Genomic DNA, 72,089 nt, shown 5'->3' with positions numbered 1-72,089 from the left:
ACAGGAGGGGACTGAGCACGCACCCCTGAGGGGCCCCCGTGTTGAGGATCAGTGTGGAAGATGTGTTGTTACCTACCCTTACCACTTGGGGGTGGCCTGTCAGGAAGTCCAGGATCCAGTTGCAGAGGGAGGTGTTTAGTCCCAGGATCCTTAGCTTAGTGATGAGCTTTGAGGGCACTATGGTGTTGAATGCTGAGCTGTAGTCAATGAATAACATTATCACGTAGGTGTTCCTCTTGTCCAGGTGGGAAAGGGCAGTGTGGTGTGCAATAGAGATTGCATCATCTGTGGATCTGTTGGGGCGGTATGCAAATTGGAGTGGGTCTAGGGTTTCTGGGATAATGCTGTTGATGTGAGCCATGACCAGCCTTTCAAAGCCCTTCATGGCTACAGACGTCAGTGCTACAGGGCGGTAGTCATTTAGGCAGGTTATCTTAGAGTCTTTGGGCACGGGGACTATGGTGGTCTGCTTGAAACATGTTGGTATTACAGACTCAGTCAGGGACATGTTGAAAATGTCATTGACGACACTTGCCAGTTGGTCACCACATGCTCGGAGTACACGTCCAGGTAATCCGTCTGGCCCTGCGGCCTTGTGAATGTTGACCTGCTTAAAAATCTTACTCACATCGGCTACGGAGAGCGTGATCACATAGTCATCCGGAACAGCTGGTGCTCTCATGCATGCTTCAGTGTTGCTTGCCTCGAAGCGAGCATAGAAGTGGTTTAGCTCGTCTGGAAGTCTTGTGTCACTGGGCAGCTCGCGGCTGTGCTTCCCTTTGTAGTCTGTAATAGTTTTCAAGCCCTGCCACATCCGACGAGCGTCAGAGCCAGTGTAGTACGATTCAATCTTAGTCCTGTATTGACTCTTTACCTGTTTGATGGTTCGTCGGAGGGCATAGCGGGATTTCTTATAAGCGTCCGGGTTAGAGTCCCGCTCCTTGAAAGCGGCAGCTCTACCCTTTAGCTCAGTGCGGATGTTTCCTGTAATCCATGGCTTCTGGTTGGGGTATGTACGTACGGTCACTGTGGGGACGACATCATCGATGCACTTATTGATGAAGCCAGTGACTGATGTGGTGTACTCCTCAATGCTATCTGAAGAATCCCGGAACATGTTCCAGTCTGTGCTAGCAAAACAGTCCTGTAGCTTAGCATCCGTGTCATCTGACCACTTTTCTATTAACCGAGTCACTGGTGCTTCCTGCTTTAGTTTTTGCTTATAAGCAGGAATCAGGAGGATAGAGTTATGGTCCGATTTGCCAAATGGAGGGCGAGGGAGAGCTTTGTATGCGTCTCTGTGTGTGGAGTAAAGGTGGTCTAGAGTTTTTTTTCCTCTGGTTGCACATTTAACATGCTGGTAGAAATGAGGTAGAACGGATTTAAGTTTCCCTGCATTAAAGTCCCCGGCCACTAGGAGCGCTTCATCTGGATGAGCGTTTTCCTGTTGATTTATGGCCTTATACAGCTCATTCAGTGCAATCTTAATGCCAGCATTGGTTTGTGGTGGTAAATAGATAGCTATGAAAAATATAGATGAAAACTCTCTTGGTAAAGTTGTGCACCAGGGCCTCCCACTCCTCTTTCTATTCTGGTTAGAGACAGTTAGCGCTGTTATGTGAAGGGAGTAGTACACAGCGTTGTACGAGATCTTCAGTTTCTTGGCAACTTCTCGCATGGAATAGCCTTCATTTCTCAGAACAAGAATAGACTGAAGAGTTTCAGAAGAAAGTTATTTGTTTCTGGCCATTTTGAGCCTGTAATATATATATACACACACACTACTGTTCAAAAGTTTGGGGTCACTTAGAAATGTCCTTGTTTTCGAAAGAAAAGCAATTTTTTTGTCCATTAAAATAACATCAAATTGATCAGAAATACAGTGCCTTGCAAAAGTATTCATCCCCCTTGGCGTTTTTCCAATTTTGTTGCATTACATCCTGTAATTTAAATGGATGTTTATTTGGATTTCATGTAATGGACATACACAAAATAGTCCAAATTGGTGAAAAAAAAGAACTAGTAAAAAAGAAATCTACAAAAGAAAAGTTAATATGTATTCACCCCCTTTGCTATGAAGCCCCTAAATAACATCTGGTGCAACCAATTACCTTCAGAAGTCACATAATTAGTTAAATAACGTCCACGTGTGCAATCTAAGTGTCACATGATCTCAGTATATATACACACACCTGTTCTGAGAGGCCCCAGAGTCTGCAACACAACTGAGCAAGGGGCACCACCAAGCAAGCGGCACCATGAAGACCAAGGAGCTCTCCAAACAGGTCAGGGACAAAGTTGTGGAGAAGTACAGATCAGGGTTTAAAAAAAAGATCAGAAACTTTGAACATTCCACGGAGCACCATTAAATCCATTACTAAATATGGCACCACAACAAACCTGCCAAGACAGGGCAGCCACCAAAACCCACGGACCAGGCAACGAGGGCATTAAAGGGAGAGGCAACAAAGAGGCCAAAGATAACCCTGAAAGAGCTGCAAAGCTCAACAGCGGAGATTGGAGTATCTGTCCATAGGACCACTTTAAGCCATACACTCCACAGAGCTGGGATTTACGGAAGAGTGGCCAGAAAAAAGCCATTGCTTAAAGAAAAAAAAAAGAACACATTTGGTGTTCGCCAAAAGGCATGTGGGAGACTCCCCAAACATATGGAAGAAGGTACTCTGGTCAGATGAGACTAAAATTGAGCTTTTTGGCCATCGAGGAAAACACTATGTCTAGCGCAAACCCAACACCTCTCATCACCCCTATAACACCATCCCCACAGTGAAGCATGGTGGTGGCAGCATCATGCTGTGGGGATGTTTTTCATCGGCAGGGACTGGGAAACTGGTCAGAATTGAAGGAATCATGGATGGCGCTAAATACAGGGAAATCCTTGAGGGAAACCCGTTTCCGTCTTCCAGAGATTTGAGACTGGGACGGAGGTTCACCTTCCAGCAGGACAATGACCCTAAGCATACTGCTAAAGCAACACTCGAGTGGTTTAAGGGGAAACATTTAAATGTCTTGGAATGGCCTAGTCAAAGCCCAGACCTCAATCCAATTGAGAATCTGTGGTATGACTTAAAGATAGCTGTACACCAGCGGAACCCATCCAACTTGAAGGAGCTGGAGCAGTTTTGCCTTGAAGAATGGGCTAAAGTCCCAGTGTCTAGATGTGCCAAGCTTATGGAGACATACCCCAAGAGACTTGCAGCTGTAATTGCTGCAAAAGGTGGCTCTACAAAGCATTGACTTTGGGGGGGGTTGAATAGTTATGCACGCTCAAGTTCTGTTTTTTTGTGTTATTTCTTGTTTGTTTCACAAAAAAAAAATATTTTGCAACTTCAAAGTGGTAGGCATGTTGTGTAAATCAAATGATACAAACCCCCCCAAAAAATCAATTTTAATTCCAGGTTGTAAGGCAACAAAATAGGAAAAATGCCAAAGGGGGTGAATACTTTCGCAAGCCACTGTAAGTGTGCAAAGACTCAACCATAAGTAGAACACCACTGCATATCTCAGTCAGAAAACACACACTGCATTTAATCATTGTTACGAACCCCGTGGCTTTAAAAGTCTAGGGTGGATGTAAAAGAGGCCCGTAACATAACTCTAAGCTAATTAGAATATAGCCTACGAACAGTGAGAACAAAAATACGCCGACAACCAAAAAGCTACCGTCAAACACAATTTTTGTTATTATAAACACACGTTAAAGGTTTGGGGAAAAGGGGCTGAGCCGGACCCAAGGAATGAAACAATAATGTCAAAAAACCCTAAACTGATCTTGCCTGCCTCAAGAACCGCTAAGCTTACTACTAACTACACAAAAATACAGTGGGTGGTCCGCTCAGGTCTAACTAGTGTTTTTAGACAAAGTTTTCCTACTGGTAGTGTATGCCCAAGGGCGACTTGCTAAAAAAATCCCCTTTTCTCAGGAACAAATAATAATATGCCATTTAGCAGACGCTTTTATCCAAAGCGACTTACAGTCATGCGTGCATACATTTTTGTGTATGGGTGGTCCCGGGGATCGAACCCACTACCTTGGCGTTACAAGCGCCGTGCTCTACCAGCTGAGCTACAGAGGACCACGAACAACATAGTTACCATATGGCGTAAACAGCAAATTAGTGAGTACACAAAAAACCAAGACACCACAGTATCCATACTCACAAACAAAAAGAGTCTCTGTCAGAAAACACAACTGACTGGCTTTTAAAACAAGGGGATATGTGATGTGATTGGGTAATGAAAACCAGAAACAGGTGGTGCAATCAGGAGAAGTGGCCACTGATTGGTCCACCTCAGCAATCAGCAGATGAACTGATGACTGACAGGTGGGACACACCAACGACCTCCAATCAGGAACACAAAAGACACCTGTGATTAGGGCAGAAGGAGAGGAAAAACTGTAAAACACAAACAGGATACCTGTAACCGTAACACATTCACACCTTCCAATTAGTAGGTATTTTATATAATTTATGTAATATGTATATCTCATATACTGAGCATTTTCTATCAATGTCCAACAGCATTACGTAAGTCCATGCAAGGTTAACCACCACTGATAAAACAAAAAGACTGCAGGCAAAACAAATAAGTCTGAGAGCCTGGGTTTTTATTCACCTGGAGATTGTTACAGACAGACGCTGCATCACACAGACGCTAGTCACTGAACCTAACCCGTCTGGCCCTGTACTGTGGCTGGCTGGTGGCGCTTCAATAATGAGCACTCACATAAGCAGACCACTCCTTAACGTTACCCTAACGTTGTCACAATCCTACAGTAACGTTGTCACAGATAAGCATAACCCTGGCTGAATGCTATGCTAACTTACACAGCAAGTTACATGCAGTGCTGTTCTAGACTATGCATCTACATTACTGCAGCCAGTTCGATGCAACTGGTGTCCTGAATGTTATTCTAACGTTAATATTGCAGCCAGGGCTAAGCAGTGGAGAGGAGCAGATAATAATAATTACCATTTTTGACCATCTCTCTCTCAAATGAGCAGAAAGATATTTCAACAGAATAAATAAGATTAGGAATCTCCAGGTCAACCATAGTCCATTTCCCCATTGAATAGAGACCCCAGAGAAAGAGATGTGCAGCTGCTTTCCAAAGTAAATAATAATATGTCACTGGAATACACACATCATTATCATCTTGAGACAATGTACTGTACATCCTTCAATGAAAACAGTACAACTATATTGAGGGGACGAAGCTGTTAGCTGCTTATTTTTATGAGCTCTCACTACTACAGTAGATGCAGGATATACACTGCTCAAAAAAATAAAGGGAACACTTAAACAACACAATGTAACTCCAAGTCAATCACACTTCTGTGAAATCAAACTGTCCACTTAGGAAGCAACACTGATTGACAAAACATTTCACATGCTGTTGTGCAAATGGAATAGACAACAGGTGGAAATTATAGGCAATTAGCAAGACACCCCCAATAAAGGAGTGGTTCTGCAGGTGGTGACCACAGACCACTTCTCAGTTCCTATGCTTCCTGGCTGATGTTTTGGTCACTTTTGAATGCTGGCGGTGCTTTCACTCTAGTGGTAGCATGAGACGGAGTCTACAACCCACACAAGTGGCTCAGGTAGTGCAGCTCATCCAGGATGGCACATCAATGCGAGCTGTGGCAAGAAGGTTTGCTGTGTCTGTCAGCGTAGTGTCCAGAGCATGGAGGCGCTACCAGGAGACAGGCCAGTACATCAGGAGACGTGTAGGAGGCCATAGGAGGGCAACAACCTAGCGGCAGGACCGCTACCTCCGCCTTTGTGCAAGGAGGAGCAGGAGGAGCACTGCCAGAGCCCTGCAAAATGACCTCCAGCAGGCCACAAATGTGCATGTGTCTGCTCAAATGGTCAGAAACAGACTCCATGAGGGTGGTATGAGGGCCCGACGTCCACAGGTGGGGGTTGTGCTTACAGCCCAACACCGTACAGGACGTTTGGCATTTGCCAGAGAACACCAAGATTGGCAAATTTGCCACTGGCGCCCTGTGCTCTTCACAGATGAAAGCAGGTTCACACTGAACACATGTGACGCCGTGGAGAACGTTCTGCTGCCTGCAACATCCTCCAGCATGACCGGTTTGGCGGTGGGTCAGTCATGGTGTGGGGTGGCATTTCTTTGGGGGGGCCGCAAAGCCCTCCATGTGCTCGCCAGAGGTAGCCTGACTGCCATTAGGTACCGAGATGAGATCCTCAGACCCCTTGTAAGACCATATGCTGGTGTGTTTGGCCCTGGGTTCCTCCTAATGTAAGACAATGCTAGACCTCATGTGGCTGGAGTGTGTCAGCAGTTCCTGCAAGAGGAAGGCATTGATGCTATGGACTGGCCCGCCCGTTCCCCAGACCTGAATCCAATTGAGCACATCTGGGACATCATGTCTCGCTCCATCCACCAACACCACATTGCACCACAGACTGTCCAGGAGTTGGCGGATGCTTTAGTCCAGGTCTGGGAGGAGATCCCTCAGGAGACCATCCGCCACCTCATCAGGAGCATGCCCAGGCGTTGTAGGGAGGTCATACAGGCACGTGGAGGCCACACACACTACTGAGCCTCATTTTAACTTGTTTTAAGGACATTACATCAAAGTTGGATCAGCCTGTAGTGTGGTTTTCCAATTTAATTTTGAGTGTGACTCCAAATCCAGACTTCCATGGGTTGATAAATTTGATTTCCATTGATATTTTTTTGCTGTTGTGATTTTGTTGTCAGCACATTCAACTATGTAAAGAAAAAAGTTTTTTATAAGATTATTTCATTCATTCAGATCTAGGATGTGTTATTTTAGTGTTCCCTTTATTTTTTTGAGCAGTGTATTTCCATCCAAGCTGTGACCATGATAATTATACTGTAGGTGACAGTATTGTGCTTCTTGAGTGCCTGGGTTGCCGTCAATAATGGCTGATCCCATGCCGTGACTCAACTCTCCCAGGGTGTCTCAGGGGGAGTGGGATATGCAAAAAACACATTTCCATTTCACCACACAATGAATAGGTTACACACTTGTACATGTGTGAAACAGGACAAATATAAGCACCTCTATTTGACCTTTGAACAGTTATAATTACATAGCCCGTATGAGGGTTATTACTTACCATAAGTACAACATTGTAGCACCCTCTAGAATAACTATTTCTGTAATTTGTATTTGATGAATGTGTTCTACTGTGGATTAACTAATAAAGGGGGCAAAGACAAATGGTGGCATGTCTTGTGAAATCAATGTGTTGATGATTAAGGAGTGGCTAACAGGAGACAGTCAATCAATCAATTTCTCTCTGAAATATCACGCTTAAACATTGTGTCTCAATAAACACTGAAGTGTTATCCAAGTGTTAAAAAAAACCTTGGGTCTTGTGAGAACGTTTCTGGAAAAGAGGTGTCACCACACCGGTGTCTTTCCCCTTCAACAATAAATGTTTATATTGCACTTCAGATAAATATCAGCTGTGACATATTTGTGTGACTGTCTGTCACTTTTAGTTGGAGGCAAGTGAGTCAGCCAGCATAGCTGTCTGTCAGAGAGAGTTAGCTGGAATGGGAGGGGCAGGGTTATGCAGAAATTAAAGGACATTAGGAGGAAGCAACAGGTGTGTTTTGCTGAAGATGTCACTGTGTCAGTCTGCTAGAGGAGCTTACAGAGAGAGAGAGACAGACAGAGACAGATAGACAGCGAGAGGAAGGGAGAGAGCAACAGAGAGGGAATTAGAGACAGACAGACAGACACAGTCAGGGAAGGAGAGAAGGAGTGTTAAAGAAACTGCAAAGGAGAGACACCGAAATTGAGAATTGGACATTACCTCCAGAGAGAAATGATGGAACCCATGGGTGATGTTCTCCATTTGTTAGTCATCCTATCCTTGTTGGAGACAGGCAATGCCAAAGTTTGAGTTTTCAAAGCAGGAGCTACAGCAACAGGAGATATGATCATTGGAGGGGTGTTTCCCATCCATGAGGCAGTAGAGGAATCCCACAACCTCTCAGCACCCTATGAATCACAGTGTGACTCAGACTCTCACAGACTCTCTCTCTCTCTCTCTCTCTCTCTCTCTCTCTCTCTCTCTCTCTCTCTCTCGACTTATTTACATTTCACAAACACACAGGTTCCACACGAACGGGTTCACCCAGGCATTGGCTATGATCCACGCTGTAGAGTCGGCCAACAGATCCTCTGTCTTAACTACACTAGGGATCACTCTGGGGTACCATATCCACGACTCCTGCTCTGATGTCACCACCGCTCTGAGGGCCTCAGCTGACTTCATACAGGTGTTACGTTAATTATTTAACAAACTATTTCAGTGTCTCTGTGCGTCTCCCAAAAGGTTGTAAGTCTTTTGGGATTTAAATAACAGACAGAGTCCCGATCTGCATAGTCAGAGATCTTTATTCATTGAGAATTCTAAAACAAAATGGTGGTACAATCCTTTTATACACATAAGTCATACGAAAAATCCTGCCCCCCCCCCCCCCCTTAGGCGGCCTGTATTTTTCCACTATACACATCTTGTAAGCACACACACACCTCGGCTCAGCTCATGTTTTCCTCTGCTCTCCTGACCATCACTGTTCTTATCTTTTCCCACTCCTTGCTCGGCCAGGTGCAGATATCGCATCCTCCTTAAATTGGGAGGCACCTTTATCTTGGTTTAGACAGTTCTCCATTGTTGTCTGGTCTAACTCTTACTCACATTGCTAAATAGTAGCTCAATGGAAGCTTACTGGTCCTACACTCACACATTTCTAACACATTATACACAGTTTCAGGGTGTAATAATTAGTCATTAATAATGAATCTATCAATCCACCCTTTGACTAAATATTACGCACATACAAAATATATGTTGTTATAGAAATGAATCACACTCATTGAAGTATATAAGTTGGTTTGCATATAAAAACATTAAAAAGTGTCTCATTCAATACAGGTTCATCAGGGTTACCCCATGATTAAAAGTGTAATGTTACTCTTTAGCAATGGTACCTAACCTGTTTACCCACTATCTGGAAACAACAGTCTAAGCCTATAGTGAAGAACATTTGCTTCATCACATCCTGCAATATTGATTAATTAGTACATCATACTTAAAACAAGACATTAATACACAAAAGTCATTACAATAACATTTAAACTAGAGATTTGTAGTTCTAGGTTAACATCCAATCACAGCTCTTCGTTAGATTTTCACTGCAATCTTCACACATTAGAACTAAGAAAAGTTTCATCCAGTCTCAAACTATCTGAATCGTCGTCATCCTCCACCAAGCCTGGTAGGTCATATCCTTCATTCCTTAGGTCGGAGTCCGGGATTGGGCCGTATCTCACCATCTGTTGGGAAACCGCCCTCTCCATTGCCTTGCTCACCAACCCTCGGACACAGGGAATAAGACAACATCCACAAAGAACAAGTATACCCATAGAAGCTATAACTTCACCCAGAATAGTTACAACAATAGTTTTCCATTTACCAAATATGTTATCAAACCAACCGTTTAGTGAGCTATCAATACCAGAGTTCTCAGCCAGTTTGTTCGCCAGCGTGGTGAGGCCCTGAAGCGCTTTGGTCACGGACCTGTCCGGTGCTGTATTGTTGGGGATGAAAGTACAGCACATAGATCCAAACAGAACACAAACTCCGCCCCGCTCAGCCAAAAGCATATCTAAAGCTATTCTATTCTGCCATGCCATTAAGCTAGTTGCCGCAGTCTGCTCAGCCAATCCCTTTATTGCATCACGAGGGTGGTTTATAAATCTTTGATGGTTATAGTAAATATAATTTATCCAATCTACATTTTTATTAATTGTTGACCACCAGAAAAGACTTGATTCAAACCCAGCTGCAATCTGATTCCTAGCTTTGAATTCTTCTGGAACCCCTTGAGGTACTCCTATCCCATCAATATATATCCTTTCATCAAAGGATCGCGGGAGGAGGTCCCACTTTCTACGTGACAACTCACCAGTCTCTGACACGTTTGATTGTTTGCGTATGTAGGTGAGTTCACAATCTGTTATCACCACACAACCATCAGATGTCAGCACGGGCCTGGTTTTGGATCCTAAAATCCTCTGGCTGCAACAAAGAGGAGAGATTAGTCATAGTCTCTTTAGTTGTGACATTCTCTGTGTGGGAGCAGGAGCTAAGATGCCCTACCCTGTATCCTATCTTATTAGTCCTAGAAAAACAATAATAAGAATCCCCTGAGACTTCAAACGGAGGCAACCTAGGTCGGGGTGACTTTGTTATCGGGGAATACAGATAGTGCAAGTTACTACAAGACTCCTTCACCACATTCCCAGGTGGCTTGAACAATTTAATCATGGAGGATAAACCTGACGGAGAGTTAAAGCCTGTCGAGGGGAACGGAGTAGTTGTTAACCTTGGTTTGGCTGTCCCACAGGCATAACAGTCCTCTTTAGACATAGTTCTTGCCGTATACTGAATCCATTCCAACCACAGGTTAGGATCTCTATACCCCGTCTCCACCTGTACTACTTCCTTCAGGTCTATAGTTTGCACTGTCTCACTACCTCCCTCAGAGAGGTTTACTCTATAGGGTGCCCCAGTTGAAGAGGATATCTCACTTGTCAGGTCTGTAACCTGTTTTAGCGTAATTCAGACTTTCAGACAGTACCTACCCTTATATGGGTCGCACTGCCATTTCTGGTAATTCCCTACTTTCACAATACTACACCTGTCCTTAAACTGTGTATGGAGATTGACATATCCCCCCCCCCCCCCCCCCCCACTCAGTATGAGCAACTACATAGTCCCAGGATGTACATGGTGACATACATATATATTTCCCATCCTTTACGATACTACCAGCCAGTAGTCCCCAACTGGTCCACAAAGACCTCAAAAGGTGATGTCCTTCCCTAAAGTCCCTAGTACTTCCCCTTTCCCTACGTCTAGCTGTCTCCTATGCCTTCGTAGACTGTGCTCAGGTATTATTTTATCAACTTGTGTTAGGTTAACTACTACTTCTGGCGGATCAGGAGGGTTTGAGTGTGTTAGGAATATGGCCCCCACAATCAGACAGCTACCTACCGTCAGGAGACCTGTGAATCCCCACCCTCGCCCTGAGAACATGTCAGACGCTGGAGGCCAACCCATTGCTTTACCTTCTATCGAACTCACACAGGGATGATCAGACAGGGTAAGGGAATCTTCGTTAAGGAGCCAACCCCCGAGCCCTAGTGGTGATCGGTTCTTTCTCCTAACTCTGTGTTTGTTCGTCAGGTGTAGCTGGGTTTACCTTTTTACAGTGTGTGACATGCACCCAGGTGGATCTTTCCGCAATTCTTACAGCGAAGGCTGTCACCAACAGGACCTGATATGGACCTTCCCAACGGGGCTGCTTCCAGTCTTTCTTCTTCAAGGATTGGATCCACACCCAGTCACCTGGTTGGATGGAGTGGGTTACCTTCTCCTTTAGTTCTCCTGTGGGGCACAAAATCTTTGACATACGTGTTTGGTTAATGAACAGTCTTCTCATGTGTTGTGCCAACGTGTCTTCTACTTCTACAGTGAGGGAAAAAAGTATTTGATCCCCTGCTGATTTTGTACGTTTGCCCACTGACAAAGAAATGATCAGTCTATAATTTTAATGGTAGGTTTATTTGAACAGTGTGAGACAGAATAACAACAAAAAAATCCAGAAAAACGCATGTCAAAAATGTTATAAATTGATTTGCATTTTAATGAGGGAAATAAGTATTTGACCCCCTCTCAATCAGAAAGATTTCTGGCTCCCAGGTGTCTTTTATACAGGTAACGAGCTGAGATTAGGAACACACTCTTAAAGGGAGTGCTCCTAATCTCAGTTTGTTACCTGTATAAAAGACACCTGTCCACAGAAGCAATCAATCAACCAGATTCCAAACTCTCCACCATAGCCAAGACCAAAGAGCTCTCCAAGGATGTCAGGGACAAGATTGTAGACCTACACAAGGCTGGAATGGGCTACAAGACCATCGCCAAGCAGCTTGGTGAGAAGGTGACAACAGTTGGTGCGATTATTCGCAAATGGAAGAAACACAAAAGAACTGTCAATCTCCCTCGGCCTGGGGCTCCATGCAAGATCTCACCTCGTGGAGTTGCAATGATCATGAGAACGGTGAGGAATCAGCCCAGAACTACATGGGAGGATCTTGTCAATGATCTCAAGGCAACTGGGACCATAGTCACCAAGAAAACAATTGGTAACACACTACGCCGTGAAGGACTGAAATCCTGCAGCGCCCGCAAGTCCCCCTGCTCAAGAAAGCACATATACAGGCCCATCTGAAGTTTGCTAATGAACATCTGAATGATTCAGAGGAGAATTGGGTGAAAGTGTTGTGGTCAGATGAGACCAAAATCGAGCTCTTTGGCATCAACTCAACTCGCCGTGTTTGGAGGAGGAGGAATGCTGTCTATGACCCCAAGAACACCATTCCCACAGTCAAACATGGAGGTGGAAACATTATGCTTTGGGGGTGTTTTTCTGCTAAGGGGACAGGACAACTTCACTGCATCAAAGGGACGATGGACGGGGCCATGTACCGTCAAATCTTGGATGAGAACCAAGAAAAATGGGTTGTGGATGGGTATTCCATCATGACAATGACCCAAAACACACGGCCAAGGCAACAAAGGAGTGGCTCAAGAAGAAGCACATTAAGGTCCTGGAGTGGCCTAGCCAGTCTCCAGACCTTAATCCCATAGAAAATCTGTGGAGGGAGCTGAAGGTTCGAGTTGCCAAACGTCAGGCTCGAAACCTTAATGACTTGGAGAAGATCTGCAAAGAGGAGTGGGACAAAATCCCTCCTGAGATGTGTGCAAACCTGGTGGCCAACTACAAGAAACGTCTGACCTCTGTGATTGCCAACATGGGTTTTGCCACCAAGTACTAAGTCATGTTTTGCAGAGGGGTCAAATACTTATTTCCCTCATTAAAATGCAAATCAATTTATAACATTTTTGACATGCGTTTTTCTGGATTTTGTTGTTGTTATTCTGTCTCTCACTGTTCAAATAAACCTATCATTAAAATTATAGACTGATCATGTCTTTGTCAGTGGGCAAACTTACAAAATCAGCAGGGGATCAAATACTTTTTTCCCTCACTGTACTTGGTCTTTTACCAAATAGGGCTATCTTCTGTATACCACCCCAACCTTGTCACAACACAACTGATTGGCTCAAATGCATTAAGAAGGAAATAAATTCCACAAATTAACTTTTAACAAGGCACACCTGTTAATTGAAATGCATTCCAGGTAACTACCTCATGAAGCTGGTTGAGGTGACCAAGAACCCGATGGTCACTCTGACAGAGCTCCAGAGTTCCTCTGTGGAGATGGGAGAACCTTCCAGAAGGACAACCATCTCTGCAGCACTCCACCAATCAGGCCTTTATTGGAGAGTGGCCAGACGGAAGCCACTCCTCAGTAAAAGGCACGACAGCCCGTTTGGAGTTTGCCAAAAGGCACCTAAAAGACTCTCAGACCATAAGAAACAAGATTCTCTGGTCTGATGAAACCAAGATTGAACTCTTTGGCCTGAATGCCAAGCTTCATGTCTGGAGGAAACCTAGCACCTCCCTACGGTGAAGCATGGTGGTGGTTGCATCATGCTGTGGCGATATTCTTTGGCGGCAAGGACTGGGAGACTAGTCAGGATCGAGGGAAAGATGAACTGATCAAAGTACAGAGAAATCCTTGATGAAAACCTGCTCCAGAGCACTCAGGACCTCAGACTGGGGCGAAGATTCATCTTCCAACAGGACAACGTCCCTATGTACACAACCAAGAAAACGCACGAGTGGCTTCGGGACAAGTCTCTGAATGTTCTTCAGTGGCCCAGCCAGAGCCCGGATTTGAACCCGATCGAACATCTCTGGAGAGACCTGAAAATAGCTGTGCAGCAACGCTCCCCATCCAACTTGACAGAGCTTGAGAGGATCTGCAGAGATTCAATGGGAGAAACTCCCCAAATAGAGATGTGCCAAGCTTGTAGCATCATACCCAAGAAGACTCGAGGCCGAAATAACTGCCAAAGGTGCTTTAACAAAGTACTGACTAAAGGGTCTGAATACTTATGTAAATGTGATATATACGGGGGGCGGGGTTATTTTATACATTTGCAAAAATACCTAAAAACCTGTTTTTGCTTTGTCATTATGGGGTATTGTGCGTAGATTGATGAGGTGGAAAAAACAATTTAATAAAGTTTAGCATAAGGCTGTAACCTATCAAAATGTGGAAAAAGTCAAGGGGTCTGAATACTTTCCGAATGCACTGTATATCACTATGTCTTTGTAGTGAAGAAGCGGTTTGTAGACCGGTGAGTACATTTCTGTGCAAACGGATAGGCCTAAATCGTAACTTGAGATCCATGCTTGTAACTCAAGAATTCACTATAATCTTCCATTCACATCAATGCATTATTAACAAGAAAGTTTGATTTAAGTGCACACATCTGAAGTTAAAAGTTTTATCTCATCTCTGTTGTCTCCTCCTCATCAGTAACTCTAGTAAACTTCCACTCCTGTCCCTGCCATTGTCACCAGACTTATCAATCATTTCAGGTTGATGTTGACTTTGGCCATGTTCAAGAGCATCAACACCGTGTATCATGGGTAAATTGTGACTGACTGACTGATATACTAATAATAATAATGAGTAGTTATTTATGATGCAACGTGATTTGTAGATCAGTCAGTCTCGACTCGCTTCAAAGTTGGCTGCAATGTCAAACGCCCGCATTGACTTGAACAAGTTTTTGAGGTGTGAGTCATTGAGGAGATGTTGAAACTTCAGTCTGTCCTAAATTCAACCAAACAACAGGTGATGATGAAGACTGCACAATCATTGGAATGAGGAAAAAAACTATTCACAATCTCTGGAAAATACTTTCAGAGACCCATACAGACATGCATGCAAAACGACAGACATTCAAAGAGTCACACGGATACATCAAATCAAATCAAATCAAATTTTATTGGCCACATGCGCCGAATACAACAGGTGCAGACATTACAGTGAAATGCTTACTTACAGCCCTTAACCAACAGTGCATTTATTTTTAATAAAAAAGTAGAATAAAACAACAGAAAAGTGTTGAGAAAAAAAGAGCAGAAGTAAAATAAAATAACAGTAGGGAGGCTATATATACAGGGGGGTACCGGTGCAGAGTTAATGTGTGGGGGCACCGGCTAGTTGAGGTAGTTGAAGTAATATGTACATGTGGGCAGAGTTAAAGTGACTATGCATAAATAATTAACAGAGTAGCAGCAGCGTAAAAAGATGGGGTGGGGGGGGCAGTGCAAATAGTCCGGGTAGCCATGATTAGCTGTTCAGGAGTCTTATGGCTTGGGGGTAGAAGCTGTTGACAAGTCTTTTGGACCTAGACTTGGCACTCCGGTACCGCTTGCCGTGCGGTAGCAGAGAGAACAGTCTATGACTAGGGTGGCTGGAGTCTTTGACAATTTTGAGGGTTTTCCTCTGACACCGCCTGGTATAGAGGTCCTGGATGGCAGGAATCTTGGCCCCAGTGATGTACTGGGCCGTACGCACTACCCTCTGTAGTGCCTTGCGGTCGGAGGCCAAGCAGTTGCCATACCAGGCGGTGAATCAACCAGTCAGGATGCTCTCGATGGTGCAGCTGTAGAATTTTTTGAGGATCTGAGGACCCATGCCAAATCTTTTCAGTCTCCTGAGGGGGAATAGGCTTTGTCGTGCCCTCTTCACGACTGTCTTGGTGTGTTTGGACAATAATAGTTCGTTGGTGATGTGGACACAAAGGAACTTGAAGCTCTCAACCTGTTCCACTACAGCCCCGTCGATGAGAATGGGGGCGTGCTCAGTCCTCTTTTTTTTCCTGTAGTCCACAATCATCTCCTTTGTCTTGGTCACGTTGAGGGAGAGGTTGTTGTCCTGGCACCACACGGCCAGGTCTCTGACCTCCTCCCTATAGGCTGTCTCATCGTTGTCGGTGATCAGGCCTACCACTGTTGTGTCGTCGGCAAACTTAATGATGGTGTTGGAGTCTTGCCTGGCCATGCAGTCATGGATGAACAGGGAGTACAGGAGGGGACTGAGCACGCACCCCTGAGGGGCCCCCGTGTTGAGGATCAGTGTGGAAGATGTGTTGTTACCTACCCTTACCACTTGGGGGCGGCCTGTCAGGAAGTCCAGGATCCAGTTGCAGAGGGAGGTGTTTAGTCCCAGGATCCTTAGCTTAGTGATGAGCTTTGAGGGCACTATGGTGTTGAATGCTGAGCTGTAGTCAATGAATAACATTTTCACGTAGGTGTTCCTCTTGTCCAGGTGGGAAAGGGCAGTGTGGTGTGCAATAGAGATTGCATCATCTGTGGATCTGTTGGGGCGGTATGCAAATTGGAGTGGGTCTAGGGTTTCTGGGATAATGCTGTTGATGTGAGCCATGACCAGCCTTTCAAAGCCCTTCATGGCTACAGACGTCAGTGCTACATGGCGGTAGTCATTTAGGCAGGTTATCTTAGAGTCTTTGGGCACGGGGACTATGGTGGTCTGCTTGAAACATGTTGGTATTACAGACTCAGTCAGGGACATGTTGAAAATGTCATTGAAGACACTTGCCAGTTGGTCAGCACATGCTCGGAGTACACGTCCAGGTAATCCGTCTGGCCCTGCGGCCTTGTGAATGTTGACCTGCTTAAAAATCTTACTCACATCGGCTACGGAGAGCGTGATCACATAGTCATCCGGAACAGCTGGTGCTCTCATGCATGCTTCAGTGTTGCTTGCCTCGAAGCGAGCATAGAAGTGGTTTAGCTCGTCTGGAAGTCTTGTGTCACTGGGCAGCTCGCGGCTGTGCTTCCCTTTGTAGTCTGTAATAGTTTTCAAGCCCTGCCACATCCGACGAGCGTCAGAGCCAGTGTAGTACGATTCAATCTTAGTCCTGTATTGACTCTTTACCTGTTTGATGGTTCGTCGGAGGGCATAGCGGGATTTCTTATAAGCGTCCGGGTTAGAGTCCCGCTCCTTGAAAGCGGCAGCTCTACCCTTTAGCTCAGTGCGGATGTTTCCTGTAATCCATGGCTTCTGGTTGGGGTATGTACGTACGGTCACTGTGGGGACGACATCATCGATGCACTTATTGATGAAGCCAGTGACTGATGTGGTGTACTCCTCAATGCTATCTGAAGAATCCCGGAACATGTTCCAGTCTGTGCTAGCAAAACAGTCCTGTAGCTTAGCATCCGTGTCATCTGACCACTTTTCTATTAACCGAGTCACTGGTGCTTCCTGCTTTAGTTTTTGCTTATAAGCAGGAATCAGGAGGATATAGTTATGGTCCGATTTGCCAAATGGAGGGCGAGGGAGAGCTTTGTATGCGTCTCTGTGTGTGGAGTAAAGGTGGTCTAGAGTTTTTTTTCCTCTGGTTGCACATTTAACATGCTGGTAGAAATGAGGTAGAACGGATTTAAGTTTCCCTGCATTAAAGTCCCCGGCCACTAGGAGCGCTTCATCTGGATGAGCATTTTCCTGTTGATTTATGGCCTTATACAGCTCATTCAGTGCAATCTTAATGCCAGCATTGGTTTGTGGTGGTAAATAGATAGCTATGAAAAATATAGATGAAAACTCTCTTGGTAAAGTTGTGCACCAGGGCCTCCCACTCCTCTTTCTATTCTGGTTAGAGACAGTTAGCGCTGTTATGTGAAGGGAGTAGTACACAGCGTTGTACGAGATCTTCAGTTTCTTGGCAACTTCTCGCATGGAATAGCCTTCATTTCTCAGAACAAGAATAGACTGAAGAGTTTCAGAAGAAAGTTATTTGTTTCTGGCCATTTTGAGCCTGTAATATATATATACACACACACACTACTGTTCAAAAGTTTGGGGTCACTTAGAAATGTCCTTGTTTTCGAAAGAAAAGCATTTTTTTTGTCCATTAAAATAACATCAAATTGATCAGAAATACAGTGCCTTGCAAAAGTATTCATCCCCCTTGGCGTTTTTCCAATTTTGTTGCATTACATCCTGTAATTTAAATGGATGTTTATTTGGATTTCATGTAATGGACATACACAAAATAGTCCAAATTGGTGAAAAAAAAGAACTAGTAAAAAAGAAATCTACAAAAGAAAAGTTAATATGTATTCACCCCCTTTGCTATGAAGCCCCTAAATAACATCTGGTGCAACCAATTACCTTCAGAAGTCACATAATTAGTTAAATAACGTCCACGTGTGCAATCTAAGTGTCACATGATCTCAGTATATATACACACACCTGTTCTGAGAGGCCCCAGAGTCTGCAACACAACTGAGCAAGGGGCACCACCAAGCAAGCGGCACCATGAAGACCAAGGAGCTCTCCAAACAGGTCAGGGACAAAGTTGTGGAGAAGTACAGATCAGGGTTAAAAAAAAAGATCAGAAACTTTGAACATTCCACGGAGCACCATTAAATCCATTACTAAATATGGCACCACAACAAACCTGCCAAGACAGGGCAGCCACCAAAACCCACGGACCAGGCAACGAGGGCATTAAAGGGAGAGGCAACAAAGAGGCCAAAGATAACCCTGAAAGAGCTGCAAAGCTCAACAGCGGAGATTGGAGTATCTGTCCATAGGACCACTTTAAGCCATACACTCCACAGAGCTGGGATTTACGGAAGAGTGGCCAGAAAAAAGCCATTGCTTAAAGAAAAAAAAAAGAACACATTTGGTGTTCGCCAAAAGGCATGTGGGAGACTCCCCAAACATATGGAAGAAGGTACTCTGGTCAGATGAGACTAAAATTGAGCTTTTTGGCCATCGAGGAAAACACTATGTCTAGCGCAAACCCAACACCTCTCATCACCCCTATAACACCATCCCCACAGTGAAGCATGGTGGTGGCAGCATCATGCTGTGGGGATGTTTTTCATCGGCAGGGACTGGGAAACTGGTCAGAATTGAAGGAATCATGGATGGCGCTAAATACAGGGAAATCCTTGAGGGAAACCCGTTTCCGTCTTCCAGAGATTTGAGACTGGGACGGAGGTTCACCTTCCAGCAGGACAATGACCCTAAGCATACTGCTAAAGCAACACTCGAGTGGTTTAAGGGGAAACATTTAAATGTCTTGGAATGGCCTAGTCAAAGCCCAGACCTCAATCCAATTGAGAATCTGTGGTATGACTTAAAGATAGCTGTACACCAGCGGAACCCATCCAACTTGAAGGAGCTGGAGCAGTTTTGCCTTGAAGAATGGGCTAAAGTCCCAGTGTCTAGATGTGCCAAGCTTATGGAGACATACCCCAAGAGACTTGCAGCTGTAATTGCTGCAAAAGGTGGCTCTACAAAGCATTGACTTTGGGGGGGGTTGAATAGTTATGCACGCTCAAGTTCTGTTTTTTTGTGTTATTTCTTGTTTGTTTCACAAAAAAAAATATTTTGCAACTTCAAAGTGGTAGGCATGTTGTGTAAATCAAATGATACAAACCCCCCCAAAAAATCAATTTTAATTCCAGGTTGTAAGGCAACAAAATAGGAAAAATGCCAAAGGGGGTGAATACTTTCGCAAGCCACTGTAAGTGTGCAAAGACTCAACCATAAGTAGAACACCACTGCATATCTCAGTCAGAAAACACACACTGCATTTAATCATTGTTACGAACCCCGTGGCTTTAAAAGTCTAGGGTGGATGTAAAAGAGGCCCGTAACATAACTCTAAGCTAATTAGAATATAGCCTACGAACAGTGAGAACAAAAATACGCCGACAACCAAAAAGCTACCGTCAAACACAATTTTTGTTATTATAAACACACGTTAAAGGTTTGGGGAAAAGGGGCTGAGCCGGACCCAAGGAATGAAACAATAATGTCAAAAAACCCTAAACTGATCTTGCCTGCCTCAAGAACCGCTAAGCTTACTACTAACTACACAAAAATACAGTGGGTGGTCCGCTCAGGTCTAACTAGTGTTTTTAGACAAAGTTTTCCTACTGGTAGTGTATGCCCAAGGGCGACTTGCTAAAAAAATCCCCTTTTCTCAGGAACAAATAATAATATGCCATTTAGCAGACGCTTTTATCCAAAGCGACTTACAGTCATGCGTGCATACATTTTTGTGTATGGGTGGTCCCGGGGATCGAACCCACTACCTTGGCGTTACAAGCGCTGTGCTCTACCAGCTGAGCTACAGAGGACCACGAACAACATAGTTACCATATGGCGTAAACAGCAAATTAGTGAGTACACAAAAAACCAAGACACCACAGTATCCATACTCACAAACAAAAAGAGTCTCTGTCAGAAAACACAACTGACTGGCTTTTAAAACAAGGGGATATGTGATGTGATTGGGTAATGAAAACCAGAAACAGGTGGTGCAATCAGGAGAAGTGGCCACTGATTGGTCCACCTCAGCAATCAGCAGATGAACTGATGACTGACAGGTGGGACACACCAACGACCTCCAATCAGGAACACAAAAGACACCTGTGATTAGGGCAGAAGGAGAGGAAAAACTGTAAAACACAAACAGGATACCTGTAACCGTAACACATTCACACCTTCCAATTAGTAGGTATTTTATATAATTTATGTAATATGTATATCTCATATACTGAGCATTTTCTATCAATGTCCAACAGCATTACGTAAGTCCATGCAAGGTTAACCACCACTGATAAAACAAAAAGACTGCAGGCAAAACAAATAAGTCTGAGAGCCTGGGTTTTTATTCACCTGGAGATTGTTACAGACAGACGCTGCATCACACAGACGCTAGTCACTGAACCTAACCCGTCTGGCCCTGTACTGTGGCTGGCTGGTGGCGCTTCAATAATGAGCACTCACATAAGCAGACCACTCCTTAACGTTACCCTAACGTTGTCACAATCCTACAGTAACGTTGTCACAGATAAGCATAACCCTGGCTGAATGCTATGCTAACTTACACAGCAAGTTACATGCAGTGCTGTTCTAGACTATGCATCTACATTACTGCAGCCAGTTCGATGCAACTGGTGTCCTGAATGTTATTCTAACGTTAATATTGCAGCCAGGGCTAAGCAGTGGAGAGGAGCAGATAATAATAATTACCATTTTTGACCATCTCTCTCTCAAATGAGCAGAAAGATATTTCAACAGAATAAATAAGATTAGGAATCTCCAGGTCAACCATAGTCCATTTCCCCATTGAATAGAGACCCCAGAGAAAGAGATGTGCAGCTGCTTTCCAAAGTAAATAATAATATGTCACTGGAATACACACATCATTATCATCTTGAGACAATGTACTGTACATCCTTCAATGAAAACAGTACAACTATATTGAGGGGACGAAGCTGTTAGCTGCTTATTTTTATGAGCTCTCACTACTACAGTAGATGCAGGATATACACTGCTCAAAAAAATAAAGGGAACACTTAAACAACACAATGTAACTCCAAGTCAATCACACTTCTGTGAAATCAAACTGTCCACTTAGGAAGCAACACGGATTGACAAAACATTTCACATGCTGTTGTGCAAATGGAATAGACAACAGGTGGAAATTATAGGCAATTAGCAAGACACCCCCAATAAAGGAGTGGTTCTGCAGGTGGTGACCACAGACCACTTCTCAGTTCCTATGCTTCCTGGCTGATGTTTTGGTCACTTTTGAATGCTGGCGGTGCTTTCACTCTAGTGGTAGCATGAGACGGAGTCTACAACCCACACAAGTGGCTCAGGTAGTGCAGCTCATCCAGGATGGCACATCAATGCGAGCTGTGGCAAGAAGGTTTGCTGTGTCTGTCAGCGTAGTGTCCAGAGCATGGAGGCGCTACCAGGAGACAGGCCAGTACATCAGGAGACGTGTAGGAGGCCATAGGAGGGCAACAACCTAGCGGCAGGACCGCTACCTCCGCCTTTGTGCAAGGAGGAGCAGGAGGAGCACTGCCAGAGCCCTGCAAAATGACCTCCAGCAGGCCACAAATGTGCATGTGTCTGCTCAAATGGTCAGAAACAGACTCCATGAGGGTGGTATGAGGGCCCGACGTCCACAGGTGGGGGTTGTGCTTACAGCCCAACACCGTACAGGACGTTTGGCATTTGCCAGAGAACACCAAGATTGGCAAATTTGCCACTGGCGCCCTGTGCTCTTCACAGATGAAAGCAGGTTCACACTGAACACATGTGACGCCGTGGAGAACGTTCTGCTGCCTGCAACATCCTCCAGCATGACCGGTTTGGCGGTAGGGTCAGTCATGGTGTGGGGTGGCATTTCTTTGGGGGGGCCGCAAAGCCCTCCATGTGCTCGCCAGAGGTAGCCTGACTGCCATTAGGTACCGAGATGAGATCCTCAGACCCCTTGTAAGACCATATGCTGGTGTGTTTGGCCCTGGGTTCCTCCTAATGTAAGACAATGCTAGACCTCATGTGGCTGGAGTGTGTCAGCAGTTCCTGCAAGAGGAAGGCATTGATGCTATGGACTGGCCCGCCCGTTCCCCAGACCTGAATCCAATTGAGCACATCTGGGACATCATGTCTCGCTCCATCCACCAACACCACATTGCACCACAGACTGTCCAGGAGTTGGCGGATGCTTTAGTCCAGGTCTGGGAGGAGATCCCTCAGGAGACCATCCGCCACCTCATCAGGAGCATGCCCAGGCGTTGTAGGGAGGTCATACAGGCACGTGGAGGCCACACACACTACTGAGCCTCATTTTAACTTGTTTTAAGGACATTACATCAAAGTTGGATCAGCCTGTAGTGTGGTTTTCCAATTTAATTTTGAGTGTGACTCCAAATCCAGACTTCCATGGGTTGATAAATTTGATTTCCATTGATATTTTTTTGCTGTTGTGATTTTGTTGTCAGCACATTCAACTATGTAAAGAAAAAAGTTTTTTATAAGATTATTTCATTCATTCAGATCTAGGATGTGTTATTTTAGTGTTCCCTTTATTTTTTTGAGCAGTGTATTTCCATCCAAGCTGTGACCATGATAATTATACTGTAGGTGACAGTATTGTGCTTCTTGAGTGCCTGGGTTGCCGTCAATAATGGCTGATCCCATGCCGTGACTCAACTCTCCCAGGGTGTCTCAGGGGGAGTGGGATATGCAAAAAACACATTTCCATTTCACCACACAATGAATAGGTTACACACTTGTACATGTGTGAAACAGGACAAATATAAGCACCTCTATTTGACCTTTGAACAGTTATAATTACATAGCCCGTATGAGGGTTATTACTTACCATAAGTACAACATTGTAGCACCCTCTAGAATAACTATTTCTGTAATTTGTATTTGATGAATGTGTTCTACTGTGGATTAACTAATAAAGGGGGCAAAGACAAATGGTGGCATGTCTTGTGAAATCAATGTGTTGATGATTAAGGAGTGGCTAACAGGAGACAGTCAATCAATCAATTTCTCTCTGAAATATCACGCTTAAACATTGTGTCTCAATAAACACTGAAGTGTTATCCAAGTGTTAAAAAAAACCTTGGGTCTTGTGAGAACGTTTCTGGAAAAGAGGTGTCACCACACCGGTGTCTTTCCCCTTCAACAATAAATGTTTATATTGCACTTCAGATAAATATCAGCTGTGACATATTTGTGTGACTGTCTGTCACTTTTAGTTGGAGGCAAGTGAGTCAGCCAGCATAGCTGTCTGTCAGAGAGAGTTAGCTGGAATGGGAGGGGCAGGGTTATGCAGAAATTAAAGGACATTAGGAGGAAGCAACAGGTGTGTTTTGCTGAAGATGTCACTGTGTCAGTCTGCTAGAGGAGCTTACAGAGAGAGAGAGACAGACAGAGACAGATAGACAGCGAGAGGAAGGGAGAGAGCAACAGAGAGGGAATTAGAGACAGACAGACAGACACAGTCAGGGAAGGAGAGAAGGAGTGTTAAAGAAACTGCAAAGGAGAGACACCGAAATTGAGAATTGGACATTACCTCCAGAGAGAAATGATGGAACCCATGGGTGATGTTCTCCATTTGTTAGTCATCCTATCCTTGTTGGAGACAGGCAATGCCAAAGTTTGAGTTTTCAAAGCAGGAGCTACAGCAACAGGAGATATGATCATTGGAGGGGTGTTTCCCATCCATGAGGCAGTAGAGGAATCCCACAACCTCTCAGCACCCTATGAATCACAGTGTGACTCAGACTCTCACAGACTCTCTCTCTCTCTCTCTCTCTCTCTCTCTCTCTCTCTCTCTCTCTCTCTCTCTCTCGACTTATTTACATTTCACAAACACACAGGTTCCACACGAACGGGTTCACCCAGGCATTGGCTATGATCCACGCTGTAGAGTCGGCCAACAGATCCTCTGTCTTAACTACACTAGGGATCACTCTGGGGTACCATATCCACGACTCCTGCTCTGATGTCACCACCGCTCTGAGGGCCTCAGCTGACTTCATACAGGTGTTACGTTAATTATTTAACAAACTATTTCAGTGTCTCTGTGCGTCTCCCAAAAGGTTGTAAGTCTTTTGGGATTTAAATAACAGACAGAGTCCCGATCTGCATAGTCAGAGATCTTTATTCATTGAGAATTCTAAAACAAAATGGTGGTACAATCCTTTTATACACATAAGTCATACGAAAAATCCTGCCCCCCCCCCCCCCCTTAGGCGGCCTGTATTTTTCCACTATACACATCTTGTAAGCACACACACACCTCGGCTCAGCTCATGTTTTCCTCTGCTCTCCTGACCATCACTGTTCTTATCTTTTCCCACTCCTTGCTCGGCCAGGTGCAGATATCGCATCCTCCTTAAATTGGGAGGCACCTTTATCTTGGTTTAGACAGTTCTCCATTGTTGTCTGGTCTAACTCTTACTCACATTGCTAAATAGTAGCTCAATGGAAGCTTACTGGTCCTACACTCACACATTTCTAACACATTATACACAGTTTCAGGGTGTAATAATTAGTCATTAATAATGAATCTATCAATCCACCCTTTGACTAAATATTACGCACATACAAAATATATGTTGTTATAGAAATGAATCACACTCATTGAAGTATATAAGTTGGTTTGCATATAAAAATATTAAAAAGTGTCTCATTCAATACAGGTTCATCAGGGTTACCCCATGATTAAAAGTGTAATGTTACTCTTTAGCAATGGTACCTAACCTGTTTACCCACTATCTGGAAACAACAGTCTAAGCCTATAGTGAAGAACATTTGCTTCATCACATCCTGCAATATTGATTAATTAGTACATCATACTTAAAACAAGACATTAATACACAAAAGTCATTACAATAACATTTAAACTAGAGATTTGTAGTTCTAGGTTAACATCCAATCACAGCTCTTCGTTAGATTTTCACTGCAATCTTCACACATTAGAACTAAGAAAAGTTTCATCCAGTCTCAAACTATCTGAATCGTCGTCATCCTCCACCAAGCCTGGTAGGTCATATCCTTCATTCCTTAGGTCGGAGTCCGGGATTGGGCCGTATCTCACCATCTGTTGGGAAACCGCCCTCTCCATTGCCTTGCTCACCAACCCTCGGACACAGGGAATAAGACAACATCCACAAAGAACAAGTATACCCATAGAAGCTATAACTTCACCCAGAATAGTTACAACAATAGTTTTCCATTTACCAAATATGTTATCAAACCAACCGTTTAGTGAGCTATCAATACCAGAGTTCTCAGCCAGTTTGTTCGCCAGCGTGGTGAGGCCCTGAAGCGCTTTGGTCACGGACCTGTCCGGTGCTGTATTGTTGGGGATGAAAGTACAGCACATAGATCCAAACAGAACACAAACTCCGCCCCGCTCAGCCAAAAGCATATCTAAAGCTATTCTATTCTGCCATGCCATTAAGCTAGTTGCCGCAGTCTGCTCAGCCAATCCCTTTATTGCATCACGAGGGTGGTTTATAAATCTTTGATGGTTATAGTAAATATAATTTATCCAATCTACATTTTTATTAATTGTTGACCACCAGAAAAGACTTGATTCAAACCCAGCTGCAATCTGATTCCTAGCTTTGAATTCTTCTGGAACCCCTTGAGGTACTCCTATCCCATCAATATATATCCTTTCATCAAAGGATCGCGGGAGGAGGTCCCACTTTCTACGTGACAACTCACCAGTCTCTGACACGTTTGATTGTTTGCGTATGTAGGTGAGTTCACAATCTGTTATCACCACACAACCATCAGATGTCAGCACGGGCCTGGTTTTGGATCCTAAAATCCTCTGGCTGCAACAAAGAGGAGAGATTAGTCATAGTCTCTTTAGTTGTGACATTCTCTGTGTGGGAGCAGGAGCTAAGATGCCCTACCCTGTATCCTATCTTATTAGTCCTAGAAAAACAATAATAAGAATCCCCTGAGACTTCAAACGGAGGCAACCTAGGTCGGGGTGACTTTGTTATCGGGGAATACAGATAGTGCAAGTTACTACAAGACTCCTTCACCACATTCCCAGGTGGCTTGAACAATTTAATCATGGAGGATAAACCTGACGGAGAGTTAAAGCCTGTCGAGGGGAACGGAGTAGTTGTTAACCTTGGTTTGGCTGTCCCACAGGCATAACAGTCCTCTTTAGACATAGTTCTTGCCGTATACTGAATCCATTCCAACCACAGGTTAGGATCTCTATACCCCGTCTCCACCTGTACTACTTCCTTCAGGTCTATAGTTTGCACTGTCTCACTACCTCCCTCAGAGAGGTTTACTCTATAGGGTGCCCCAGTTGAAGAGGATATCTCACTTGTCAGGTCTGTAACCTGTTTTAGCGTAATTCAGACTTTCAGACAGTACCTACCCTTATATGGGTCGCACTGCCATTTCTGGTAATTCCCTACTTTCACAATACTACACCTGTCCTTAAACTGTGTATGGAGATTGACATATCCCCCCCCCCCCCCCCCCCCCACTCAGTATGAGCAACTACATAGTCCCAGGATGTACATGGTGACATACATATATATTTCCCATCCTTTACGATACTACCAGCCAGTAGTCCCCAACTGGTCCACAAAGACCTCAAAAGGTGATGTCCTTCCCTAAAGTCCCTAGTACTTCCCCTTTCCCTACGTCTAGCTGTCTCCTATGCCTTCGTAGACTGTGCTCAGGTATTATTTTATCAACTTGTGTTAGGTTAACTACTACTTCTGGCGGATCAGGAGGGTTTGAGTGTGTTAGGAATATGGCCCCCACAATCAGACAGCTACCTACCGTCAGGAGACCTGTGAATCCCCACCCTCGCCCTGAGAACATGTCAGACGCTGGAGGCCAACCCATTGCTTTACCTTCTATCGAACTCACACAGGGATGATCAGACAGGGTAAGGGAATCTTCGTTAAGGAGCCAACCCCCGAGCCCTAGTGGTGATCGGTTCTTTCTCCTAACTCTGTGTTTGTTCGTCAGGTGTAGCTGGGTTTACCTTTTTACAGTGTGTGACATGCACCCAGGTGGATCTTTCCGCAATTCTTACAGCGAAGGCTGTCACCAACAGGACCTGATATGGACCTTCCCAACGGGGCTGCTTCCAGTCTTTCTTCTTCAAGGATTGGATCCACACCCAGTCACCTGGTTGGATGGAGTGGGTTACCTTCTCCTTTAGTTCTCCTGTGGGGCACAAAATCTTTGACATACGTGTTTGGTTAATGAACAGTCTTCTCATGTGTTGTGCCAACGTGTCTTCTACTTCTACAGTGAGGGAAAAAAGTATTTGATCCCCTGCTGATTTTGTACGTTTGCCCACTGACAAAGAAATGATCAGTCTATAATTTTAATGGTAGGTTTATTTGAACAGTGTGAGACAGAATAACAACAAAAAAATCCAGAAAAACGCATGTCAAAAATGTTATAAATTGATTTGCATTTTAATGAGGGAAATAAGTATTTGACCCCCTCTCAATCAGAAAGATTTCTGGCTCCCAGGTGTCTTTTATACAGGTAACGAGCTGAGATTAGGAGCACACTCTTAAAGGGAGTGCTCCTAATCTCAGTTTGTTACCTGTATAAAAGACACCTGTCCACAGAAGCAATCAATCAACCAGATTCCAAACTCCACCATAGCCAAGACCAAAGAGCTCTCCAAGGATGTCAGGGACAAGATTGTAGACCTACACAAGGCTGGAATGGGCTACAAGACCATCGCCAAGCAGCTTGGTGAGAAGGTGACAACAGTTGGTGCGATTATTCGCAAATGGAAGAAACACAAAAGAACTGTCAATCTCCCTCGGCCTGGGGCTCCATGCAAGATCTCACCTCGTGGAGTTGCAATGATCATGAGAACGGTGAGGAATCAGCCCAGAACTACATGGGAGGATCTTGTCAAAGATCTCAAGGCAGCTGGGACCATAGTCACCAAGAAAACAATTGGTAACACACTACGCCGTGAAGGACTGAAATCCTGCAGCGCCCGCAAGGTCCCCCTGCTCAAGAAAGCACATATACATGCCCGTCTGAAGTTTGCCAATGAACATCTGAATGATTCAGAGGAGAACTGGGTGAAAGTGTTGTGGTCGGATGAGACCAAAATTGAACTCTTTGGCATCAACTCAACTTGCCGTGTTTGGAGGAGGAGGAATGCTGCCTATGACCCCAAGAACACCATCCCCACCATACATGGAGGTGGAAACATTATGCTTTGGGGGTGTTTTTCTGCTAAGGGGACAGGACAACTTCATCGCATCAAAGGGACGATGGACAGGGCCATGTACCGTCAAATCTTGGGTGAGAACCTCCTTCCCTCAGCCAGGGCATTGAAAATGGGTTGTGGATGGGTATTCCAGCATGACAATGACCCAAAACACACGGCCAAGGCAACAAAGGAGTGGCTCAAGAAGAAGCACATTAAGGTCCTGGAGTGGCCTAGCCAGTCTCCAGACCTTAATCCCATAGAAAATCTGTGGAGGGAGCTGAAGGTTCGAGTGGCCAAACGTCAGCCTCGAAACCTTAATGACTTGGAGAAGATCTGCAAAGAGGAGTGGGACAAAATCCCTCCTGAGATGTGTGCAAACCTGGTGGCCAACTACAAGAAACGTCTGACCTCTGTGATTGCCAACAAGGGTTTTGCCACCAAGTACTAAGTCATGTTTTGCAGAGGGGTCAAATACTTATTTCCCTCATTAAAATGCAAATCAATTTATAACATTTTTTACATGCGTTTTTCTGGTTTTTTTTGTTGTTATTCTGTCTCTCACTGTTCAAATAAACCGAACATTAAAATGATAGACTGATCATGTCTTTGTCAGTGGGCAAACGTACAAAATCAGCAGGGGATCAAATACTTTTTTCCCTCACTGTATGTCTGCCTGTTCTGGCCCTGCCAACTGTGGCATCCTGTAAGGTCTTCCAAACACTTTCTCAAAGGGGGACAATCCATTCTTATCTGGCGTTATTCTGATAGTCATTAGTACGATTGGCAGACATTGTACCCAATTCCTTCCTGTGCTCATGTGAGTTTTTCGTAATCTAGCCTTAATTGTCTGATTCATGCGTTCGATAAGTCCAGCCGATTTCGGGCTATACGAACAATGCTTCTTCATGTTTATTTGTAACTTCTGTCCAATATTATATATTACTTGATTAGAAAAATGGGATCCATTATCAGAAAAAATAGTTTCTGGAAGGCCGAACCTTGGTATTATATCATGGCATATTGCTTTTGCTACTGTTATAGCATCTGCTGAGGTGGTAGGGAAACTTCTACCCATTTAGTGTATTTGTCTATTATAGTCAAACACCACTTCTTTCCCTCACTCCTGGTCAGCTCTATAAAGTCCATTTCTAATTGTTGAAAAGGGGTACTTAGCCGGAGGGTACTCACCCAGAGGTGCCCTTTGTCTGCCCTGGTGATTACTTTGAGCACAGATAACACATCTTGAACAAAAGTTTTTTAAATAATTTGTAATCCCATATGCAACAAAGTGTTGTCTAATCTGCTCTACCATCCCTCCGGTTGACACATGGCTCTGCCCGTGTGTCAATATTGCAGCATATCTAAACAGTGATTTCGGGAGAATTGGTAAGCTATCTTTGACCCATATTCCCTCCTTATTTACTGCGCCTTGCTTTACCCATCTGTGAACTTCCTTAATTGGTGCCCTACTGTAGCTCTCTATAAGTAGATCTCTGTCTATCGAAACTTCCTCTTTTGACAGCTGACTGGAACCAGAGAAGTGTTTTGACCCAGCCTTCTTAGCTTCCTCATCTGCCTTTGCATTCCCCAAAGTAATGCTATCCTTCCCTGTAGTATGCGCCTCACTCTTACATATTGCGAGCTTTTTTGGTAATAGTACTGCATCTAGGAGGTCAAGAATCAACTCTGCATGTGTTATTGGTTTACCCGAAGTCGTAACCATTCCTCTATTCTTCCACTGGGCAGCAAAGACATGTACGGTATTAAAGGCATATGCACTGTCGGTATAGATAGTTATAACCTTCCCTTTACCCAGTTGGCATGCTTTTGTTAATGCCACTATCTCTGCCTGTTGGGCAGAGTAGTTTCTTGGCAATGGTTCGGCAGCTAGAACCTCGTTCTCTGTCACTACAGCATAACCAGTTGCATTCGTGCCATCAGGATTCTTCCTAGAAGATCCATCAACAAACATTGTTACTTCACAACATGGTATAGCTAAGTCTGTTAAGTCAGGCCTGGGTAGTACTATTTTTTCAGTTTCTTCAATACAGTTATGGGGACTACCATCATTCATAACTGCAACCAATGTTGCAGGATTCAGCGTTGTACATCGTTCAATAGTTAGATTTGGCATGTTCAGCAATCTTATCATACAAGATAGGTGTCGTGCTGGTGACATGTCCGCCATCTTGTGTTCCAATAGCAGAATTGACACTGCATGTGGAACTTTTAAGGTTAGATCATGGTATAGTACTATTGAAGCTGAGTCCTGCACTGCATTAGCAGCTGCCACAACTGATTGCAAACAGACAGGCATTGCCTGAGCCACCTCATCAAGTCTTGAAGAAAAATATGCTACCGGTTTATTTTTGTCCCCATGTTTTTGTGTCAGTACTGATGTCATATATCCCTCTCTACAATCCACAGTTTGAGTGAATGGTCTGTCATATCTAGGGAACGCCAGCACCGTTGAAGAGGTCAATAATTGCTTAATTTCCTCAAATTGCAAATCAGCCTCGTTATTCCAGATTATTTTATCATGTGCTGCCATAGCTTTTCCATAGATAAGATCACTCAATTTTCCAGTGTGTAATGCATAATGGGGAATCCATGCTCGACAGTAATTTATCATTCCCAAAAAGCTCATCATTTGTTTCTTATTCAGAGGTTTAGGAGCTTCTAATATTGCTGTTTTTCTTGACGAGTTTAGGGTTCTCCCATCCTGCGTTATCGTGTGACCTAGATATATTACCTCTTTCTGCCAGAGTTGTAGTTTCTTTTTACTGACCTTGTGCCCTTGTCCTGCCATAAAAGTTAAAAACTGGTATCCTTTTTACACCCCTCCTTCGAGGGGTTTGCTACCAGTATATCATCGACATATATAAACATTTGGCTCCCCTCTTGGGGTTCAAACATTCCCAGGTTACGTGTGATAGCCTGGGAATTTTTTTGGGGACTTTCCGAATAACCTTGTCGAAGTCTCGAGTATGTGTATTTCTGACCTTTGAAGGTAAAGCCAAACCATCCTTGACTATCAGGATATACAGGTATACTAAAGAAAGCATTAGCTATGTCTATCACAGTAAAGTAAGAATGTTCTGGTTTCAATTGGTTCAATAGAGTGTGTGGGTCTGGAACACAGGGTGCTCTTGGAATAATGTTCTTATTTACCCCCTGTAGGTCCATTACCATTCGCCAATCATTGCTTGGAGCTGCCTTCTTTACTGGAAATACAGGTGAATTACACTGTGCCTCATCCCCCGGGATTACCACTCCACCTTTGAGTAAGTGGTCAAATGTGGGAGTAATCCCTATAATGGCTTCTGGTTTCATTGGATATTGTTTTTGGTATGGCCTATGGTTTGACCGCGGAACCACCTGGACTGGAGTTACTCCCTTAATTAACCCCACATCGGCTTGTCCCTTAGACCACAACTTTAGAGGTACAATCTCAAGGTCTCTTTCTTGTTCCTCTGTGAGGAAAATATCTGGTCATCAATTATCACATCCTATGTCTAGGTGCACAGCGGGTGTGCAACCTGCTTTCCAATTCAACTTCCTACGATATCGGCCGGTTGATTGGCTATGTTGGTCCCCGTTAGGAGCAGTCTGCCAGTCTTTAACATACTTTGCCTGTGTCACCCATTTCCCCAGATCTAACCACTCCTCTTGAGCTTCCTTTGCCAAGGAGACATGTGGGCTCCATCTCTCTCTATAGAATTGCTGACTCTGTGGCCCCAATTCGACTTCTCCTGCTGCATGGGTGTCATCATAATGAAACCATTTCAAGCCTATTGTCCTTTCTGTGGTTTTAAACAGAGCTTCCGCATATTCTTTACTAGGGCCAGAGTGTGTATTATACCACAGAGTTTAATGTAAGTCATCCTCTGTCATTTTAGGTGAGTCAGGTACTAGGGTTTTAGTCAAGTCTACTAAGGTCTTTGGTATGTCTGAGTTACCTCCCCTCAACAGGTCCTGGCTATACCAATAACATGGTTCCCCTTCACCACGTACAACCATATTATCCTTTATCACATGAGCCTGCATTCCCCTCACTGTCGGTCTTACTTCTATGTTTAACTGCGTCATCGCATCTCTTCCCAATAGATTAACAGGACACTGTACTGAAATCAGTACAGGCAGAGTAGCTTCACTCCCTGTCTTTACATGTTTCAGTGTTACTGGTGCAGATAGTTGTTCAATACCTTTATGACCAGAGGCTGATCGCACTATAATTTGTTCTCCATTAATGTCAATTCCCTCTGGTGCATTATCTTTACAAATACAGGTTCGGTCTGCCCCAGTATCACAGAGAAATGTTATCTTTTTACCCATTACTGTCAATGTTAGGTATGGTTTCTGTTCCTGTTGTAATGCCAAATCTATAAGTGACAGATCAAACACCTCCAGTTCTCTCTCCTGCTTCTCCTGATTTCTCTCTTCCTCCCACTCTAGTCATGCCTCCTCTTCTTCCTCTGATTCTGGCTTTCTCCCCCTGTCTCTTCCTCCTCTGCCTGGATTATCCTTTCCTCCTTTTCCTCTCTTCCCCTTCTGCTTACATTTTCTTGACTGGTGCCCTTTCCTTCCACAGTCATAACACGGTTCCTCACATTCTTTAGCAAAATGTCCCTTTTTATCACAATTGAAACACTTCCATTCACTCCTGTCTCCACTATTACCGTTGCCTCTCTTCTCTCCTAGGTTCTTCCACTCTCTCCTACCTCCCATTTCCCCTAGGACTGCCACTAGGTACTCAGCTCCCTTCGCTTCCTTTCTCTTGTTTCGTTCCTTTACATTCTGTTCATGATGGATTGCATAACGTTTAACCTCAGCTAAGGTAGCCGTCCCCCAGCCAATTAGGGTATTTTTTATTGTTCGAGAGATTTCTGGCCTCATTCCACTTAGGAAGGCAATCTTTAACTGTTGGTGATACGGACCCTCTGGTGCCCCTGGTCCTGGATCTATTAGCCCACTGTTTGCATTGAACACATCTCTCAGTCTCTCTAGGTATTGACTAATAGTCTCACTGTCTCCCTGTTTACACTCATGGACTTTGGAGAAGTCGGCATGTCTGTGATAATATTCTCTCAGATTATCACAGAGTTGTGCCAACTTATCTCCATAAGCCCCTCCTTCTGCCCACTCTAGGACCTGCGCATTCCCATCTCCGGGAACCGAGTTCCCTCTCACTGTCGCCCAGTCTTTTAACACTATCTGTCTGACTGCCCTCTCTAGTTCCCCTGTATTCAGCTTAAAGCTGGCGGTCAGCCCTTCCATATCTCTTCTGAACTGGTGTACCCCCGTCTTGGGGTGGGGTATCCCTTCCACTGCTCTCACTACATCTCTCTGAGTCCATGCTCTGTATACTTGTAAGGTATCAGGCTGGTTGTCTTCTCCTGCTCTGGGGTTTGGCAGGGCTATTAAGGGATATGATTGCTCCATTTTACCCTTACCACTGCCAGCCCCATCTGATTCTTCCCCTTCTGACTCATCATTCCCCTTTCTCTTGGCCTCAGCCCTGTGCCTCTCTAGCTATTTCCTTTTCTCTTTCTCCCTTTTAGCCTCCTGTCTGACTTTCTCTGCCCTTGTCCTGTACTCCTCTACCTCTGGCTCTTCCTCACCTTCATCTTCCCTTCCTCCTCCAGCCCCTTCTTCCTCATAGGGAGGTGGGGCCGGTGGGGGGGCGATATTATTCCCCTGCACTCTCCTTCTCCTCCCTACCTATTCATCATCTGGATTTTCTCTCCATGCCTGGTCTGCCAAGTTTGGATATAACCTTTCTGCCCTCTGCTCTGGGGGAGGCACGGAGACCTCAACCTTCACTTCTCTTTCACTCTCACTTACTTCTCTTTTCTTTCTGCCTTCTTCCCGCTTTCTAGCTTCTACTAGCCACACCCTGGCTGTTTCTAAGCCCTCTCTTTTCTGTTTCTTTAGATCGGTACCACAATTTACATGCATTTGTTTAATCATGGTTGCCAGTTTAATTACATCTAGTCGCCCAGTAAAGCCATATTTCTTCCTCCAAATATGCCCATAATACACATTTCGTTTGTCTCGCATTTCCATGAATTTCTCGTCCCCAGTAAATTCTGGGACCTCTTGTGAGGATTTGCCCCCCATGGTTAGTACTGTTAAAAATCCCTTAGCCACCTCTTCTATATAACAAGTCAATATGACAAGTAATTCAAAACAGCTTCACACCACAACACCTGGAATCACCCCTTCCTGTATATATGTAATCTTGACTAGTCCCCCAGAATTATCTCATACTTTACGGAGGATTTTATCCCCACAATGTAATCTTGATAATTCCTGACAGTCTCATACAACAGGAATGGGTTCTCCCTCTTCTCTATACAACCACCTGAAACCACCCCTTCCTGTACATGTAGTCTTGACTAGTCCCCCAGAATTATCTCATACTTTATGGAGGAATTTATCCCCACAATGTAATCTTGATAATTCCTGACAGTCTCATACAACAGGAATGGGTTCTCCCTCCTCTATTCAACCACCTGGAATTATTCATAGATGTGACTTTTGAGCAAACATTAGGTCTCACACGTATACAACCATACATGATTATTGGTTAACACCATCGGTAACCTGGAGTTTATAAGGCTCCAGAACGGATAGAGTTAGAGCAAAATCTACAGTTGTTTGTGACTTTTGACTTTACTAATATTCTATTTCTCACACATGCTATTTTAATTCCTTCTGGTGTACTTTTTGTATTTGTTTAACCCTGATTATTTGTTGACTGTTCTATAATCTCTTACAGGTTACATCCCATAGGTGCACTTTTAATAGTTCCTTCTATTTCAACACCGGGTAGTTTCTTTTGGTAATGGCCTATTACCGTGAATCGTTACGGACCCACCAACCTTAAATTGGCTAACAACCTTAAATCGGCTACCGGCTACAACCTTAAATTGGCTACCTTAAAATGGCTACGCATTGATCAATTTGCTACTTTAAATTATGACGTTACCCTCAGTCAATATTTTAGCAAGTTCTCAAATCAATTTCACCAACTAATGAATAAAGACTACTGACCTTATCCTTGCAGCCGAGATTCAATGTAGGTTTGGATTCCATCACTGTCTCTGTCATTAATCAGGTGTCCTCTGGCCTGTTTTAACCCTTAATGTCAAAGGGCAGGACTTTCTATTTACGAATGTATCATTCGCCCGTCGACGGTTTTCAGAGTTACCTGGAATGACAGAAGCAGGGTATTGGAATCCGGCTCGAAGGACCAAGATGTTACGTGCTCTCCTGACCATCACTGTTCTTATCTTTTCCCACTCCTTGCTCGGCCAGGTGCAGATATCGCATCCTCCCTAAATTGGGAGGCACCTTTATCTTGGTTTAGACAGTTCTCCATTGTTGTCTGGTCTAACTCTTACTCACATTGCTAAATAATAGCTCAATGGTAGCTTACTGGTCCTACACTCACACATTTCTAACACATTATACACAGTTTCAGGGTGTAATAATTAGTCATTAATAATTAATCTATCAACAGGTAAAAGCTCTTTAGCCAAAACGTTGGTCAAATCAATCCACAGCAAGGATAGACGACTGTGTGACCTCTTTTTCATGTGTATAGTTCATCTTCCATTAGCCAGCACCTCATATAAAGGGTGTACATTCTTTACTTCACACAGGAGCCAACCACGGACTGTAGGAGAGGGGCCAACACCTCTACCTGTCCCCCGCCTATCATGGCCGTAATAGGGGCCTCTTCCTCTGAGATTTCCATCGCTGTTGCCCGGCAACTCAACCTGGAGCGCATTCCTCAGGTTAGCAGTCAAAACCCACCCACAGTGTCGATTGATGTACAGTAACAAAAGGGTTGATAAAATAATGAATAACCACAGAGTTGTGTAAAATAAATGATAGACCAGCAATGATGATATAGATTAATGACATAATCACTTCAACACAAGAATGCCGTAAACCATGTGGCCAGGCAGCATTTGCCACAGCACTTTTTATTAAGTTTAATCAAATATATAGACACAAAGCATTAAAAAGAGGGGCAAAGTGCTGTTTTTTAGACTCACGCTGGCTGGGAACAACAAACAAAGCTCAAGGCACGCTCGCCACTTTCCTCCGGTATTTATTTAGCAGCTCTGATAGCACATTACTCCGAACAGACACAAGCAAAAACTCGTACATAAATGTAGCAGCCTATACACCTAAACATTAGTGATCTGACATGCTGTATTGCATACAAACATGGTCTCTTTTTTGCTTTCCTGAGTAAGGCAACTCCAAAATGCAGGTGTTTCAGCCTAGCTCAGTGCTTTCTGTGGTGGAGAGGCAGCCAGCGGAAAATACAGAGTGTAGGCGTTGGTAATCTTCTCTAGTTGCGCCATGATTGGCTCAGTGTTCTGTCACTCATGGGGACACTATGTCACAGCAGAATCTACAGGGAGAGCTAGGCAGTTCAAGCCCCCTTGGGTGCTACCTTAGATTTTAAAATAAATGCACTGTTGGTTAAGGGCTGTAAGTAAGCATTTCACTGCAATGTCTGCACCTGTTGTATTCGGCGCATGTGACCAATAAAATTTGATTTGATTTGATTTGATTTGAGATTTACATTAGAAGTGCCCATCTAAGAAGGCTCAAGGTCATTGGCCACAGATAAAATGGCATTAAATCCCGTTATATCTACCGTAGCTTTGATTGGACTGATCATGTCAACATCATACTTTCAAAATCTTAGTTAGCAAGCTACACAAGCTGTCATCATCATGAATCACGTCGACAATCTACTGGCAAATCCTTTTAAATCCTTGTCATATGAAGAGAAATCATAGATAGAAGGTATCGGTGCTCATCGGCCATTGGACATAAACATAACACAACAAGTTGGATAAGCTGCATAAATTATGTAATATGCCAGGGAGATATGTATACTGTAGCTAAGAAAGTAATACTAAGTGTTTGTTGTGTAGAGAGCTGTTAGTAGCCCATGTTTCTCACCCTAATAATTTGGTCCCTTTCCCCCTCATAACTTAGCCTACTGTTCTGACTTGTAGCCTATACCCTGTTTTAGAGAAAAGTCATCATTGAATATTGTAAGAGCTTTCATTGTCTGCTTATATGTCCCCTTTATTTCTCTATGGTTCTGACTTGGTGTACAGGGAGAACACCGTAAGAATGGCCCATGTTCTGAATTCTGTCGCTGTACATTTCAAAAGTGCTGAACAAATAGTTATATTGACTACGTCCGTCTTAGCTCGCTCATTAATGTCTTCATCGAAATGACAGGTTGCCTCTTATCCGCTCATCATTCCCTTATGCCATAGTTTGTACATCTCAGTTGTCAGTAGAAACCACATTTGTTTAAGCAAGTCAGCCATATCAGCTATGTTTTTTTAAAAGGCAGTAAATGAGGCTGAAAGGTTGTTTCGCTGCCAGACAAGGCTCTGCTGATAGCCAGGTGAAGTGGTGGTAAAGAATAACTATGTTGTGCTGAAAAGAAAGCTCTGCTGTTGGGACAGCTTTATGTAGGCCCTAACAGTTTGTGGGCACCGTTTGTCACCGTTATAGTGCAATTAATGTATTGTTTCGTGTTGTGTTGTGTAGTGGCTTTGCTGGCATGAATCTAAAACAAAAATGGGAGTTTGCTCACCAAGATTGACATGTGTCACGCCCTGACCTTGAGAGCCCGGTTTTCTCTAGTTGGTTTGGTCAGGGTGTGAATTCTGTTATCTATATCTATGTTGGCCGGGTGTGGTTCCCAATCAGAGGCAGCTGTCGATCGTTGTCTCTGATTGGGGATCATACTTAGGTAGCCATTTTGCCTACCTATGTTGTGGGATCTTGTTTCTGTTTGTTTGGCTTGGTTGATGTATAGCCTTTAGAACTTCATGTTCAGTTGCTTTGTCAAGTGTTTATTATATTTATTAAACATGTATGCATACCACACTGCACCTTAGTCTAATCCTTTACTCAACGAACGTGACAACATGCTAAAATCACCACTGGTCTGTGTATAGGAAATTGATTAGAAAAACTCTGGTCCCATCGTAGCCCATTAAATAATATATACACTGAACAAAAATATAAAAGCAACAAGTAAAGTGTTGGTCCCATGTTTTCCATATCACAAAAGGTTTATTTATCTCAAATGTTGTGCACAAATTAGTTTACATCCCTGTTAGTGAGCATTTCTCCTTTGCCAAGATAATCCATCCCTCTTGACAGGTATAGCATATTAAGAAGCTGATTAAACAGCATGATTATTACACAAGTGCACCTTGTACTGGAGACAATAAAAGGCCACTCTAAAATGTGCAGTTTTGTCACACAAAACAATGCCACAAATGTCTCAAGTTTTGAGGGAGTTTGCAATTGGCATGCTGACTGCAGGAATGTCCACCAGAGAATGGCCATCTCCAACGTTGTTTCAGAGAATTTGGCAGTTCGTCCAACCGGCCTCACAACCGCAGACCACGTGTATAGGTTCGTGTTGGCAAGAATTTTGCTGATGTCAACGTTGTGAACTGAGTGTCCCATGGTGGCGGTGGGGTTATGGTATGGGCAGGCATAAGCTACGGACAACGAACACAATTGCATTTTATCGATGGCAATTTGAATGCACAGAGATACCGTGACGAGATCCTGAGGCCCATTGTTGTGCCATTCATCTGCCGCCATCACTTCATGTTTCAGCATAATAATGCACAGCCCCATGTCGCAAGGATCTGTACACAATTCCTGGAAGCTGAAAATGTCCCAGTTCTTCCATGGCCTGCATATTCAGACATGTCACCCATTGAGCATGTTTGGGATGCTCTGGCTCAACATGTATGACAGCGTGTTCCAGTTGCTGCCAATATCCAGCAACTTCGCACAGCCATTGAAAAGGAGTGGGACAATATTCCACAAACCACAATCAACAGCCTGATCAACTCTACGCGAAGGAGATGTGTCGCGCTGCGTGAGGCAAATAATGGTCACAAAAGATACTAACTGGTTTTCTGATCCACACCCCTACCTTTGTTTTAAGGTATCTGTGACCAACAGACACATATCTGTATTCCCAGTCATGTTAAAAACTCTTAAATATAATGGCAAAATGTCGATTTCCGCCTAAATAGACATTCCCAAAAGTAACTGCTATTCATGTGTAATTACATGATTCTGACATGCCAAAACTTGGTATATTTGGAAAGAAGACATATGGGAGATTATAAGGAAATGATCAGAAGATAGATAGGAGTTACATCGTTCAGAATACACAAGATCAAGCACACACAAAATAACCTTTTTTATAATTTTTATTTTGAAAGTCATCTTTCATTGACAAGATATGAGTGAATTATTGATGCCCAGAGTTGGAAGCACATCAGATGGCTTCCACAACATGTGAACAATATCAGAAAAAAATGTGATTGATAGACCTAACAACTAGAAATGAGCAGATGTTTTAGTAAGTGGGTGTCAGGTATGGTCACGGAATGTTTCCAAGTGTCCCTAAACCTCTCCAAAGTGGCATATGTCTAAATTAGATAATTCCAGTGCTATTACATATTTGCAATCCCTAAATGCTATTTGTTCAGTATAAAAACACAATTTCTACCATATCAACCTCACTCAAACATTGTGGTGGTGTTATGGGGTATCCAGGGTACATTCAAGTGTCCTTTCAACCTCTCGAAAGTGTCCGAATGTGGTAATTGCACTGTTTCTGCACACTGGATGTGCCTAAAAGTTATTGTTCACTATAAAAACTAAATTTCTACAACACCAACCTCTCTCAAGCATCGTGGTGGTGTTGGGGGACATACAGGGGATATCCAAATGTTTTTTCAACCTCTCCAAAGTGCCTGAACGTTTAGCCTAGGCATATTCAATGTATTGGTCCCACATACAAATGAACTGTTTACAAAAACAATATAAAAACAACAGATATACATAAAAATATATAAAAATGTCTTATCAAACACAAACTTGGATACACACGTGTCCTTCACTAAAAAAGGTGCCAAAATATAAATAAGCTGAACTATTTACAAATGGCATTCGTGTTCGTTTGATTAGATTTCACTTTCACCGTAGCTTATGCATGTCGTGACAGTCTTTGAAGCAGTCCCTCTCTGCCAGGAAACAAAAAGCAAACTGGAATTTCGGACATAAGATCTGGCATTTCCCCCTTTTTCCCCAGTGTTTTGTGCAGTTCTTCCTTTTGTCTTTTGGCATGTGTGTTGAATAGTGGCGCTCACCTTGAGTGGGGGGTCATGTGATGGTTGTGAGGTTGCTTTGGGCCCCCATTTCAGTCATTTCCAACACCAGCTGCTCTCGGAATGACAACTGGGAGAGAGGGGTTTGACCTTTTGCTTTGGCCATTTGCTTGTGGAGAATGAAAGCATTTACTGTAACAATGTCCACAAAGTGGTAAAAAAAAGTATTATACCACTTCCTGGTCTTGTGGAGGACCTGGTAGTAGCCTATCAGAGCATCAGATAGGTCGATAACCCCCATGCTGGCATTGTAGTCCTTCACAGAAACAGGAAGGGAGACATTCTTCTATTTTCACCCTCCTTGAGACATTGTCGTTATTGAATGCCTTATGCGGTGTGGTGAGCACGGTTACTTCCCTTTCTTTGTGTCTTTCCGTTTCACAAAAAGCAGCTTGTTAGATCTGATCCAATGTATTGTCCCCCTCTCCTCTGTCTTTGTCATAATATATAATAATAATAATATATGCCATTTAGCAGACACTTTTATCCAAAGCGACTTACAGTCATGTGTGCATACATTTTTAGGTATGGGTGGTCCCGGGGATCGAACCCACTACCCTGGCGTTACAAGCACCATGCTCTACCAATTGAGCTACAGAGGACCACTATGTCGTTTACCTTGGTCTTCGGGAAACCGATTATTTTAGGACCAATGGTGCCACAAGCCACTATTTTCATTTTCAAGAGGTCTATGAAAAGTGGGTGTAGAACCATCCGACAGGGTGATTGACATAGCAATGGGGGGTGAAGACCTTGACCGGCGCTTGCTGGGGAGGGGTGGCTCCCAAACGTCATCATCCAAATCCTCTGTATCCTCCACTCTGTGGTGAATAAAATAAAGGGATATATTGTTGTAAGACACACAGAATTACAGTTGACTGAATTTACAAAACGGCATTACTTTAAAGTAAAAACACCAAGCCTAAACTTTATCTGTACAGTGACTCACATAGAAGGTGTGAAGAACACACACAATGCAAACAGTAACACTTTGTAGACAAAGGCAGATGTGAGAACCACAAATAAACAATGGCCATGAGAGTTTAGCAAACAGTGAACTAATATGAAACATAGACAATAACTACTTTGGAATTATATAACATTGAAATGACTTGTTACATACAGTGGGGGAAAAAAGTATTTAGTCAGCCACCAATTGTGCAAGTTCTCCCACTTAAAAAGATGAGAGAGGCCTGTAATTTTCATCATAGGTACACGTCAACTATGACAGACAAAATGAGGGAAAAAAATCCAGAAAATCACATTGTAGGATTTTTAATGAATTTATTTGCAAATTATGGTGGAAAATAAGTATTTGGTCAATAACAAAAGTTTCTCAATACTTTGTTATATACCCTTTGTTGGCAATGACACAGGTCAAAGGTTTTCTGTAAGTCTTCACAAGGTTTTCGCACACTGTTGCTGGTATTTTGGCCCATTCCTCCATGCAGATCTCCTCTAGAGCAGTGATGTTTTGGGGCTGTCGCTGGGCAACACGGACTTTCAACTCCCTCCAAAGATTTTCTATGGGGTTGAGATCTGGAGACTGGCTAGGCCACTCCAGGACCTTGAAATGCTTCTTACGAAGCCACTCCTTCGTTGCCCGGGTGGTGTGTTTGGGATCATTGTCATGCTGAAAGACCCAGCCACGTTTCATCTTCAATGCCCTTGCTGATGGAAGGAGGTTTTCACTCAAAATCTCACGATACATGGCCCCATTCATTCTTTCCTTTACACGGATCAGTCGTCCTGGTCCCTTTGCAGGAAAACAGCCCCAAAGCATGACGTTTCCACCCCCATGCTTCACAGTAGGTATGGTGTTCTTTGGATGCAACTCAGCATTCTTTGTCCTCCAAACACGACGAGTTGAGTTTTTACCAAAAAGTTATATTTTGGTTTCATCTGACCATATGACATTCTCCCAATCCTCTTCTGGATCATCCAAATGCACTCTAGCAAACTTCAGACGGGCCTGAAAATGTACTGGCTTAAGCAGGGGGACACGTCTCGCACTGCAGGATTTGAGTCCCTGGCGGCGTAGTGTGTTACTGATGGTAGGCTTTGTTACTTTGGTCCCAGCTCTCTGCAGGTCATTCACTAGGTCCCCCTGTGTGGTTCTGGGATTTTTGCTCACCGTTCTTGTGATCATTTTGACCCCACGGGGTGAGATCTTGCGTGGAGCCCCAGATCGAGGGAGATTATCAGTGGTCTTGTATGTCTTTGATTTCCTAATAATTGCTCCCACAGTTGATTTCTTCAAACCAAGCTGCTTACCTATTGCAGATTCAGTCTTCCCAGCCTGGTGCAGGTCTACAATTTTGTTTCTGGTGTCCTTTGACAGCTCTTTGGTCTTGGCCATAGTGGAGTTTGGAGTGTGACTGTTTGAGGTTGTGGACAGGTGTCTTTTATACTGATAACAAGTTCAAACAGGTGCCATTAATACAGGTAACGAGTGGAGGACAGAGGAGCCTCTTAAAGAAGAAGTTACAGGTCTGTGAGAGCCAGAAATCTTGCTTGTTTGTAGGTGACCAAATACTTATTTTCCACCATAATTTGCAAATAAATTCATTAAAAATCCTACAATGTGATTTTCTGGATTTTTTTTCTCTCAATTTGTCTGTCATAGTTGACGTGTACATGTGATGAAAATTACAGGCCTCTCTCATCTTTTTAAGTGGGAGAACTTGCACAATTGGTGGCTGACTAAATACTTTTTTTCCCCACTGTAGGCCTATGTAAACTAAATCCAAAGCACAAAAACGTATAAAAAACGAAATACATATAGTAAATTAGCTCTATAAAGTCATTAAATTAATTTACTTACAGATCTAAAAGTGGATCCAATCCTTCTTGAAAGCAATCTTCGTCGGCGGAGTTAAAATCCTCGTTGTCCAAATTGCTCCGACCCGTATTTTATTAAAAGCTTCTATGTCGGTATACTCATTCATAGCTGCCTTCTTTTTAGCTTCCTGTTCGATATTCTTAGCAACATTTCACTTTTTCATCACTTTTATAACACATTAAATGATATTTTCCACAACTAGGACATCTCGGTTTCTCCCTTCTGCAAACCCTTGACACATGACCAAAAGCTTTACAATGATCACACTGCATTGGTCTTGGGATAAATGCTGTGACTTTGTAGTTTATATACCTCAACTGCAATTGAGTACGTGTAACAGTGTTGCTTCCGTCCCTCTCCTCACCCCTACCTGGGCTTGAATCAGGGACCCTCTGCACACATCGACAACAGTCACCCTCGAAGCACAATTACCAATCGCTCCACAAAAGTTGCGGCCCTTGCAGAGCAAGGGAAACAACTACTTCAAGGTCTCAGAGCGAGTGACGCCACCGATTGAAACGCTACTATCGTGCACCGCTAACTAGCTAGCCATTTCACACCGGTTACACTCACCCCCCTTTGACCTCCTCCTTTTTCCGCAGCAGCCAGTTATCTGGGTCAACAGCATCAATGTAACAGTATTGCTTCCATCCCTCTCCTCGCCCCAACCTGGGCTTGAACCAGGGACCCTCTGCACACATCGACAACAGTCACCCTCGAAGCACGGTTACACATCGCTCCACAAAAGCAGAGGCCCTTGCAGAGTAAGGCAAACAACTACTTCAAGGTCTCAGAGTGAGTGACGCCACCGATTGAAACGCTACTATCGCGCACCACTAACTAGCTAGCCATTTCACACCGGTTACATGTCAAAAAACTAAAGAACAGATAAACTCTTCACTTTTTCATCATTCACCACTCGAGTCATCCGACGTGCATCAAATCAAAACAAAACCGCCTTTCGTGATCCTCACATCCTTCACTTTACCCATCACGCTCTCCACCAGTTTGGATAGCTCAAATGGATTCTTCAAGATTGGTATTTCGATAAGCTGCTCCTCATTAACAAACCTTACTCCTACAAGACATAAAGGGACATTCTCCGCACTGTACCCTACTTTGCTCCTTTTCCCATTTTTTGAACAATACCCTCGACTAACCGGTGACTTGACTTGGTACCGGTACCCCCTATATATAGCCTCGCTATTGTTATTTTACTGCTGCTCTTTAATTATTTGTTAGTTTTATTTCTTTTTTTTTAGGTATTCTTTCTTAAAACTGCATTGCAGGTTAAGGGCTTGTAAGTAAGCATTTCACTGTAAGGTCTACACCTGTTGTATTTGGCGCATGCAACAAATAACATTTGATTTGATTTGATTTACTTCAATCCTCCTTGATTCTTACGTTTTTAGATTCACAATCCACTTCATCGTCCGCCTCCACCATCTTTTCGAATCTATCGTACCCTGGCCTTGGCTATGATGTAACCCTGTGGAAGTCTGTGAGAGGGGTCATCAACGTCAATGACATTATAGCTGAGTACCATCCAATCAACAACAGCTTCAGCTACACCAGTGGACACACCAAAAATCTAACTGACCTGAGGGTAAGGGTTAGGGGTTAGTGTTAGGGTTAAGTTTAGGAGTTAGATTAAAGGGTTAAGGTTAGGGTTAGGGTTAGCTAAAAAGGTTAAGGTTAGTGTTAGCTAAAAGGGTTTGGGTTAGGGGAATGGTTAGCTAACATGCTAAGTAGTTTCAAAGTAGTAAGCAGTTGAAAAGTTGCTAATTATCTAAAATGCTAAAGGTTTCCATGATGAGTTTCAAACTTGCAACCTTTGGGTTGCTAGATGTTCGCGTTATATGCCAACCCATACACCCAGACCCAGTCTTATGTAGCTATACCAAACGTAACATATCATACTCATTTGAGTGTTCTAGATGTATTTTTACTATGTTACAACTAGTCTATGAGACCAGGCTGTGAATACACCTCCCTGACTGAAAAACCACATGATTTTACATGTGGAAAATCACATGATTTCACTTGAAATTTCACATGTGGCTTTACATACTCTCACATGTTATCACATTAACTTCACATACGATAACGTGATCACATGAAAACATGTTTTTGGAACACTTCACATGTGATCACGTGAAATTCATGTGTTTTTTCTGTAAGGGTCTGCTCAATTGAACATGGTTTTAAGTTGAGAGCTAGGTTAAACTGTGCCATGTAAAGGCTTGTTTGAAAACTACTATTAATAGATTTCAGTCACAGTTTTTCTTGGGTCAGCCATTTAAATTAGTGCATTGTTTCCCGATGCAGGATGTGGTGTCTGTGTGCTCAGCTAGCTGTGAACCTGGGAAGTTCAAGAAGACTGCTGAGGGTCAGCACACCTGCTGCTATGAATGTATCAACTGCACTGAGAACAACTACACCAACAACACTGGTTAGTTCTCCTGTACTGTCATCTATACACACAAGTGTACTCTAACTCTCCTCAGTTCACACAATCTTACAACACTGTCCTTATCCAACACTGTTAGTACGAGGCAACAACAAATATATTTCTAAATGCTAAACAGTTGTTCAAGCACTATCCTCCTTTCCAACCCTTTGTGTGCCTCTCTCTCCTCTTCAGACATGGACCAGTGTCTGTCTTGTGACACAAAGAGAGAGTGGTCCTTGGAAGGGAGCTTTGGGTGTACCCATAAAACCCTGGAGTTCTTCTCCTGGCAGGATGGCTTTGCGGTGGTGCTGCTGGCGCTGGTGGCCCTGGGCATCATCCTGGTTCTCCTGGTGGGGGCGCTCTTCCTACACCACCACCAGACCCCCGTGGTGAAGGCTGCCGGGGGGCCTCTCTCCCAGCTCATCCTGCTCTCCCTAGTGGGAAGTTTTGTTGGCGCTGTGTTCTTCGTAGGTCATCCCAGCAGCCTCCAGTGTAAGGTATGTACGGTACACACAGTTTGGGAAACACTTCTGTAATGTACTGTCTGTGACATTGTCTGATTGTACCAGTGTCAGTTTGTGAATTCATGGTTTATTGTGTGTGTATTGTTCTGAACCTTTTGTAACTTTGTGGCAAGGAAATTAGTTTGTAGACGCAAAGCAAATGTAAATACAAAGAGATAATACAGTTCTGTCTCATTGTCTCATCTCTTCTCATCTCATTGTGAAGGTGCGTCAGGTGCTGTTTGGCCTCAGTTTCACCCTGTGTGTTTCCTGCATCCTGGTCAAGTCCCTGAAGATCCTGCTGGCCTTCCAGCTCAAGCCTGACCTGAAGGACATTCTCCGCCGCCTCTACCAACCCTACGCCATCATTTGTCTCTGTGTGGCCCTACAGGTTCTCACCTGCACCCTGTGGCTGGTCCTGCAGAGCCCCCGGGAGAAGGCCACCGTCTTCGCCACCACTGTGCTGGCCGAGTGTGCCGAGGCGCTCGTCTGCTTCGCCTGCGCGTTTAAAGGCCGCAAGCTGCCACAGAAGTTCAACGATGCCAGGTTCATCACCTTCAGCATGCTCATCTACCTCATGTCCTGGGTGATCTTCGTGCCCGTCTATGTGACCACCTCAGGGAAGTACCTGCCAGCGGTGGAGATGGTGGTCATCCTCATTTTCAACTACGCCGTCCTTAGCTGTCATTTCTTCCCCAAGTGCTACGTCATCCTCTTCAAGAAGGAGCACAACACCAAGAATGCCTTCATGAAGAACGTGTATGAGTATTCCAGAAAGGGCATTTCTGACTCTAGTGCAGTCTCTGAGACTTCAGTCTCTCAGACAGAAGGGAAGTGCACCAGTCACCCTTACTCCATCAGTTCACCTTCTTTCTTCATGTCTCCTCCACCAATAGAACCCACAGCATCTCAGAACAGCTGGTCCATTAGCCAGAACATTGACACTGCCACCCAGTGCACCGTAGTAGACCATGGAGTGTTTGTCACAGGTCAGCTGACCCGACCATACCATCTGAGGAGATGCATGAGCCTATGAGTGGACCACTGTCTGGGACTTTTACTTCTTATGGTACATAACACAGTGTGTCTCTATGTTTCTCTCATTGGTTTGACTGTTCCATTTTGCTTAGTCTACTGGTACGTTTTTGCCCAAGCGGGTTGTTGATTTTTACATTCAAGGCAATTTGGGTAACACTTTATTTGACATTGATATGGACAGTGTCATAAACAGGTATAAACTCTGTCATACGGTGTTATATTCATTTATCAATATTTGTATTGGTTAAGCATCAGTGATGTACAGGGTTGATTGATTTGTGAACTGCATATGGTGTCTATGCTGTGTGAAATGTTCTAACTAAACATCATGGTGGATGTTGGATACCTGAATAGTTAGTTTCTATGTGTAATGTGTACAGTAACCAGCATTTCTCTCTATTTTGGGAGCTGATGCAGCAGGATACATATGAGATATTACATTTCATATTGAAAACATGTCTACGATGAACACTATAGTTGGAATTTGTGTCAGTTTCATAATGCATGCTTGGTTTGTCCGTGGACGTTATAGGAGTTCTTAAAAATTTCTGAATACCTTTAAATCTATTTCCACATTATTCATGTACATTATGAAATGTATATATCCACAGTATTTTATGTATATTAAAAGTTTGAATGTGCAATTAACTTTCAGTTGCTGCTTCCATGCTCTACATACACCCATTCAATTATTTATCAATTTAAACAGGTGTAACTTCTCTCTCTGTGTCTGTTGACATCTTGACACCGTATCTGCTTCTTCTCACTGTCTGCTCTGTTTGCAGAGCCCACCTGATGAGCACACATATGCTGTCTATTTAGGCTGCAGGCCTAATGCCACAGTGACACGGGAAGAAAGAGAGTGAGAGAGAGTGAGAGTGCTGCTGGCATTTTCCCAGTGCCCAAACACATGTGCTTGTAATAACTGTATGAACACTGAGCTCTTCCCTCCATAGTCTGGAGCCCTGTCCTTCAAAGCTCAAATGTCCCGGGCTCTACAGTAATAGAATATACCATGAATGAACTCTGGGCTACTGCTATGTTGCTGAACAGTAGTCTCAGAAACCTGACCGTAGGCAACAGCAGAGACTAGGATCTGTTTTCAATGACAAACTCTTTTGGCAACTTCGATAAGGGGAAAATGAATTTCTGGGGTCGGTCCTCTTCAGACAGACAACTCTCTCAACAAATCACGAGGAAGACATGCCAGAACGGCGCAGTTTGAAACCAAAGTTTGCAGGCAAAACCTTTGCAGTGGTTTTAGTGAAAGTAGTTTAACCAAATTAGCCACTTGCAAAATGCACTTATTAGAAATAATTTCTGTTATCTCCATCTTGCTAGCTACTATTTTGGATTTTATTCAGGCAGATAGGGTAGGGACCTAGGTAGTGGAGTAGTTCCTCTATGCCAGAAGAGTCCGTTATTGAAACCAGACCCTAGTCACTGCTGAGAACAGCATCTCTGCTCTATATCACTATGTCTTTGTGGTAAAAGCGCAGTTTGTAGACCGGAGAGCACATTTCTTTGCAAACGGATAGGTCTAAATCGTAACTTAACATCCATGCTTGTAACTCAAGAATTCCCTAAAATCTTCCAATGACATCAATGCATTATTAACAAGAAAGATTGAGTTAAGTGCACCCATCTGAAGTTAGAAGTTTCATCTCATCTCTGTTGTCTCCTCCTCATCAGTAACTCTAGTAAACTTCCACTCCAGTCCCTGCAATTGTCACCACTCATCAATCATTTCAGGCTGATGTTGACTTTGGTGAAGTTCGAGAGCATCAAAACCGTGTATCATGGGTAAATTGTGACTGACTGACTGATATACTACTAATAATAATGAGTAGCTATTTACGATGCAACGTGATATGTAGATCAGTCAGTCTCGACTCGACTTCAAAGTTGGCTGCAATGTCAAACGCCCGCTTTCACTTGACCAAGTTTTTGAGGTGTGAGTCATTGAGGAGATGTTGAAACTTCGGTCTGTCCTAAATTCCACCAAACAACAGGTGATGTTGAAGACAGCACAATCATTGGAACAAGGAACAAAACTATTCACACTCTCTAAAAAATATGTTCATAGACCCATACAGACATGCATGCAAACCGACAGACATTCAAAGAGTCACACGGATACAAAGATTCACAAAGATAATAACAGATCATTGTGGTCAATCTGCCAGAGTGAGATGATAACAGCTTCTGAGAAATCTACTGTAATGTAGTTTCTTCCACTCTGAGAATTCCCCATTCTGAACCTGCCTGTCTGGTTATGATGAGGACAAAGACAGGGAGAGGGGGAGAGGGGGGGTAGAGAGAGAGCAAGAGAGGGATAGAAAGAGTGAGAGACAGAGAGTTGGTGAGGTAGAGAGAGGGTAACAGGTGCCCCTAGGGATGGTGTCTTGTGGTAGCCTTGAGTTAGAACTACAGGGCAAAATATGCAAGCTCTGTAGATCTGCGATCATGATGTGAACAAAAAATATGCTTCCACTGTCGCAATAAACACAATAAACAACAAAGTTTCCTTTGATGGGAGCAATTTTGAGACGCAGAGTCTGTGTCTGTCAAGCCGTGGTAAACAGTGGTGTGAAGTGAAGTTGTCGTTGTTGTTTTACAGTGGATGCCTCCAGTCCTGTGACGTATGACACTCTCAGGTAGACTTCTCGTGATCACACTGAGGTTGGGTTATATGAAAGGGCTGGGGGGTGGAACTGGATCAGCTGTATAGACAGCACCCACATACAGAAAGTGTCTGGAGGTATGATTCCTTCTGTCACACTGTCACGAATTCAGCCAAGGCTGCCCCTCCTCCTTGCTCGGGCAGGCTTCGGCGTTCGTCGTCACCGGAGTACTAGCTGCTACCGATCCATGTTTCTATGTTCTACTTGTTTTGTCTGTATTGGTCTCACCTGTTTCCCATCATGTAATTATGTCTTCCCTATTTAACCCTCTGGCTCACACTGTGTGTTCTGGTTGTCGTATGTGAGCGGGTTTGTTCCTCCCTGCGTGGAGGTATGTTTATTAAGATACCTACGAGTAAAGTACGTTTTTCGATTAGCTCTGTGTCCTGTGCCTGACTTCGTCCTACCGCATTACACTGACGCCTTGACACACACATAGGACTAATGCCTCCAGGTAATGTATGCACTGTTACCTCAGACGAAGATGTTCTGATAACAGGGCCAGGACCAGACTTCTTAAACCAGCTGCAGTAACAGTCACTACTAGTCACCATGAGGAACTGTAACAGGCTAGACAAGGTATATTGTAAAGTCCTCTCTGTGTGTGTGTGATTGTGTGCGTGTGTGTGTTTCATAGGCATTTAACAAGTTCTGTCGAAACCGTCATTGCTTTTGTGCAGAAGAATAGACAGATGTCCTGATGACAAAATCCACTAAATGTCATCTGACAAGAGGCCTTACGTAACAGATCATTCTATTTATTTATTCTTCATTATTTTGCAGTCAAGTCCACATTAACCCCTCATAGAAGAGCCAGACAACAGCTCCATGAGTAACACAGAGAGGAGCTGTTTAGTCGAGGTTCACACACTGCACTCTGTGGTCCATTGGGTTAAAGGAAACAGAACCACAATGGTAACATGATATGGTAATCACTTCAACTAGGGGATTCTGGACAGAATACCACAGAAGTCCTTATAGCCTCTGAATCAAAGCCATAACGAAAACACAAAACAATTCCCAAATGGGGGAGAAATAAATCAACTTAAAACATTTTTTAAAAATATCATCCAATCGTGAGAAATATTAGAAAACTATACATTATTTTTAATGTGCTTGACAAAATGTAGCACTAAACAGTTTCCATCTCATGTAAATGCTTATATATAATTTCCAACTCCTTGGATCAATTAATATGGTACTCAAAATGTATACAGCATCTAGATATTTATCAGGAGTGTGTTTGATGAGATTAAAACTAAAAGAAAAGGAGAATGCTGAAATGCTGTGCTTGGGGTCACACATACTAATAAAGACTCAGCAATTAAGTACAGTTGTCCGTAGAGCTCCGAGACAGGATTGTGTCGAGGCACAGATCTGGGGAAGGGTACCAAAACATTTCTGCAGCATTGACGGTCCCCAAGAACATAGTGGCCTCCATCATTCTTAAATGGAAGAAGTTTAGAACCGTCAAGACTCTTCCTAGTGCTGGCCGCCCGGCCAAACTGAGCAATCGGGGAAGAAGGGCCTTGGTCAGGGAGGTGGCCAAGAACCCGATGGTCACTCTGACATAGCTCCAGAGTTCCTCTGTGGAGATGGGAGAACCTTCCCGAAGGACAACCATCTCTGCAGCACTCCACCAATAAGGCCTTTATGGTAGAGTGGCCAGACGGAAGCCACTCCTTAGTAAAAGGCACATGGCAGCCCGCTTGGAGTTTGCCAAAAGGCACCTAAAGGACTCTCAGACCATGAGAAATAAGATTCTCTGGTCTGATGAAACCAAGATTGAACGCTTTGGCCTGAATGCCAAGCGTCATGTCTGGAGGAAACGTGGCACCATCCTTACGGTGAAGCATGGTGGTGGCAGCTGTGGGGATGTTTTTCAGCAGCAGGGACTGGGAGACTAGTCAGGATCGACGGAAAGATGAACGGAGCAAAGTACAGAGAGATCCTTGATGAAAACCTGCTCCAGAGCGTTCAGGACCTGAGACTAGAGGCGAAGGTTCACCTTCCAACAGGACAACTAGCCTAAGCACACAGCCAAGACAACGCAGGAGTGGCTTCTGGACAAGTCTCTGAATGTCCTTGAGTGGCCCAGCCAGAGCCCGGACTTGAACCCGATCTAACATCTCTGGAGAGACCTGAACATGACCAAGACAAAGGAGATGATTGTGGACTACAGGAAAAAAAAGAGGACTGAGCACGCCCCCATTCACATCGACGGGGCTGTAGTGGAACAGGTTGAGAGCTTCAAGTTCCTTGGTGTCCACATCACCAACGAACTATCATGGTCCAAACACACCAAGACAGTCGTGAAGAGGGCACGACAAAGCCTATTCCCCGTCAGGAGACTAAAAAGATTTGGCATGGGTCCTCAGATCCTCAAAAAATTCTACAGCTGCACCATCGAGAGCATCCTGACTGGTTGCATCACCGCCTGGTATGGCAACTGCTTGGCCTCTGACCGCAAGGCACTACAGAGGGTAGTGCGTACGGCCCAGTACATCACTGGGGCAAAGCTCCCTGCCATCCAGGACCTCTATACCAGGCGGTGTCAGAGGAAGGCCCTCAAAATTGTCAAAGACTCCAGCCACCCTAGTCATAGACTGTTCTCTCTGCTACCGCACGGCAAGCGGTACCGGAGTGCCAAGTCTAGGTCCAAAAGACTTCTCAACAGCTTCTACCCCCAAGCCATAAGACTCCTGAACAGCTAATCATGGCTACCCGGACTATTTGCACTGCCCCCCCACCCCATCCTTTTTACGCTGCTGCTACTCTGTTAAGTAAGTACTTATGCATAGTCACTTTAACTCTACCCACATGTACATATTACCTCAACTACCTCAACTAGCCGGTGCCCCCGCACATTGACTCTGCAACGGTACCCCCCTGTATATACAGTCATGGCCAAAATTGTTGGCACCCCTGAAATTTTTCCAGAAAATGAAGTATTTCTCACAGAAAAGTATTGAAATTACACATGTTTTGCTATGCACATGTTTATTTCCTTTGTGTGTATTGGAATAACACAAAAAAAAACATGAAAAAAGCAAATTTGACATAATTTCACACAAAACTAAAAAAATGGGCCGGACAAAGTTATTGGCACCCTTTCAAAATTGTGGATAAATAAGTTTGTTCCAAGCATGTGATGCTCCTTTAAACTCACCTGGGGCAAGTAACAGGTGTGGGCAATCTAAAAATCACACCTGAAAGCAGATAAAAAGGAGAGAAGTTGACTCAGTCTTTGCATTGTGTTTCTGTGTGTGCCACACTAAGCATGGAGAACAGAAAGAGGAAAAGAGAACTGTCTGAGGACTTGAGAACCAAAATTGTGGAAAAATATCAACAATCTCAAGGTTACAAGTCCATCTCCAGAGATCTAGATGTTCCTTTGTCCACAGTGCGCAACATGATCAAGAAGTTTGCAACCCATGGCACTGTAGCTAATCTCCCTGGACGTGGACGGAAGAGAAAAATTGATGAAAGGTTGCAACGCAGGATAGTCCGGATGGTGGATAAGCAGCCCCAAACAAGTTCCAAAGAAATTCAAGCTGTCCTGCAGGCTCAGGGTGCATCAGTGTCAGCGCGAACTATACGTCGAAATTTGAATGAAATGAAACGCTATGGCAGGAGACCCAGGAGGACCCCACTGCTGACACAGAGACATAAAAAAGCAAGACTACAGTTTGCCAAAATGTACATGAGTAAGCCAAATTCCTTCTGGGAGAACGTCTTATGGACAGATGAGACCAAGATAGAGCTTTTTGGTAAAGCACATCGTTCTACTGTTTACCGAAAATGTAATGAAGCCTTCAAAGAAAAGAACACAGTACCTACAGTCAAATATGGTGGAGGTTCAAAGATGTTTTGGGGTTGTTTTGCTGCCTCTGGCACTGGGTGCCTTGACTGTGTGCAAGGCATCATGAAATCTGAGGATTACCAAAGGATTTTGGGTCGCAATGTAGGGCCCAGTGTCAGAAAGCTGGGTTTGCGTCCGAGATCATGGGTCTTCCAGCAGGACAATGACCCCAAACATACTTCAAAAAGCACCCAGAAATGGATGGCAACAAAGCGCTGGAGAGTTCTGAAGTGGCCAGCAATGAGTCCAGATCTTAATCCCATTGAACACCTGTGGAGAGATCTTAAAATTGCTGTTGGGAAAAGGCACCCATCCAATATGAGAGACCTGGAGCAGTTTGCAAAAGAAGAGTGGTCCAAAATTCCGGGTGAGAGGTGTAAGAAGCTTATTGATGGTTATAGGAAGCGACTGATTTCAGTTATTTTTTCCAAAGGGTGTGCAACTAAATATTAAGTTAAGGGTGCCAATCATTTTGTCCGGCCCATTTTTTGAGTTTTGTGTGAAATTATGTCAAATTTGCTTTTTTCCTGTTTTTTTTGTGTTATTCCAATACACACAAAGGAAATAAACATGTGCATAGCAAAACATGTGTAATTTCAATACTTTTCTGTGAGAAATACTTCATTTTCTGGAAAAATTTCAGGGGTGCCAACAATTTTGGCCATGACTGTATAGCCTCCCTACTGTCACTTTATTTTACTGTATATATAGCCTCCCTACTGTCACTTTATTTTACTTCTGCTCTTTTTTTCTCAACACTTTTTTTGTTGTTGTTTTATTCTTACTTTTTTTGTTTAAAATAAATGCACTGTTGGTTAAGGGCTGTAAGTAAGCATTTCACTGTAATGTCTGCACCTGTTGTATTCGGCGCATGTGACCAATAAAATTTGATTTGATTTGATTTGATTTGATTTGACATAGCTGTGCAGTGACACTCCCCATCCAACCTGACAGAGCATGAGAGGATCTGCAGAGAAGAATGGGAGAAACTCCCAAAATACAGGTGTGCCAAGCTTGTAGCATCATACCCAAGAAGACTCAAGGCTGTAATCGCTGCCAAAGGTAATTCAACAAAATACTGAGTAAAGGGTCTGAATACTTATGTAAATGTGATATTTCAGTTTTTTATTTGTAATACATTTGCAAAAATGTATAAAAACCTGTTTTTGCTTTGTCATTATGGGGTATCGTGTGTAGATTGATGAGGGGGAAACAATTTAATCAATTTTAGAATAAGGATGTAACGTAACAAAATGTGGAAAAAGTCAAGGGGTCTGAATACCGTATATAATATACAGAGCATTTTTTAACAACGTCCAATAACGTTAAGTAAGTCCAATGCAAGGTTAACAGTACCCATTTTTCATACTTGAGTTAAAAGTAAAGATACCTTAATACAAAATAAGTTTAGTAAAAGTGAAAGTCATCCAGTAAACTTCTACTTGAGTAAAAGTCTAAAAGTATTTAGTTTTAAATATACTTATGTATCAAAAGTAAAAGTATAAATAATTTCTAATTCCTTATATTAAGCAAACCAGATGGCACCATTTTTTTTTTTTTTTTTTTTTGGATAGACAGGGGCATGCTCCAACACTCAGACATCATTTACAAACGAAGCATGTGTTTACTGAGTCCACCAGATCAGACGCAGTGGGATGATCAGGGATGTTCTCTTGATAAGTGTGTGAATTAGACCATTTTCCTGTCCTGCTAAGCATTCAAAATGTAACTAGTACTTTTGGGTGTCAGGGAAAATGTATGGAATAAAAAGTATATAATTTTTTTTGGGATGTATTGAAGTAAAAGTAAAAGTATAAATAACAAAGTAAAGTACAGATACCCCAAAAAACTACTTAGGTATGTCAAGGCGTCAGTGTAATGCGGTAGGCGAAGGCAGGCGCAGGACACAGAGCTAATCAAAAAGCGTACTTTACTCGAAGGTAAAATGAATGAACAAAATCTCCACGCAGGGAGGGAAAAAACCTGCACACTAACAACAACCAAAACATGAACAAACACGCACAACACACAGTGTGAGACAGAGGGTTAAATAGGGAAGACATAACTACATGATGGGAAACAGGTGTGACCAATCAAGACAAAACAAGTCGAACATAGAAACATGGATCGGTATTAGCTAGTACTCCGGTGACGACAAACGCCGAAGCCTGCCCGAGCAAGAAGGAGGGGCAGCCTCGGCTGAATCCGTGACAAGGTAGTATGTAGTATCGAGTAAATGCTGGCAATTATTGCTGATAAACAAAGGAGTCCGCTCATACTGAACCTTTGATCATAAGTTTTATTCATATCACAAGATTTCAGCATGAGGTTACAGGTGTCATGACCACCCGGAGAGCGACGTCCCAGATTGCAATGGCCGCTCTAACCTCTTCGTCGTTTTTACCCAGTATATACAGTGGGGCAAAAAAGTATTTAGTCAGCCACTATTTGTGCAAGTTCTCCCACTTAAAAAGATGAGAGAGGCCTGTAATTTTCATCATAGGTACACGTCAACTATGAAAGACAAATTGAGAAAAAAAAATCCAGAAAATCACATTGTAGGATTTTTTATGAATTTATTTGCAAATTATGGTGGAAAATAAGTATTTGGTCACCTACAAAGAAGCAAGATTTCTGGCTCTCACAGACCTGTAACTTCTTCTTTAAGAGGCTCCTCTGTCCTCCACTCGTTACCTGTATTAATGGCATCTGTTTGAACTTGTTATCAGTATAAAAGACACCTGTCCACAACCTCAAACAGTCACACTCCAAACTCCACTATGGCCAAGACCAAAGAGCTGACAAAGGACACCAGAAACAAAATTGTAGACCTGCACCAGGCTGGGAAGACTGAATCTGCAATAGGTAAGCAGCTTGGTTTGAAGAAATCAACTGTGGGAGCAATTATTAGGAAATGGAAGACATACAAGACCACTGATAATCTCCCTCGATCTGGGGCTCCACGCAAGATCTCACCCCGTAGGGTCAAAATGATCACAAGAACGGTGAGCAAAAATCCCAGAACCACACGGGGGGACCTAGTGAATGACCTGCAGAGAGCTGGGACCAAAGTAACAAAGCCTACCATCAGTAACACACTACGCCGCCAGGGACTCAAATCCTGCAGTGCAAGACGTGTCCACCTGCTTAAGCCAGTAAATGTCCAGGCCCGTCTGAAGTTTGCTAGAGTGCATTTGGATGATCCAGAAGAGGATTGGGAGAATGTCATATGGTCAGATGAAACCAAAATATAACTTTTTGGTAAAAACTCAACTCGTCGTGTTTGGAGGACAAAGAATGCTGAGTTGCATCCAAAGAACACCATACCTACTGTGAAGTATGGGGGTGGAAACATCATGCTTTGGGGCTGTTTTTCTGCAAAGGGACCAGGACGACTGATCCGTGTAAAGGAACGAATGAATGGGGCCATGTATCGTGAGATTTTGAGTGAAAACCTCCTTCCATCAGCAAGGGCATTGAAGATGAAACGTGGCTGGGTCTTTCAGCATGACAATGATCCCAAACACACCGCCCGGGCAATGAAGGAGTGGCTTCGTAAGAAGCATTTCAAGGTCCTGGAGTGGCCTAGCCAGTCTCCTGATCTCAACCCCATAGAAAATCTTTGGAGGGAGTTGAAAGTCTGTGTTGCCCAGCGACAGCCCCAAAACATCACTGCTCTAGAGGAGATCTGCATGGAGGAATGGGCCAAAATACCAGCAACAGTGTGTGAAAACCTTGTGAAGACTTACAGAAAACATTTGACCTGTGTCATTGCCAACAAAGGGTATATAACAAAGTATTGAGAAACTTTTGTTATTGACCAAATACTTATTTTCCACCATAATTTGCAAATAAATTCATTAAAAATCCTACAATGTGATTTTCTGGATTTTTTTTCTCTCATTTTGTCTGTCATAGTTGACGTGTACCTATGATGAAAATTACAGGCCTCTCTGATCTTTTTAAGTGGGAGAACTTGCACAATTGGTGGCTGACTAAATACTTTTTTTCCCCACTGTATAATCTTCCCAAGATAGGGGTGGCTCCCTCTACTGTCCAATCCCCTGTCTACAACACACAGACTTCTCTGTCCTATCCGGGGTGTCACATTAAAACCATTCCCTCTGACACTAAAATAAACATCCTCTCCGGTTCCACTTAAACATTAACAACGTCATAATCTTAATACACTACAAGTACTTTCAAGTATTTTTACTTAAGTATTTTACACCACTGAAGGTTAACCACCACTGATAAAACAAAAAGACTGCAGGCAAAACAAATATGTCATGATATCATAATAACTCATGGTGAGATGAAGGAAAAAACAACAACTACAAAAGAACTCTGAGAGCCTGGGTTTCTATTCACCTGGAGATTGTTACAGACAGACGCTGCATCACACAGACGCTAGTCACTGAACCTAACCCATCTGTGTTATGTGGGCAGCTTGTCTCTCCCTTTTCTGTTTCCCTTCCTCCTTGTTTTGTCCCCTCTTTGTCTGTTGTATCGGTATGTGTGTTTGTCCCCATTATGTGGGTGTGTCTGGAGTGGATCGGGGGGCGTGCTCAGGATCTGCCTCTCCTGTGCAGCTGCGGGTTGTTTCCAGTGACTCCTGCCTACGCAGCTGCATCCTATTCTCTCATCAACCTGCACTACTAATTCCTGGGCATGGCTCTCCACCGGCGCCAGATCGTTGTTCTTACTAGAGCGTTAACTTGGCTCACCAGTAAAGTTAAATTGTCTTTGTCTTCAGCCTGGCTTTTTACTCTCCTTAACCTGTCGTTTGTTTTGTCTTCAGTTCAGACATACCTCCCAACCTGCCTGCCTGCCTTCCTGCCTGCCTGCCTGCCTGCCTCAGCCTCTCCTTCCTCCGGAGCCGACTAGCCCACTCTGTTCCTTTTCTTCAGTTGTTTTTTGGACTAAGACAAATTGAACTTTTATTAAAATAATTTTTGTTTCTTCCACTCCCTTAGTCGTGTTTTGTTTCTCTGAGTGCTGGGTTTAACCATAGCGTAACAATCTGGCCCTGTACTGTGGCTGGTGGCGCTTCAATAAAGAGCACTCACTCAATCAGAACACTCCTCAACATTACCCTAACGTTGTCACAATCCTACCGGAAAGATCAGCAGTATCTATGCTGCAGTAGTCTATGTGCCGGTGGGCTAGGATCAGTCAGTTATATCTGGTGTTATTCTCCTGTCTTATCCGGTGTCCTGTGTGAATTTAAGTATGCTCCCTCTAATTCTCTCTCTCTCCCTCTCTCCCTCCCATCCCGGAGGACCTGAGCCCAAGGATCATGCCTCAGGACTACCTGGCCTGATGACTCCTTGCTGTCCCCAGTCCACCTGGTCGTGCTGCTGCTCCAGTTTCCACTCTTCTGCCTGCGGCTATGGAACCCTGACCTGTTCACCGGACGTGCTGCCTTGTCCCAGACCTTCTGTTTTCAACTCTCTCTCTACCGCACCTGCTATTTCAACCTCTAAATGCCCGGCTATGAAAAGACAAGTGACATTTACTCCTGATGTACTGACCTGTTGCAACCTCTACAACCATTGTGATTATTATTTAACCCTGCTGGTCATCTATGAACGTTTGAACATCTTGGAGAAAAATCTGGCCTTAATGGCCATGTACTGTTATAATCTCCACCCGGCCACCCCTCAGAGCCTGGTTCCTCTCTAGGTTTCTTCCTAGGTTTCTGCCTTTCTAGGGAGTTTTTACTAGCCACCATGCTTCTACATCTGCATTGCTTGCTGTTTTGGGTTTTAGGCTGGGTTTCTGTATAGCACTTTGTGACATCTTCTGATGTAAAAAGGGCTTTATGAATAAAATGTGATTGATTGATTGATTGATTGATTGATAAGCCTGGCTGAATGCTATGCTGATTTACGCAGCAAGTTACATGCAGTGCCATCCAACACTATGTATCTACATTACTGCAGTCAGTTTGATGCAACTGGTGTCCTGAATGTTATTCTAACGTTAATATTGCAGCCAGGGCTAAGCAGTGGAGAGGAGCACATAATAATAATTACAGTTTTTGACCATCTCTCCCTCAAATGAGCAGAAAGATATTTCAACAGAATAAATAAGATTAGGAATCTCCAGGTCAACCATAGTCCATTTCCTAATTGAAGAGAGACCCCAGAAAAAGAGATGTGTAGCTGCTTTCCAAAGTAAATAATAATATGTCACTGGAATATACACATGATTATCATCTTGACACAATGTACTGTACATCCTCCACTGAAAACAGTACAACTACATTGAAGGGACGAAGCTGTTTGCTGCTTATTTTTATGAGCTCTCACTACTACAGTAGATGCAGGATATATTTCCATCCAAACTGTGACCATGATAATTATACTGTAGGTGAGAGTATTGAGCTAATTGAGTGCCTGGGTGATCCCATGCCGTGACTCAACTCTCCCAGGGTGTCTCAGGGGGAGTGGGATATGCAAAAAAAACACATTTCCATTTCACCACACAATGAATAGGTTACACACTTTTACATTTGTGAAACAGGACAAATATAAGCACCCCTATTTGACCTTTGAACAGTTATTATTACATAGCCCATATGAGGGTTATTACTTACCATAAGTACAACATTGAAGCACCCTCTAGAATAACTATTTCTGTAATTTGTATTTGATGTATGTATTCTACTGTGGATTAACTAATAAAGGGGGCAAAGACAAACGGTGGCATGTCTTGTGAAATCAATGTGTTGATGATGAAGGAGTGGCAAACAGGAGACAATCAATTTATCTCTGAAATGTCAAGCTTAAACATTGTGACTCAATAAACACTTAAGTTTTATCCGAGTGTTAAAAGACCCAAGTGTTAAAAAACCACTTGGGTATTGTGAGAACAGTTCCGGAAAAGAGGTGTCAGAACACTTGTGTCTTTCACCTTCAACAATAAATGTTTATAATGTACTTCAGATAGAGATCAGCTGTGACTTATATTTGTGTGACTGTCTGTCTGTCACTTTAAGATGGAGGCAAGTGAGTCAGCCAGCGTAGCTGTCTGTCAGAGAGAGTTAGCTGGAATGGGAGGGGGCAGGGTTATGCATACATTAAATGAGATTAGGAGGAAGCAACAGGTGTGTTTTTACTGAAGATGCTGACAGGTCACTGTGTCAGTCTGCTAGAGGAGCTTACAGAGTGAGAGACGGAGAGAGAGACAGAGAGACAGAGAGAGAGAGACAGCGACAGAGACGGACACAGTCAGGGAGGGAGAGAGGGAGTGGGAGAGAAACTGCAAAGGAGAGACACCGAAATTGAGAATTGGACAGTACCACCAGAGAGAAATGATGGCACCCATGGGTGATGTTCTCCACCTGTTAGTCATCCTGTTCTTGACGGAGATAGTCAATGCCAAAGTTGAAGACTTCAAAGCAGCAGGAGCTACAGCACCAGGAGATATCATCATTGGAGGGCTGTTTTCCATCCATGAGGGCGTAAAGAAATCCCCCGACCGCTCAGCACCCCATGCATCACAGTGCGTCAAGTGAGTGCCAAAATAAGATTGGGTGTTGTAAAGAGATTTTGAAAGAGTCTGTCTGTCTGTCTCTCACTCTCTCTCCCTCTGTAAAATGTCACATTTATATGCAATTATATCTAAAATAGAGGAGAACATTTGTATTTTTTCAGTTTTTGGGGCCATCAATTAGGTAGCTAGTAATGAGATTGTTTTCTCATTCTCCATGGTAATTTTCTGTCTGTCAATATTTGGAGGAAAAAATCCCAGTGGATTGCATGATTGTGCATCCCTCTGATGTTTGAAAGCAATTTTCAAGGGTGGATAACACTTTTACATGATCTGATGCTGTCAGAGGGTTCAAACTTTGTCAGAATGTTCCTACAACCTCTTCTGTTAATTGCATGCAGTTGTACAATGTTTTCTCTAATATACTTGGATTTATGACAATTTCAAACTATACGTCTTAGGTAACATAGAGGCCCTGTTGGATGTACCAAAAATACATATAATTTCATTCTAATGCTTTATCTGTTGTAGGAATGTATTCACTTTTTGTAGGAAATGACTAGACACATTCCATGTTCATAGCAACAACTGTAGAAATAAGTTACACACTCCCAAAAAAATAGGGCCTCTTTGAAACCATAACCCTAACCCTGTTATATAAAATAATGTTGATGGCTATTTTAGAACATGCTATTACATAGAATGTGAAGTGTGAATGACAACTACACATTTTTTTGTGTGTTCAGATAATCATGGATTTACATCCCAAGAGGGCCTTTTTAAGACCGCTCTTTACCCAACCCTAACCTTGTTTTACAAAATGAACTCAAACTATATCTTAACAGTATCATTCTAGTATAATGTTTATGTATATTTTAGAAAATGCTATTACATAGTATGTGAAGTGGGAATGACAACTTTAAAAAATATATATTTTCAGATAGTAATGCATCAATAGGGCGTCTTTGAAACTTCTCTTAATCTCTTAACCCTAACTATAACTAGCCCTGACTGCACAAAGCAGACAATGCTGCAAAATGAACAATAGGTAACGTTCCGAAACATTTTCACTTAGGAACTACATGTGGAATTTTAAGGTTATTGCTACGGCAAATTGCCCTTCAAAATGTTCCATTCAATGTTCAATTTGTTTTAACGGCCGTGTTTGCTTAGTAAGGGGTCAGGGGTCATTCCATACGGACAAATTGAACATTTTGAAGGGCCATTTGCCGTTTCAGTAACCTAAAATGTCACAATGCTGTTATAAGTTATAGATGAAAGTGTGGAATTGCTTACTGAAAAGGGTTCAGCATGTAGAGGATTTAGTGAGAAAGTTACAGGCACACAAATACCCCCCTAAAAAATGCTAGCCTCCCCTGTTATTGTAATGGTTAGCATGTCTTGGGGGTATGATTTTGTGCGTCTGTAACTTTCTCACTTATCTTTATTCACGATTGATGCAGGAGGATGCGTCATCATGGTAGAATACACATGAATGTAGAAGTGTTTAGAAACATATTCTTATTGACCAAAAATGTGACTGAAAAATGACACAATACATTATTTACCATTTCTATTGAGCACAAAATAATCTGAAACACAACCAAAACAAACAGCAAATGCATCCAACAAGTTTGTAGAGTCAGAAGCTTCATGCAATCATTGCGTGCTAGGAATATGGGACCAAATACTGAACTTTTGACTACTTCAATACACATTGTCCCAATACTTTTGGTCCCCTAAAATGATGGGACTATGTACAAAAAGTGCTGTAATTTCTATATGGTTCACCGGATATGGATGAAAATACCCTCAAATTAAAGCTGCACTTTGACCCCACGGTCTTTGTATATTTTCCAAAGTTCTGGAATACAGAGAAAAAACAATAAAACATTTGTTACTGTCCCAATACCTTTGGAGCTCACTGTATCTTGAGCTTGGAAAGAGATACAGTTAAGCTACTTTAAACACAATTTCAGGACTACGTCCCAGTTGACATATCCTAAGCACATGTCTCTACTACTAAGACTTCATATTTTACACAGAGGTCAGTGGTCGTTCCATACGGATGAACGGAACATTTTGAAGGGCCATTTGCCAAATCAATAACATTTATTTACTTAAATGACGGTTTTCTAGCATTAATGGTTCACAGGGGGACATGGGATGTGCAAATAGATGTCACGTTCGTTGAAGGACGGGTCAGACCAAGGCGCAGCGTGAAATGCATACATGTTTATTACAACGATAAACACACGAACAAAACAACGTAACGTGAAGTCCTCAGGCTAAACACAAAACAAGCCTCTACACGGAACAAGATCCCACAACTAATGATAACAAACAGGCTACTAAAGTATGATCCCCAATCAGAGACAACGAGCAACAGCTGCCTCTGATTGGGAATCACACCCGGCCAAACATAGAAACACACAACATAGAATGCAAACATAGAAATACTAACATAGATATCCACACCCTGACTCAACATACAAGAGTCCCATAAGTCAGGGCGTGACAATAGACATGAATAGATAAGTCACGTTACAAGGAAGCGCTTTTGGTGAAAATGTTACAAGAGAACGCATAGTGTAAGGAGGCCCTATAATATTAAAAGTATCAAAGAGGTATCAAGAGGTATCAAGTAGCAGAGAGGCCCTATCATGGTAGCAGGGAGGCCCTGTCCGTATCATAGAGGACCTAAAGGTATCAAAGAGGCCATATTTCAGGTTGCATAGAGGCCTTTACAGATCTCTCTCTCTCTATCAAGTTAAGCAAGTTTTGCTATAAATGAACTAAACTAAATTATCTCTCTCGCTAGCTGTGTGTGTATGTGTATGTGTGTGTGTAGGTGTGTGTGTGTATGTTTGTGTGTATGTGTGTGTGTGTGTGTGTGTGTGTGTGTGTGTGTGTGTGGTGTGTGTGATTCTGTCCACATGTATGACTAAGTGTGCGTGAGAGAGAGTTGATTTGCTCTGACAGGTTAACCACAGACAGTGTGATGATCCAACTACGCATTTTGTAAAGTACCAGTCAAAAGTTTGGACACACCTACAATGGCTTGCAAAAGTATTCACTCATTTGGCATTTTTCCTATTTTGTTGCCTTACAACCTGGAATTAAAATTGATATTTTGGGGGTTTGTACCATTTGATTTACACAACATGCCTACCACATTGAAGATGCAAAATATTTTTTATTGTGAAATAAACAAGAAATAAGACCAAAATACTTGTTGAGCCACCTTTTGCAGCAATTACAGCTGCAAGTCTCTTGGGGTATGTCTCTATAAGCTTGGCACATCTAGCCACTGGGACTTTTGTCCATTCTTCAAGGCAAAAGTGCTCCAGCTCCTTCAAGTTGGATGGGTTCTGCTGGTGTACAGCAATCTTTAAGTCATACCACAGATTCTCAATTGGATTGAGGTCTGGGCTTTGACTAGGCCATTTCAAGACATTTCAATGTTTCCCCTTAAACCACTCGAGTGTTGCTTTAGCAGTACGCTTAGGGTCATTGTCCTGCTGGAAGGTGAACCTCTGTCCCAGTCTCAAAATTCTGGAAGACTGAAACAGGTTTCCTTCAAGAATTTCCCAGTATTTAGCGCCATCCATCATAACTTCAATTCTGAACAGTTTCCCAGTCCCTACCGATGAAAAATATCCCCACAGCATGATGCTGCCACCACCATGCTTCACTGTGGGGATGGTGTTATCTAGGTGATGAGAGGTGTTGGGTTTGCGCCAGACATAGCGTTTTCCTTGATGGCCAAAAAGCTCAATTTTAGTCCCATCTGACCAGTGTACCTTCTTCCATATGTTTGGGGAGTCTCCCACATGCCTTTTGGCGAACACCAAACGTGTTTGCTTATTTATTTCTTCATGCAATGGCTTTTTTCTGGCCACTCTTCCGTAAAGCCCAGCTCTGTGGAGTGTATGGCTTAAAGTGGTCCTATGGACAGATACTCCAATCTCCGCTGTGGAGCATTGCAGCTCCTTCAGGGTTATCTTTGGTCTCTTTGATGCCTCTCTGATTTATTTTTTTATTTTTTTTATTTTATTTCACCTTTATTTAACCAGGTAAGCCAGTTGAGAACAGGTTCTCATTTACAACTGCGACCTGGCCAAGATAAAGCATAGTAGTGCAATAAAACAACAACACAGAGTTACATATGGGGTAAAAAAACATAAAGTCAGAAATACAACAGAAAATATATATACAGTGTGTGCAAATGTAGCAAGTTATGGAGGTAAGGCAATAAATAGGCTATAGTGCAGAATAATTACAATAGTATTAACACTGGAATGCTAGATGTGCAAGAGATTATGTGCAAATAGAGATACTGGGGTGCAAATGAGCAAAATAAATAACAATATAGGGATGAGGTAGTTGGGTGGGCTAATTTCAGATGGGCTGTGTACAGGTGCAGTGATCGGTAAGGTGCTCTGACAACTGATGCTTAAAGTTATTGAGGGAGATAAGAGTCTCCAGCTTCAGAGATTTTTGCAATTCGTTCCAGTCAATGGCAGCAGAGAACTGGAAGGAATGGCGGCCAAAGGAGGTGTTGGCTTTGGGAATGACCAGTGAGATATACCTGCTGGAGCGCAGACTACGGGTGGGTGCTGCTATGGTGACCAATGAGCTAAGATAAGGCGGGGATTTGCCTAGCAGTGATTTATAGATGGCCTGGAGCCAGTGGGTTTGACGACGAACATGTAGTGAGGACCAGCCAACAAGAGCGTACAGGTCACAGTGGTGGGTAGTGTATGGGGCTTTGGAGACAAAACGGATGGCACTGTGATAGACTACATCCAATTTGCTGAGTAGAGTGTTGGAGGCTATTTTGTAAATGACATCGCCGAAGTCAAGGATCGGTAGGATAGTCAGTTTTACGAGGGCATGTTTGGCAGCATGAGTGAAGGAGGCTTTGTTGCGAAATAGGAAGCCGATTCTAGATTTAACTTTGGATTGGAGATTCTTTATGTGAGTCTGGAAGTTGAGTTTACAGTCTAACCAGACACCTAGGTATTTGTAGTTGTCCACATACTCTAGGTCAGACCCGTCGAGAGTGGTGATTCTAGTCGGGTGGGCGGGTGCCAGCAGCGTTCAATTGAAAAGCATGCATTTAGTTTTACTAGTGTTTAAGAGCAGTTGGAGGCTACTGAAGGATTGTTGTATGGCATTGAAGCTCGTTTGGAGGTTTGTTAACACAGTGTCCAATGAAGGGCCAGATGTATACAAAATGGTGTCGTCTGCGTAGAGGTGGATCTGAGAGTCACCAGCAGCAAGAGCGACATCATTGATATACACGGAGAAAAGTGTCGGCCCAAGAATTGAACCCTGTGGCACCCCCATAGAGACTGCCATAGGTCCAGACAACAGGCCCTCCGATTTGACACACTGAACTCTATCTGAGAAGTAGTTGGTGAACCAGGCGAGGCAGTCATTTGAGAAACCAAGGCTATTTAGTCTGCCAATAAGAATGCGGTGGTTGACAGAGTCGAAAGCCTTGGCCAGGTCGATGAAGACGGCTGCACAGTACTGTCTATTATCAATCGCGGTTATAATATCGTTTAGGACCTTGAGCGTGGCTGAAGTGCACCCGTGACCAGCTCGGAAACCGGATTGCATAGCGGAGAAGGTACGGTGGTATTCGAAATGGTCAATTATCTGTTTGTTAACTTGGCTTTCGAATACTTTCGAAAGGCAGGGCAGGATGGATATAGGTCTGTAGCAATTTGGATCTAGAGTGTCACCCCCTTTGAAGAGGGGGATGACCGCGGCAGCTTTCCAATCTCTGGGGATCTCAGACGTTATGAAAGAGAGGTTGAACAGACTAGTAATAGGGGTAGCGACAATTTCGGCGGCTAGTTTTAGAAAGAAAGGGTCCAGATTGTCTAGCCCAGCTGATTTGTAGGGGTCCAGATTTTGCAGCGCTTTCAAAACATCAGCTGTCTGAATTTGTGTGAAGGAGAAGCGGGGGGGGCATGGGCAAGTTGCAGCAGAGGGTGCAGAGTTGGTGGCCGGGTTAGTGGTAGCCAGATGGAAAGCATGGCCAGCTGTAGCAAAATGCTTGTTGAAATTCTCGATTATTGTAGATTTATCGGTGGTGATAGTGTTTCCTAGCCTCAGTGCAGTGGGCAGCTGGGAGGAAGTGCTCTTATTCTCCATGGACTTTACAGTGTCCCAAAACCTTTTGGAGTTAGTGCTACAGGATGCAAATTTCTGTTTGAAAAAGTTAGCCTTTGCTTTCCTGACTGCTTGTGTATATTGGTTCCTAACTTCCCTGAAAAGTTGCATATCGCGGGGGCTATTTGATGCTAATGCTGTACGCCACAGGATGTTTTTGTGCTGGTCAAGGGCAGTCAAGTCTGAATGCCCTCCTTGCCTGGTCCATGGGTTTTGGTGGGCGGCCCTCTCTTGGCAGGTTTGTTGTGGTGCCATACTCTTTCCATTTTTTAATAATGGATTTAATGGTGCTCCGTGGGATGTTCAGAGTTTCTGATATATTTTTTTAACTCAACCCTGGTCTGTACTTGGGTCTCAACCCTGGTCTGTCCCTGACCTGTTTGGAGAGCTCCTTGGTCTTCATGGTGCCACATGCTTGGTGGTGCCCCTTGCTTAGTGGTGTTGCAGACTCTGGGGCCTTTCAGAACAGGTGTATATATACTGAGATCATGTGAAAGATCATGTGACACTTAAATTGCACACAGGTGGACTTTATTTAAATAATTATGTGACTTCTGAAGGTAATTGGTTGCACCAGATCTTATTTAGGGGCTTCATAACAAAGGGGGTGAATACATATGCACGTATCACTTTTCCGTTATATATTTTTTATACTTTTTTGAAACAAATTATTTTTTTAATTTCACTTCACCAATTTGGACTATTTTGTGTATGTCCATTACATGAAATCCAAATAAAAATCTATTTAAATTACAGGTTGTAATGCAAAAAATAGGAAAAACGCAAAGGGGAATGAATACTTTTGCAAAAAAAAATATATTTGCGATTCTTCAAATAGCCACCCTTGATGACAGCTTTGCACACTCTTGGCATTCTCTCAACCAGCTTCATGAGATAGTCACCTGGAATGCATTTCAATTAACAGGTGTGCCTTGTTAAAAGTTAATTTGTGGAATTTATTTCCTTCTTAATGTGTTTGAGACAATCAGTTGTGTTGTGACAAGGTAGGGGGGGGGGGGTATACAAAAGATAGCCCTATTTGGTAAAATACCAAGTCCATATTATGGCAAGAACAGCTCAAATAAGCAAAGAGAAACAACAGTCCATCATTACTTTAAGACATGAAGGTCAGTCAATCCGGAAAATGTCAAGAACTTTTAACGTTTCTTCAAGTGCAGTCACAAAAAACATCAAGTGCTGTGATGAAACTGGCTCTCATGAGGACCACCACAGGAATGGAAGACCCAGAGTTACCTCTGCTGCAGAGGATAAGTTCATTAGAGTTACCATCCTCAGAAATTGCAGCCCAAATAAATGCTTAAAAGAGTTCAAGTAACAGACACATCTCAACAGGAGACTGTGTGAATCAGGCCTTCATGGTCGAATTGCTGTAAAGAAACCACTAATAAAGGACACCAATAATAAGAAGAGACTTGCTTGGGCTAAGAAACACGAGCAATGGACATTAGACCGGTGGAAATGTGTCCTTTGGTCTGGTCCAAATTGGAGATTTTTGGTTCCAACCGCCGTGGCTTTGTGAGACGCGGTGTGGGTGAACGGATGATCTCCACATGTGTATTTCCCACCGTAAAGCATGGAGGAGGAGGTGTTATGGTGTGGGGGTGCTGTCTGTGAGTTATTTAGAATTGAAGGCACACTTAACCAGCATGGCTGCCACAGCATTCTGCAGTGATAGCCATCCCATCTGGTTTGGGCTTAGTGGGACTATCATTTGTTTTTCAACAGGACAATGACCCAACAAACATCCAGGCTGTGTAAGGGCTATTTTACCAAGAAGGAGAGTGATGGAGTGCTGCATCAGATGACCTGGCCTCCACAATCCCCCGACCTCAACCCAATTGAGATGGTTTGGGATGACTCGGACGGCAGAGTGAAGGAAAAGCAGCCAACAAGTGCTCAGCAGATGTGGGAACTCCTTCAAGACTGTTGGAAAAGCATTCCAGGTGAAGCTTGTTTAGAGAATGCCACCAGTGTGCAAAGCTGTCATCAAGGCAAAGGGTGGCTATTTGAAGAATCTCAAATATAACATACATTTTTATATGTTTAACACTTTTTTGGTTACTACATGATTCATGTTATTTCATAGTTTTGATGTCTTCACTATTACTCTATGATGTAGAAAATAGTAAAAATTTTGAAAAACCCTTGAATGAGTAGGTGTGTCCAAACATTTGACTGGTACTGTACCTTTCACAAACACACACACACACACACACACACACACACACACACACACACACACACACACACACAAATGCACACACACACACACAGGTTCAACATGAACGGGTTCACCCAGGCATTGGCTATGATCCACGCTGTAGAGTCGGCCAACAGATCCCCTGTCCTGACTACACTAGGGATCTCTCTGGGGTACCGTATCCACGACTCCTGCTCTGATGTCACCACTGCTCTGAGGGCCTCAGCTGACTTCACACAGGTAAAATCTCTTTAGCCAAAACGTTGGTCAAATCAATCCACAGCAAGGATAGACGACTGTGTGACCTCTTTTTCATGTGTATAGTTCATCTTCCATTAGCCAGCACCTCATATAAAGGGTGTACATTTTTTACTTCACACAGGAGCCAACCACGGACTGTAGGAGAGGGGCCAACACCTCTACCTGTCCCCCGCCTATCATGGCCGTCATAGGGGCCTCTTCCTCTGAGATTTCCATCTCCGTTGCCCGGCAGCTCAACCTAGAGCTCATTCCTCAGGTAAGCAGTCAAAACCCACCCACAGAGTGACGATTGATGGACAGTAACAAAAGGGTTGATAAAATAATGAATAACTGAGTTGTGTTGAGTTAATGGTGACAGTATTGAGCTACTTGACAGACAGCAATGACAGACAGCAATGATGATACAAATGAATGACAAAATCACTCCAACACAGGACCACTGGAAATTCATTCTCTCTTCGAATCATTACAGATCAGTTACGCCTCCACCGCCGTCATCCTGAGCGACAAGAACCGTTTCCCTACGTTCCTGAGGACCGTACCTAGCGACCTGTACCAGACGCAGGCCATGGTCCAGTTGCTTAGCGACAGCAAATGGACCTGGGTGGGCGTGATCACCACGGATGGAGACTACGGCCGCTCAGCCCTTGACAGCTTCGTCTCCCAGGCAACCGTCTCAGGGATCTGTGTGGCCTTCAAGGAGATCCTCCCTGATTCTCTAACCAGCCCTGACAGTGAATCAGCAGTCAGGCAAGCCGCTGCCACCCTCCGCCGGCACCCCAATGTCAAGGTGGTGGTGTCATTCGCCAAGCCTACTCAAATGATGTACCTATACCAGGAGCTGATTGGTCCGGGGTCGGGGCTGGGGGAGAGGGTGTGGGTGGCCAGTGACAGCTGGTCCTCGTCCAAAGAGGTCCTGGGAAAGATGGACCTCCCAGATATCGGCCATGTGGTGGGCTTCACCTTCAAAAGAGGGGACCTGGCTCCTTTCCATCACTACCTGATGAATCTGAGTGACAGCAATGATGTCATAGGAAACAACTCCTTCCTAAAGGAGTTCTACTCCCTGCCAAACGGGTCGGGAGACCCAGGGGTTGTGTCCTCTTCCACAGGCGCAGCAAAGATCCTGCTAAACAACTGCCATGCGGACATAGTCTTAAGTGTGGAGATGGCTGTCAGTGCCATCGCCCATGCAGTGGCTGATATCTGCAGCAAAAAGGACTGCAAGACAGCAGGCACTGTCCAACCCTGGAAGGTAGCTACTGCACAACTCCTCATGTCAGCACATCAAACTGTACTTATATACTGTATCTCATATAATATACACCGAATATACCAAACATGAGGAACACCTTCCTAATATTGAGTTGCACCTAAGAAAATCCTCTATTTGTTGGGGCATGGACATAGTGTCGAAAGTGGTCTAGAAGGATACTGGCCCATGTTGACTCCAATGCTTCCCACAGTTGTGTCAAGTTGGCTGGATGTCCATTGGGTGGTGGACCATTCTTGATACACACGGGAAACTATTGAGCGTGAAAAACCCAGCAGCGTTGCAGTTCTTGACACCTGGCACATACTGCCATATCCCGTTCAAAGCCACTTAATCGCACACATACACAATCCAAGTCTCAATTGTCTCAGGGTTAAA

The 72,089-nt window shown here is 43.5% G+C and overlaps 1 protein-coding gene and 1 pseudogene across 2 annotated transcripts in view; both read left to right on the top strand.

Annotated features, from left to right (window-relative positions):
• The first annotated feature begins 23,979 nt into the window (after window positions 1-23,979).
• LOC311139942 (G-protein coupled receptor family C group 6 member A-like) lies at window positions 23,980-47,725 on the top strand (annotated as a pseudogene). Its single transcript has 8 exons — window positions 23,980-24,164; window positions 24,272-24,437; window positions 36,303-36,437; window positions 40,279-40,324; window positions 45,147-45,340; window positions 46,063-46,186; window positions 46,379-46,683; window positions 46,916-47,725. The product of its transcript is annotated as a G-protein coupled receptor family C group 6 member A-like (transcript).
• A 13,869-nt stretch (window positions 47,726-61,594) lies between these two features.
• Window positions 61,595-72,089, top strand: part of LOC311140166 (G-protein coupled receptor family C group 6 member A-like) — a gene marked incomplete at both ends in the record, with an annotated part of 17,291 nt that continues 6,796 nt past the window's right edge. The window contains 4 exons of the mRNA XM_084175108.1: window positions 61,595-61,791; window positions 70,252-70,417; window positions 70,560-70,694; window positions 70,911-71,693. Of these exons, the coding sequence (XP_084031234.1) occupies window positions 61,595-61,791; window positions 70,252-70,417; window positions 70,560-70,694; window positions 70,911-71,693 (1,281 nt within the window). The remainder of the gene's footprint in view (window positions 61,792-70,251; window positions 70,418-70,559; window positions 70,695-70,910; window positions 71,694-72,089) is intronic.

This window comes from Coregonus lavaretus, assembly GCF_964263955.1.
Source record: "Coregonus lavaretus genome assembly, chromosome: 13".
Lineage (NCBI taxonomy): Eukaryota > Metazoa > Chordata > Actinopteri > Salmoniformes > Salmonidae > Coregonus > Coregonus lavaretus.
The sequence above is the reverse complement of the archived record's forward strand: the minus strand, read 5'-3'. Positions and strand labels throughout refer to the sequence as shown.